The sequence below is a fragment of the Hypanus sabinus genome, chromosome 29 (assembly GCF_030144855.1).
Source record: "Hypanus sabinus isolate sHypSab1 chromosome 29, sHypSab1.hap1, whole genome shotgun sequence".
NCBI lineage: Eukaryota > Metazoa > Chordata > Chondrichthyes > Myliobatiformes > Dasyatidae > Hypanus > Hypanus sabinus.
Window position 1 is genome coordinate 28138748 of NC_082734.1, and position 72089 is coordinate 28210836.

At 43.6% G+C, this 72089-nt stretch overlaps 1 protein-coding gene across 1 annotated transcript; it reads right to left on the reverse strand.

Moving 5' to 3' along the window:
* Positions 1-23807: 23807 nt before the first annotated feature.
* Positions 23808-56873, reverse strand: LOC132383168 (guanylate-binding protein 1-like). Its single transcript, XM_059954039.1, has 10 exons — positions 56740-56873; positions 43251-43462; positions 42606-42733; positions 38341-38450; positions 35727-35914; positions 34852-35097; positions 32935-33215; positions 32230-32442; positions 30951-31053; positions 23808-25413 (listed from the first exon to the last, which is right to left on the reverse strand). The coding sequence occupies exons 1-10, from the start codon at positions 56754-56756 to the stop codon at positions 25085-25087; spliced, it is 1827 nt and encodes a 608-aa protein (XP_059810022.1). The 5' UTR covers positions 56757-56873; the 3' UTR covers positions 23808-25084.
* Between the last annotated feature and the right edge of the window lie 15216 nt (positions 56874-72089).

Sequence of the window (72089 nt, forward strand, 5' to 3'; positions counted from 1 at the left end):
CAACCGGTCTTCCATACAACCTTGCCCAGGCCTGAGCCCTGAAGAAAACTTTCCAGGCACAGATCCATGGTCTCACAAGACTAACTGATGCCATATACATGCTACCTTGTATTTCTTCCCGCTGTTTTACTCTGACTTCTCTTCTTTTTCTCTCCAGTCCTGATGAAGGGTGTCAGCCTGAAATGTCGACTGTTACTCAGTTGTGCTTCTATGCTTAGTACTACAGCTCCTGGATATTCAAATTGTTTGGGTCTGATCAGCCCTTTAGAGACATTAACATATCATTGGATTTTTCCTGGGACCAATGCATAAGTACAAAGAAGTTTGCTTAGATTTGGCATATCACTAAAAACTTTGACAGACCTCTAGTCAATAGTGCTAGAAAGTTTGTGAATCCTGTAGAATTTTTTCTATTTCTGCATAAATATTACTTAAAATGCAATCAGATCTTCACATAAATCCTAAAACTAGATAAAGGGAACCAAATTAAATAAATGACACAAAACACTATAGTCGTTCATTTATTTATTGCAATGACTGATTCAATATTACATGTATTTGTTGGAAAAAAATTGTGCCCACTGGGGTAATGCCCTCTGCAAAAGCTATTTGGAGTCAGGTGTTCCAATCAATGAGATGAGATTGGAGGTGTGGGTTCCAGAGGTGCCCTGCCCTATAAAAAAAGACACACCAAGTCAGGTTCCTGACATAGCCTGCTCTTCTCAAGAAAGATCTGTTTATGTGCACCCTTCCTCGATCAAAACAATTTTCACAGGAACTTAGAAGAGGAATTGTAGAAATGCTTGAAGCTGGAAAAGGCTACAAAAGCATTTCTAAAGACCTGAGGGTTCATCAGTCCACAGGACGAGAAATTGTCTACAAATGGATGAAACTCAGTATTATTGGTGTACTCCCTAGGAGTGGGCATCCTGCAAAGATCACACCAAGAGTGCAACATGCAATGTTGTAGGAGTTGAAAAAGAACCCAAGGATAACAGCAAAAAACCTGCAGAAATCTCTAGAACTTACTAAAGTCTGTGTTCATGTGTGCACTGTAAGTGAAACACTGAACAAGAACGGTGTTCGTGGAAGGACACTAGAGAGGAAACTAATGCTCTTCAAAAAAAAAAACATTGCTGCATGTCTCAAGTTTGTAAAAGACCAACTGGATACTCTACAATACTTCTGGCCAATGTTCTGTAGACAATTGATACAAAAGTTGAACTTTTTGGCAGAAATGCACAATGCTATTTTTGGAGGAAAAAGGGTAATACACACCAACACCAAAACCTCATCCCAAGTGTGAAGCTTGGTGGAACGCTTATGGTCTGGGGCTACTTTGCTGCCTCATGGTCTGGAAAGCTTGCAGTCATTGGGGGAACCATGAATTCAAAATTGTAACAAGGCATTTTACAGGACCCTGTCAGGGTAGCTTAATAGAAGTTGGATAATGGAGCAAGATAATGATCTGAAAGACAAGAGTAAATCAACAACAGAATTGTTTAAAAAGAAGGAAATTCATGTTTTGGAGTGGCCAAGTAGAAATCCAGATCTTAAATCCTCTAGAGAGGTGGAAGGATCTGAAGCAAACACTTTATGTAAGGAGCCCACCAACATCCCAGAGTTGAAGCTGTTTTGTAAGGAGGAATAGCCTAAAATTCCTCGAAGCCAATGTGCAGGACTGATGAACAGTTACCAGAAACGTTTGGTTGAATTTATTTCTGTATACGGGGGTAACACACCAGTTATTGAAAGTGAACATTCACGTACATTTTCCAACAAATATATGTGATATTAGATAATTTTTCTCAATAAATAAATGAGCAAGTATAATATTTTGTGTTATTTATTTAATTTGGATCTCTTTATCTAGTTTTAGGACTTACATGAAGATCTAGTCACATTTTAGGTCATATTTATGCAGAAGTGGAGAAATTCTACAAAGTTCACAACCTCCTAGTATCATTGTAAATGCAGTGTTCAGTATTCTAATTAATTGCATCATGGCATGGTACGGGAACAGCAATGCCCAGGAATGGAAAAAAAAATCTGTAGGAAATTTTTGATACAGCCATGTCCATCACAGACAAAGGTTTCAGCATCATTGAGTAAATTTACATAATGTGCAGCCATAAGAAAGCAGCATCAATCTTCAAAGATCCTTCCCATCCAGCCTAACTACTACCATTGGGCAGGAGGCAATGATTCTCAAGTCCCACACCATTCGGTTCAGGAAAATGTATTACCCTACAGCCATCAGACTCCTGATACAGAAAATAAAACTGTTTAAACCAAGTTAGTATTTTTGAAGAAATTGGAAATTTATGCTTTTTACTTCTGGGAATACTACTTTAGATTCTGTGCAATTTTTTGATTGACAGCTGGATATAACATCTCCGGCATAAGTGTCATGATCAAATATATAGTATAGTAATCAGGACCATAGGATGCACAAGATAAAGTTATTTACAACAAGTTATCACATAGCATTTTTGAGGAAAGTGGAAATGTATGCTTTTGCTCTGGTCCAACACCCTCATTTAGTTAACAGAATGTGCAGTTTTGTTATACAACTGCACGGAACTGCAAAGAATCAAGATGCACATTCAACTAACTGATTCCAAAACACTCTACAGCATGTGATACATAAATTACAACTAATTAAAACCAATTACCACTTAGTGCTTTTGAAGACATTGCTCTGAAAACAATACTTAAGATTCTCTGCACTTTTTGTTATGCAACTACATATACCTTCTCAGATTTAAGTGCCACTATCAAATAAATGGCTGTGGAATAATCAAGACCATGAAATACATAAAATTGTTTATTACAAGATATCACATAGCATCTTTGAGGAAAGTGGTAATATATGTGTTTTGCTCAGGCAAAATTCATTTCGCTTTTGCAAATACATGAGATTCTACAGATGCTGGAAATCTCCAGCTGCAGACATATAGTGCTGAAGGAACTCAGCAGGTCAGACAGCATCTATGGAGATGCATAAACAGTCTCTGTCTCAGGTTAAGACCCATGTATTTAACTGGGCAATGGCAGGTCAAGTGGCAATAGGCAGAAACTTGGGAGCAGGAATTCTCAGAAATATGTGCAGTAGAAATGTAGAGGTTATTTAGGGAACACTTGCATTGGCTTCTAGATAGGTCTGTCCCACTGAGAGAGAGGGAAAGGATGGTAGCTAAAGGAACAAAGCTGCTGGAACATTTAGTCAACAGGAAGAAGGAATTATATTTAAAGTTTAAATGAAACAAAAATTAGCCAGAGTTTCTGAAAATTATACATTGGCCAATAAAGGATTTATGAGAGATAGGAGGAGACACAAGAAGAGTTTGGCAATGGAGACATTGCAATACAGCATGGATTCAGGCCCTTCAGCCCATCTAGTCCATGCCAATCACATTCTCGAACCGGCTGGCCCCAATTTCTTGCATTCAGCCCATTTCCCTCCGAGTTAGTGCTGCTTAAACGATGCTGTTGTAACTTCAAACCACTTCCTCTGGCAACTCATTTCATATACAGACCTTCCACCTTCCACTGTGAATAAGATGCTCCTTGGGTCCTTTCAAATCTTTTCCCTCTCACCTCAGTGTTAGACTCCATTAGTTTTAGACACCACAACCCTAGGGGAAAGATTGTTATCATCCAAATCACCTCACATAAATGAAAACCTTTCTACAAAGTCACTCCTCGTTCTCCGACATTCCAAGGAATAAAGACCTATCTTGGCCAAGCTCTCCTCATAGTTAGCAGCAACTAGCATTCATTCCAATTTAACCATGTCATTCTGAAACAAGGTGTCAAAACTGTAAACAGTACTTCAAAGATGGCATTTGGCCTTTATCATTCTAAAACTTTCCTAACCATTTACTTAACCAAATACTTTCCAAATGTTATAGTTATACCTGCCCTAATCATTTTAGCAGGTAGCATTTTCCATAAATGCTCCATTCTCTATGTGAAGAAGTTGCCCCTCAGGTCCCATTTATATCTTTTACCCCTCAACTTAAAGATGTGTGTAAGATGATGAGAGGTATTGATCGTGTGGATAGTCAGAGACTTTATCCCAGGGCTGAAACAGCTAACACAAGAGGGCACAGTTTTAAGGTGCATGGAAGTAGGTACAGAGGAAATGTCATGAGTAAGTTTTTTACAGAGAGAGTGGTGAGTGCATGGAATGGGCTGCCAGCAACAGTGTTGTTAATGGATACAATAGGGTCTTTTAAGATACTGTTGGATAGGTACACGGAGCTTAGAAAAATACAGGGCTATGGGTAACCCTACTAATTTCTAAAGTAAGTACATGTTTGGCCTTGTGGGCTGAAGGGCCTGTATTGTGCTGTAGGTTTTCCATGTTTAACTGTGCCCTCCAGTTTTTAGTTCCTCTTCCCTGGGAAAATGACCATGACCATTCACCTTATCCATGCCGCTCATGATTTTATAAACCTCTAGAAAGTCACCTCTCAATTTTCTATGTTCCGAGGAATAACATTCTAGCCTACACAACCTCTTACTCTGTCTTTGGCTCTTGAGCCTTGGCAGCATTCTTATCTACCTCTTTGCATTCTTTCTAGTTTAATTATGTTTTTTTTCTGTAACAGAATGACTGAAACTGAACACAATACTCCAAATAATGTCTCATTAATATCTCGTATGACTGGAACACAACCTCTCAAATTCTATCTTAATTAACCTAAGTAATGACTAATAGCCAGCTGGTGAAAAATGGAAATCGAATCTTCCAGACTAGCCTGCCTTGCGGGACCTTGTCAGAGGCTGTGCTAAAGAGCATGTAGATAATATTCATTGCCCTATCCTCATCTATCCTCTTGGTTAACTTGAAAAATGCTAAGACATTTGTCAGACACTACTTCCCATGCACAAGGTTTCATTGACTATCCGTAATTAGGCGTTGACTATCCAAATGCAACTTGTCCCTCAGAATCCCCTCAAGTACCTTACTGACTACTGATATCCTGCTCACCTGTCTATAACTCTTGCCATGTCTTTGCCATGTTAGCCAGCCTCCAATCTTCTTGTGGCTACAGCTGAAGCAAACATCTCCACAAGATCCTCCACAATTTCATTTGAATCTTTCCACAAGGTCCAAGGATACACTTGGTCAGGCTCTGGGGTTTATCCATTTTAAAGCACCCCAAGGACTCCAATACATACTCCTCAATAATTCAACATTCATATTCTCATTTATTTCACACTCACCATTTTCTCCACAGTAAAAACTGATGATAAATATTCATTAACAAATCTCGTCCATTTCTTGCAGTTCACACATACACAGCCATGAGGATCCTCAAGGAGACCTATTCTCTCCCTAGCCACCCTTTTGCTCTTAATAGACCTGTTGAATCTCCTGGAATTTTCCTTAACCTTTTCTCTCTAAAGTGTACTCCCACACTTCTTTTTATCGCTGAGGGATTCACTTTTTTCCAACTGTGTAAACCTAAGGTATAACCAGACCCTGAACACTTCTTGTCATCTAGGGGTCCCTCGGTTTTCCAGCCTTGCCACACTACCCCTGGACCTTGATATTACACTTTAAAAAGCTTCCCTCTTGCCAGTCATTTCTTTACCAGCAAACAACCTCACTCAAACTCTGAAACATCCTGTGTAACACCTCCAAAATTGGCCCTGCTCCAGTTTATTCTTAGCAGCATGAAGGAACAGGGATCTTGGGATCTAAGTCCATGCATCCCTGAAATTTCCTGCATAAGTTTGATCGGGTGGTTAAGAAGACCTATGGTCTGTTAAACTTCATTAGTAGGTGGACTAAGTTCAAACACCACAAGGTAAATTTGCAGATCGATAGCCCACAATTTTGGACCACAATTGGAGTCATATAATCACAAATCACTTCATTCCATTTAGTCCATGCTGGCCTGGTCTTCTGCATTGTCTCATCTACCTGCACCCAGACCATATCACTCCATATCTCTCTCTCTTCCGAACCAAACCTCTCTAAAATGAACCTGGATATGTGGGCTGCTCATTCCACACTCACACCACACTCTGAGTCAAGGAGATCCCCAACAAATTTCACTTAAATATTTCAGCTTTCACCCTAAACCTGTGACCTCTAGTTCTAGTCTCATCCTACCGAGGGGGAAAATGCCTGCAAGCATTCACCCTATCTGTGGCTCTCATAATTTTGTACCTCCCAAGATTTAGTGTTGTTTAATATTATTTCCAGTACACAGGGATATCATGATTTGCCCTCATTCTCCTCTCCCCCAAGTGTAAGACAACAGAATAATTGTAACTCTGGATCTGATGTAGCACAGAAAAAAACACAACAAGGAATCTGATAATAAAATAAAAAACACACCCTTTCCCTAAAACTGAGGTCCCAAAGTCCCAGCAACAGACAAATATTAAAAGATTCAAAGTACATTTATTATCAAAGTATATATTCAATACACATCCCTGAGATTCATCTTCCCACAAACAGCCTGGAACAAAGAAAACCCTGGAACCTGTTCAAAGAAAAACATCAAACTACACCCTCCACGTGAAAAAAAAGTAATTGTGTAAACAGGAAAAAAAGAAATTAAAAATGAGAAAGAAACATAGAATATAAATCACAAAATCAAAAGACTCCAGACAAATTCCGTTCAGCTTCATTCATCCCCTGCAGGACCCCCCAGCCAAAGTCACCCAAAACAGCAAAAGAGTGACCAGAAACCAGAACCGCATCATAACATGGACTACAGAGTCCAATCTACAATGGATCAATTAAACTTGCACAGGACCGTGGTCTTCAGCACAGTCCTTCAGCAGTGAAAGTGAGAGGGAGAAATAAACCATTTGAATGCAGGGACCTACTGCTGGTAACAGTAAGTGAGAAGCTGGTAGAGGGTGCTGACCACTCCCTCACCTCCTGCTCTTGCCCTCAATGTTTTCAATTTTTCTCAATGCTTTAATCAGTGAGAAATGGAGTCAATCATAGCCTCGTACCCCATCTCCAGGCTTCTTGCCCTCAAGGCCACACACCTCACCGAAATCTCTCAATGACTCCAAAGTGCCAGGTCACTCGATTGGCCCAAAAACATGCCACCAACATATAGATGACAGGCTCCAGCAATAGGAGAACGACCTTTGAAAGAAAAAGAAGACATTAAAGAAGTGAAGAAGCAGTTTCATGAACCTTCTGGAAGGTGTTATCTTTGGTTGCATTGATCGCTGGTGCCATATTCTTCCTTGTAAATTTTCTCTGTATTCTTTCAATCTTATTGATGCCTTTCATGTAGATAGATGTTGACAACAGCACAAGGTACTCCAAATTCAACTTCACCAACATCTTACACACTGTAAAATCATTGCATTTGGTTCTTGTTGCTTCAATATAGGAAGGATGTGGAATCTTCAGGGAAGGTGCAGAGGAAATGCTGCCTAGATTAGACAACATGTCATGAGGATGGGTTGCGTGATTCAGGGCTTTTCACTGGAGTGAAGGAGAATGAGAGGCAACTTAATATAGATGGATAATATTATGAGAGGAATAGGTAGAGTGGACTGCCAGCGCCTTTTTCCCAGGGTGGCAATGGCCGATAGAGAGGACACCCATTTAAGGTGAGTGGAGAAAGGTTTAGGGGAGAAGTCAGAGAGAGGTATTTTGCACAGAGTGTGGTACACACTGCTGGGAACAGTGGTAGAGCCTGATGCTATATGAATATTTAAGAAGCTCCTAGGCAAATCAATGTAAGAAAAATGGAGAGTTATGGGCTATGTGGGAGCAAGGATTAGATTGGTTGTGGAGTTGCTTTATATAGTTTGGCATAACACTGAGGGACACGTACAGTGTTGTGCTTTTCCATGTTCTATGTTTAGAGTTCTTAACCTAACAGAGCATATGGCATAGGAATATAATTAGGCCATTCAGCCCATCTCTGCCATTTCATCATTGCTGATTCATTTCCTTTTCAAACCCATTCTCCTGCCTTCTCCCCATAACCTGTCACACCCTGACTAATAAAGAACCTATCAATCTCTACTTCACCTAGTGAGTTAGCCTCCTCAGCCACCCGTGGCAATGAATTCCACAAGTTCAGCATGCTCTTCCTAAATAAATTCCTCATAATCTCTGTTCTCAATGGATGTTCCTCTGTTTGGTATATTCTGGAGTTAGGGTATATAGCAAATATTAATTTCACCAGCGACCAAATTCCAGATTTGAATGTAGATTGCAGTTTGAAATTAAAAGACAGCTCAGTGTCACAAGGTTCAGATATGGCCCAAGTGTGGAGTGAGAGACATTGAAGTAGGTCAATAGATCAGGCTTTAATGTGAACAGTGTTAAAGGGAAAATAAAACAATAAATGCTAGGCCAAACAGGGCCGTTAACTATAACTCTCAAATGGAAAACAAAGCCTACACCGCAGCTGAAAAGAACAACTAAGAATGGAACAAACACCACTAGTCTTCAGAGTCTGTTGACTCGACCGTCCAATTTCTCAGGCAAGGCGGAATGCAAGCAGGCAGCGAACCGTTGCTGTGTCCAAGTCTCGACAAATACAACGACAGAATAAATGGAGTTAAAAACTATTACAATGAAATAATAATTAGCTGACACATGTATATTTATGAGCACAATTGCTGTACAGGCTGTTCTGCCTAATCCATGGTTGTAACACTCAGAACAATTAGACCTCAGATGCCTGCATATGGATGAATGTGGCCAAGAGTTAGTGGGGGATTAATATTGATCTTGTGTGACTTGAGAGTGGGTGTGAAGAATGAGGTGTTTGAAACTATATGTAATTCAAAGGAAGCATTGTAGGTACATTGTAACTATAGAATCATCCTGCTGTTCCCTTTGTTTATTAGCATATACTGCAAAAATGTCATGTAATAGTGGATCAAGTAGGCCCCTTCTTACAAAAGTGTCTGAATATGAAGCCTGTTGCATGCTTTTGCTGAATAAAACTCTTCTATACCCACTAACCACTAGCTTCAGTGCCTCTCCAGGAACTGTTCAAACTACAGCATTTGGGGTCTCAGTTTGGATATGTCCATAACCCATCGTGTGGCAGCAACTTTAGCAGTCTGAGTGAGTGAGTATTTTTAAAGATAGCACTCACACTTGGATCTGTTTAGGTCAGTCACTAGGATGTCACAAAGTATCACAAACGTGGCAGAGAATTGAACTGGTTATAATTGTAGTGTGAGTGTTTCAATGCATTTGTTGGTGAAATATCTGAAACAATCTCTGCTTAGAGCTTCTAGGTAGCCTTTAGGGATAATATTGAAGGCGCAGAACCACAACAGGGAAGTGTCAGGTAATTGGAGAAAGAGTTCCAAACTACAGGGCATTTTTGCTGCCCAACTTGATTAGATCCTCCTTAAAGTTTGGCCTTTCCTGGAACAAGAAGCCCTAATTAGAGTTCATTTTTCACTGTGGGGGAGTCTAGGACTAGAGGGCATAGCCTCCAAATAGAGGTGAGGTATTGTGAATAACATCACCAGAGAGACACTGAACTAATGGATATAGAAGTGTTTTATTCAACAAAGACGAGCAACAGGCATCAAAGTGAAAAACGCTTGGTGTGTTTTTTGTCCATTTTTGTCCTGGAGGGACAAGAAAGATCTTTTCTGGAGAATTGTCAAAATGTTACCTTTGATCTTTAGCACATAAAACATCATGTAATATTGGATCAAGCAGTCCTCTTGTTCCAAGAGTGTTTCAATATGATGCATCATACTGCTCATTTTTGTTGAATGAAACACTTCTATATCCTCTAGTTCAGTGTCTAATTAAGAGTTCTGAGATACATTTTACAAACTCCACCCCGTTCAAGCTTGTTGCACTTTGAGTGTTCTACTCCACGTGGCACCTGCCCTCTTAACTCTTTCTGAGACAAACCTCAATTTTTTTATGAATCACCCAATGCTTGCCTGTCTTCCTCCAAACCTTTGATGCAGCTGGAATTGAAAAATTCATCAGTCTCAACATTAGAAAAATTCACCTGGGTCTCAGAGCTCTGAAAGGCATAACATATGAGGAGTGTTTGATGTATTTGAGCCTGTACTCAATGGCAGTGTGGAGGCCAGAGAGGGGTGGGGTCTCAGTAAAACATACAAGATATTGAAAGGCTGGATAGGGTGGACAACAAGAGGATTATTTCTTCAGCAGGGGAGTTTAGGATCTGAGAATGTAAAGGGATCTCCATTTAGATCTGAGATGAGGAGGAATCTGATATCACAGATGGCCAAGTTATTGGGTGTATTAATACATAAATTTACAGGTTGTTGATTGGTTAAGCGTTGCAGGGAGTAGCAGAAGAATGATGATGAGAAAAGAATCAGCCATGGTAGAATGATGGAGAAGCCATGATATCCTCCACCTGCTTTTATTTCCCATTTGTCTCTTCTAATGAGAATTCCTGGACTATGACGGGCTACGGAACTATATAAATGATCTTCCGATCTCACGTTCGACGGTTAAATGCGGAGCAGTTAACTGCGGCGCATTTAAGGGCCAACGTCCTTTCCACCGCCGAGAAGGCGGCAAGAAAGTCGGGATTCAAACCAGGCTGAAGCACAGGGAGATGAGGCCTCCTCTTCCGAGCATCTAGTTGGCGAATGTAGAGTCACTTGAAAATAAGACTGATGATCTTATGGCAAGACTGCTGTATCAGACTCAGATAGACAATAGACAATAGACAATAGGTGCAGAAGTAGACCATTTGGCCCCTCGAGTCTGCACTGCCATTCTGAGATCATGGCTGATCATTCACTATCAATACCCAGTCCCTGCCTTGTCCCCATATCCCTTGATTCCCCTATCCATCAGATATCTATCCAGCTCCTTCTTGAAAGCATCCAGAGAATTGGCCTCCACCGTCTTCCGAGGCAGTGCATTCCACACCTCCACAACTCTCTGGGAGAAGAAGCTCTTCCTCAACTCTGTTTTAAATAACTGACCTCTTATTCTCAATCCATGCCCTGGTACTGGACTCTCCCAACATCTGGAACATATTTCCTGCCTCAATCCTATCAAATCCTTTAATCAGATCCCCTCTCAATCTCCTCAATTCCAGCGTGTACAAGCCCAATCTCTCCAATCTCTCTGCGTAAGACAGCCCTGCCATCCCAGGAATCAACCTAGTGTATCTACGCTGCACTTCCTCAATTGCCAGAATGTCCTTCCTTAAACCTGGAGACCAAAACTGTACACAATTTTCCAGGTGTGGTCTCACCAGGGCCCTGTACAAATGCAAAAGAACATCCTTGCTCTTGTATTCAATTCCCCTTGTAACAGAGGCCAACATTCCATTTGCCCTCTTCACTGCCTGTTGCACTTGCTCATTCACCTTCATTGACTGGTGAACTAGGACTCCTAGGTCTCTTTGCATTTCCCCCTTACCTAACTCGACACCGTTCAGACAATACTCTGCCCTCTTGTTCCAGCTTCCAAAGTGGATAACTTCACATTGAATGACATCTGCCAAGTATCTGCCCACTCACTCAGCCTATCCAAGTCTCCCTGTATTCTCCTAACGTCCTCTTCGCATGTTACACTGCCACCCAGTTTAGTATCGTCAGCAAACTTGCTGATATAGTTTTCAATGCCCTCATCTAAATCATTGACATAAATCGTAAAGAGCTGTGGTCCCAATACAGAGCCCTGTGGTACCCCACTAGTCACCTCCAGCCAGTCTGAGAAACACCCATTCACTGCTACCCTTTGCTTTCTATCTGCCAACCAGTTTTCTATCCATGTTGAAACCCTGCCCCCAATGCCATGAGCTCTGATTTTACTCACCAATCTCCTATGTGGCACCTTATTGAATGCCTTCTGAAAATCTAGGTACACAACATCTACTGGCTTACCCTCATCTAACATCCTTGTTACACCCTCAAAAAACTCCAACAGATTAGTCAAGCATGATTTGCCCTTGGTAAATCCATGCTGGCTCGGCCTAATCCTACTTCTGCCATCTAGATGTGCCACTATTTCGTCCTTAATAATGGACTCAAGCATCTTCCCCACGACTGACGTTAGGCTAACAGGGCGATAGTTCTCCGTTTTCTCCTTCCCTCCCTTCTTGAAAAGTGGGACAACATTAGCCACTCTCCAATCTTCAGGAACTGATCCTGAATCTAAGGAACGTTGGAAAATGATTACCAATGCATCCGCAATTTCCTGAGCCACCTCTTTTAGAACCCTCGGATGCAGACCATCTGGACCCGGGGATTTATTAGCCTTCAGTCCTACCAGCCTACTCATCACAGTTTCTTTCCTAATGACAATCTGTCTCAATTCCTCTGATATCTTATGACCCTGGCCCATCCATACATCTGGGAGATTGCTTGTGTCCTCCCTGGTGAAGACAGATCTAAAGTATGGCAATTCTGTTGCCATTTCCCTGTTTCCCATAACAATTTCTCCCAATTCATTCTTCAAGGGGCCAACATTGTTCTTAACTATCTTCTTTCTCTTCACATAGCTAAAAAAGCTTTTGCTATCCCCTTTTATATTCCTGGCTAGACTGAGCTCATACCTGATTTTTTCTCTCCATATTGCTTTTTTAGTTAAGATCTGCTGTTCCTTAAAACTTTCCCAATCATCTGTATTCCCACTCATCTTAGCCCTGTCATACTTCTTTTTCTTTAATGCTATACAATCTCTGACTTCCTTTGTCAACCACTGTTGACACTGTTGACAGATCTCAGTTCTTTGTTGTATTGAGACTTGGTTGATGGCAAACACGCTGGACACAGCAACCGTCCAGAAGGTTTTACCATTTTCAGAATGGATCGAACCTCGAGATCTGGTAAGGAAATAGATGGTGGGAATGCTTTATAGTCAATTCTAGACGGTGCATGGACGTTGGTTTATGTCACCTTCTTGCTCTCCTGACTTAAAACAACTAATGATTAAATGCAGACCATTCTACTTGCCTCGGGAATCCTGATTCGGGATCCTGACCGCAGTTTTCATCCCACCAGCGGCTGACTACTGTATAAGCAGGCACTTATGAAACTGCTCAATGCGGTCTGTAAACAGGAAACAGTCCATCCCGACGCATTTCAAACTCTGGTCAGCAACTTTCACCAGGCCTGTTTGAAGAAAACTCTGCACAGTTATCACCAGCAAGTAACCTGTTGCACTAGAGGTCCTAACACATTAGTTCACTGTTACACTACAATACGGAATGCAGTCGTTCCTTCCCGAGACCGCATTTTGGCAAGTCAGATCATTTGGCTGTACTGCTGATACCAGCATACAGATGGCCTAAAGAGCAAGGCTCCAGAGATCAAAACAACTAAGAGGTGGTCTTGGGAGTTTGAGGAACGGTTGCAGATTGCCTTGGGCCAGTGGACTGGGCCGTGTTCAAGAACTCATCCGAGATCCTGAACGACTACACCAGGGTCTTTACAGACTTCATTAAAACAGTTGTGGATGAGTGTGGCCTTGCAAAATCCTTCAGTGTTTTCTCCAATTAGAAGCCCTAGATGAACAATGAAATCCAGAACCTACTGAGAGCCAGATCAGAGGCAAACAAATCTGGAGATCAAGAATGCTACAAGAGGTGCAGGTATGATCTGCGGAAAGTCATCTATCTGGTGAAGTGGAGATTCTGGACGAGACTGGAGTTAATGAGGGACACTTGGCAGCTATGGCATGGTTTGAATACCAGAACCTCCAACAAAGAAAGATTGAGTGACATAGTGGACATTAGAGCTTCACTTCCAGATGAGCTCAATGCCTTCAATGTTTGCGTTGACAACCAGAACAGGGAGAAACCATTGCACATCCCCATGTCTCCCAATGATCCCTTGGTCTCGTGTCTCTTGAAAAAAAGGGGATAGCTACACTCATTTAAGGAATCCGTTTTATTGTTATTTCACGCTTGTTATTTATTACTATTTATTTATATCTTCATTTGCACAGTTCGTTTACAGTTTATAGTCCCTGATGTTTACAGTTACCATTCTATAGATTTGCTAACTATACTGTACCCGCCAGGAAGAGAATCTCCAGATTGTATGTGATGACATGTAAGTGCTCAGATCATAAGTTCTACTTTGTACTTTCCTGATTACTTTTTCTATCCATTAACTAAACTGTCAAAATGTCTCAGCAATTAAATGTTTTTCTCATTTCTCTCACCGCTTTGTAGTCCAGTTCTGTTCTTTGTGATCTGCATGCTTGAAGGTGAAAGGTTAAGGGCAGAAGGGTGTCACACATACTGTTCCTGTTCCCTGCAAGCTGGTTCTGGAGACCAGAGTTCCTGGTTCACGCTCCTGGATTACTGTATATCGCAGACTGTAACCCACTCCTGAGGATCTGTATTTCTAATATAAACTCCCCAAGCCCCTGGATCAGATCTCAGTGAGTAATGGTATACCATAAGTAACATTTATAACATAAATACCCCCCAGTTGTTATAGCTGGGGGTGGTAGTGTGGATACGCTCACACTACCTATTAAATGCTTCCAATAGCTTGCACCACAAACAGCCTCTGACAACCAAGTCCAACTCCTGGCCTTGACATATCATGTATGCATGGAGAGGGGGTGCTTGCTACATGGGCAATAATCTGCTGTCTATGTTATACTGCCCAGTCTTATATATCCAGACAGCAAGGAGACAACATCCATGGTTCACCCTGACTGATGCATATGGACCCCCCTCCCCCTACGCCTCCTCTTCCCTTCTCCCCTCCTTCCCCCTCCTCCTCCTCCACCTCCTTTCCCTTCTCCCCTCTCCCCCTCATCCTCCCTCCTTCTCCCCATCCCAATCATCCCCTTCCTGTCTCTTCTCCTCTTCCCCTTCAGCACTCCTTTCTTTTCTCCCCTCCTCCCCACCTCTCGCGTCTCCCCTTCCCCCTTCAAACCCCTCCTCCCCTCCTCTTCTCCCCCTCCTCACCCCTTTTCTCCCCACCTCCTACACCCCTCCTGTGGAAGTCCAATCTGGATAAACTCTCTCAGAGACTGTATAAGTACAACTTCTTTATTCAAAGTACCCGGGGCTTACTCAGTTAGTCACTCAAACAGGAATAGTCTGTGACTGTTCCTGCCCGATCCACCAACTACAAATTCCCCTTACAGAATGGATATAGTCATTCAGATACCACCCCCCCCCTCCACACAAACAAATACCAAGCTGGAGTCATATTTATCTATTGCTTGACAGTACCGAGAGACAAATTGCAGAATAGGCATAATGGCCTCATACACAAACGGGCTGGAATTGTCCTCTCTCTGTGCTTGACTGCACAAAGAAACAAAGACCTTGAAACGCTGTCTAACTCCGAGAAGAAATATGGCTCAGCATGGGTTAGCACATTTGTTGATCATCAGCGGTTTCTTTCAGAAAGAACAGGCTGCTATTGTTTAACTAACGTGTTAACCCTTTTACATACTTTATCATTCCCTCCTTCTTATCATTACATGATCAATGAAGCAGTACTTTTTCTTTACAGAGAAAGCGACCGAGTGCAGCATCAGTGGCTAAAAACAGCGTTACAACAGTAATTATAACAATGATAAGTACAACTATTAGGCCATAATGAAATATCATGCCCCACATATTACCAAATAGGCCTTCAAAGGACTACCATTTAGACCCCTTGGTGAACCCGTGTAAATCCTGTCCTGCTTTCTTGATGCTTTCTCTCCTGCTCGGAGAGGTAGGTAATGTTGGTAGACTCATCAGGGGTTTAGGTGCACCATTCTGTGTCAATGATAGCACAAGTTCCCCCTTTCTCAGGTAGGATAAAGTCGAAAGCCATACGATTCTGTAGGTCTGTTTGTTGGATGGCTAACATTTCCGTGACCACCTCAGCCACCCGAGTCTGAGTGCCTAATAGAACACTGGCAGATTCATTTGCCAGTTCCTCCAGGGCAGCTGCCAACTTAATGCTTTGTTGGGAGTTCCTAGCCCAGGTGGGAAGGCAATCATCCAGAACCTCTCTGAATCCGTGATTCTCCGTTTCTGCCTCTGTCAGTGGGGGTGGTCCCGCAGCTCGGGCACTACCCTTAGGCTGGAGACTCGGTAAGCTAGATAACAGCACCGGCTCCACTTCTTCTGGGACAGCTGCCGGTCCCACCTATTGGTCGCTTCCCCGGGTAGCCACAAGTAGGCTTTATCCTCACAAACCCAATCGGTGCTATTCAAAGGCCGAGGGAGAAGTCCGCCATTAACATTATAATTATAGATGCTGGAAATGCTGTTCCCCAGGAAAACTTTCCCCTGGCGATTACAGTAACAAGTTGTATTTGCCACCACGTCGGTGTTGTCAAAAGGCTTCAGGGAAGGAGGTTATATTCAATGGGGACCTGAGGTACCAGCCTTCAAAACGCTGACATTTGGCATCGCTCGGAGTCCCCTTGCAATTCTGGACCGCACTACCCCGGATGTCATTAAAGAATCCCCAAAGTGAGAGTTCCTCGCTAGAATTGAGGGGGTCACTGACAACTATACCATAGTCTTTCCATGCGAGGGTAGTTGCGCACATACCCGACATCCCCCTGCTTCTTAGTGTTCGGCATAGTGTGGCAAAGGGACAGAAGAGTATTATGGGCAAAATCAGAGAGTAGGGAATGTTTTGGCCAATGCACTTGGGGAATTGCTCCCTGCGTGGGCCTTGGGAAAAAGATGGTTTTAACCGATGGGGAGCTGCCAATTCTTCGGTGGCCACTGCTCCCGCCCTTATACCTGACTCTAGTTGACTGGAAGCCATGCAAAAAGAAAGCAAAAAGACAACGGCCCAGTACATGGTGGAGTTCCTAACAGCCCCCCTACTCCATAATGTTTTACAGTCAGGACCACCACGGTTGTCCTTCCAACTTGACTGCCGTGGGCCTGGTGAGCAGTACTTGGAATGGTCCCTTCCTTCGTTGTTCTAATTTACCACGGCTCCAGTTCTTAATTAGTACGCAGTCCTCGGGTTCGATGTTGGGGTAGTCGCCTTCGCTTGTCGTATGGTCTTCGTCCTTGTATGCCTGACACACCTGTGAATGTAAGGCTTGGAGAATCTTCGTTAGGTAGTCCGTTTATATCAAGAATGGGAAGCCGCGCGGAACCCCATGGAGTCCTTAGGGGCTTTCCGAAGATGATTTCAGCTGGTGACAGTCCGTTTTTTTTACCCAGGGGTTGACCCTCATATGGAATAATGCTAAGGGCAATACCTTTAAGCAATTAAGCCTCGTTTCCTCCGTAAGTTTTGCCAATTTGTTGTTTTAACTTACCATCTGCCCTTTCCAGTATACCTGCGGCCTGGAGATGGTGAGAGCGATGGAACTGTTGTTTAATGGATAAGGCATTGCAGATTTCCTCAGTTAATTTTGCTACAAAGTGGGTACCGTTATCTGAGCTCAGTATTTCTGGTAACCCATAGCGGGGGATCACTTCTCGCAACAGTATTTTAACTGCTATCCGGGCTGTATTATTCATGGCAAGGATTGCCTCGATCCATCTACTAAACGCATCTATGATCACTAAGCAATATTTGTGACAATGCACTCTCGGTAGCTCAATAAAATCAATTTTTAAACATGAAAAGTGGCCTCTAGGTAGGGGAGTGGCGACCGCCACACAGGATGTCCCCTTTCCCAAATTGTTCTTACGGCATATTAAACGTGCTTTTGCCCTCTTTGCTGCCACTTGCTGCAATTTCGGATGCCACCATGTTTGCAGCAAACTGCTTACCCTTCCGTCCTTTCCGAGGTGAGTACAAGTATGTATATAATCAAGGAGGATTGGTAGAAATTGGGTCGGGACGCAGACCTGTCCCGCAGTGGTGTACTAGATGCCCGTCACGGGACCCTCCTTACAGCCCATCTGTGACCATAGTCTGCGTGCTCCTCAGAGGCGTCCCCCTGGAAGGTACGTACGGCTTGCATGTCTGGCATACCCGTGCTGTCTGAGAGGCGCAGCGTGTTTCAGTGTGGCCCCGATGGGACTATCATTTCGAGCGTCTGAGCTGCGGCTTTGGCAGCCTCATCAGCCATGGCGTTACCGGTGGTTTATCAGTCTAACGGGTATGAGCAGATCATTTGACAATGATTTTGGAAGTTGCAAGGCAGCGAGGAGATTCTGTACAAACGTAGCATTGCTAATAGGGTGCCCTGAGGAGGCGAGGTACCCCGGCATTCCCAAAGCGCTCCGTAGTCATGAGCTACCCCGAAGGCGTATGGAGAATCAGCGTGGATCAGCACGTTTGTTGGCGGCGAGGATGCAGGCACGAGGGAGGGCAAATAACTCATTCTGCTTTTTGTGCTGACACGGCCGGTTCAACGGCTGCCTGCTCGAGAACCGTGTGATCTGTGACCACAGCATAGCCGGAACATCTCTGGCCTTGAGGGCCAACGGAAAAACTACCATCTACTCACAAGGTTATGTCGGGGTTCTGTAGGGGTTGGTCGGTGGAGTCCGCGCGGGCTGTGGTGAGGAGTTGATTTCGCAGCACCAAATCGTGTTCAGAATCGTTTGTAACCTGGGGTGGCGACGTTAGGAAAGTGGCCGGGTTTGAAGTGGAACAGTGAGAAAATGTCAGTAGCGGGTTGCTCAGTCAGGCTGTCTCATAGTGATTTTGTCGCGCCTGAGTGAGGTGTTGTGTCAGTCAAGAGGACAAAAGCTCCACCGAGTGGAAAGAGAGCAGATTTACAGGCTGATGTAAGGTAACATTAGAAGCCGCAGTTACCTGCCTACCCTGAAATTTCACCCATAGGTGTCGCGTCCGTTGGTATGTTCGTTCAGAACCCTCGAACCCCAAGAGGGCAATGGCGGCCAAGGAAAGCAGGAATTCATGTTCCGACACTACCTCATGATCGCGGGTGGAAGTGGATGCCCCCGTATCAATCATAAATGGAAGCTGAATTCTAGGTAGCTGAAGGATTATGCTGGGACTTGCGGGTCGCTACTTACAACGGGCAACATTTTCCAGAGTCAGATAACGAAAACGGGGTGACTGTCCGGTTTGAAACTGGGAGTCTCTGCTGTCCGCAGGACCATCTCGTCTTCCAGTGTCCTGGTCAGCCACATTTAAAACGCAGTCCAGGCTGAGCTTCCCCCGGGCATGGGCGCTCCTTGGGGGTGGGGGGGTATTTTTTCGCTCAGGGGGATAAGGTCGTTGGGGTGGCCTTTCCATGCCCTGGATTAGCTGGTTGGTCTGATCCTCATCGTTTGGCAACCCCCCCCCTCTTAGTTCTTGCCAGGTGTGGTATCCCAGTTCTGCTCTCCATTTCCGTCCCTCATCCGCAGGTAATATCATGCAACAAATTCCGAAAAGATCCTGCGGGGTAGCGTTTTACATTTGAATTGTGCTCCGCACATATTGTACGAAAAGCGCCGGTTTCTCCTTTCTGTCAGGGGCCTGATTCTTTATCATGATCATGTCTTGTGGCTTCCATGGGGTATAGACAGGGATAACCGCCGGCTGATCTGGCTCCCGCGCCCTGGGATTTGGCATCAATCAGGTAGGTTACTGTATCTGAGGTTCGGGCGGGGGACTTTTCTCGGGGACTGAGCTCATCCGTTCTTCAGTATCACCTCGCGGGATGGTTGGATATAGGGGCTCTGTCCTCCCCCTCCCCCTTTGTTTCACCCTTCGTCCCACGGTATCAAAAAACCCCGGAGAAATTTCAGGCTCCGGGGTCTTATTACTCGCCAGTCTTTATCGTGACCACTTTCATCAAACAGGGTCAGCAAGTCAGACATGATCCCGGGATTCTATATTTCATTCCCCATTTGTCAATGCATTTGTCGCTTTTGGCCTTTGGTTTCATTCCTTGGTCAAGGTTCTGCATTTATTATGACTGATCTTTCTCCCGACCATTTTTATGGCTGAGTCACAGCTTGTCACATCCCAAGTCCTGCCTTCCTGCTGTCCGATGATAGATAGAGTGGTGTGTACTGATGCCACACTTTGTCCCCAATTTCTTACCTAACATACCACTTAAAACACGTAGATCTCTCTCTTTATCATGAAACTACTCATACTTTTTGCCTGGTGAAGTTCCTGTACCTTCTTATTACGCCCATGTTTTTGGCTTTTAACCAGGCACGGTGTCTACTGCTCAATTCTCTGGTGTCTTTACCAGACCTTGATTCTGACCTGACTTTAACCTTTTAAATCCATACCTGCGCATGGTATCTACTGTTCAATTCTCCTGATTTGTTTACCTAACTTTAATTCTTAGACGACTTCAAATTTCACCCGACTTCTGCCACCTGTCCAAGTTTATCCTTTTTTTTAACCAGACACGGTGTTTACTGTTCAGTTCTCCCGGTTTTTCTTGACTGAACTTTAACTCTAACCTGATTTTAACTTTTACCCGGCACCTGTCAGCTGTACAATGATCAAATAATCGTCCTACCTTATACGAGCCTCTCGGCAGATTTGATCCGGATCGTGTCAAAGTCCTGTGTTGAGGTCCAGATGCGGGGCAGAGACTTACACTGGTATCGTAGGGAGCGACAAAGACAATTCATCTTTGTGGGCCCGATCGGTCTCCATAGACCGATCATAGACATAGACATGTTCAGTCTGTCGCTTACTCAGCCCGCCCCCGTGTCACAGTCCCTATGTTGGAATCTTGCTCGCAGCGCCAAATGTGGAAGTCAAATCCGGATAAACTCACTCAGAGACCGTATAAGTACAACCTCTTTATTCAAAGCACCCAGGGCTTTGGTCGATTAAACAGGAATAGTCTGTGTCTGTTCCTGCTCGATCCACCAACTAACTCACAATTCCCCTTCCAGAAGAGATATAGTTTTCAGATACCCCCACACATCCAAGTTGAAGCCAGACTTAACTAGTGTTTGTCATTACCGAGAGACAAATTGCAGAATAGGTGTGGCATCTGTGCCCCCGATTTACCCCCGTTCGCCTAGGGTGAACCGTTGTCACCCCACAACACAAAACCCAGACAGTACACCAAAGGCGAGAAAATAATTGCAGCTTTATAGTTATTTCTTAGTGATGGGTTGGTAGAAACAGATAACCTAAAGGTGCCAAATAGGTAAGTTTATCAGTTTGTGCCCATGAAATTTTAATACGTTAGAGCTCACACCTCCATTCACAACGACCTTCCGAGACTTCAGCCACCGTCTGAACCGCCGACGTCTAGTATCCGCTGCCCTGGAACCGCTGTCCGCTCCTCACACGTCCGTCCTCCTTGCTCACCTCCCGAAATATACAGCGAATTCCCGCTCAGCTCACACGTACAAGATTGCATAACAACTCTCCACTAGCTAGTTCCCCCGTTATCTAGTTATAACCCAAGCACTCAAGATAAAGAAACCGATCACAGCATTAAGTAACATTACAGAGAAGCCATTTTGATAGTCTGAACAGTTAACACCACAGTTAACGGTACTACGTAAAGCCCTACATAGGTATAATGCCTTTATCCACAGATAGGCTGGAGTTGTCCTATCTCTACGTATGACTGCACAAAGAAACAAGGACCTTGAAATGCTGTCTGACTCTGAGAAGAAAGATAGCTCAGCATGGCCTAGCACATTTGTTGATCATCAGCGATTTCCTTTAGAAAGCACAGGCTGCTTTTGCTTAACTAATGTGTTAATCCTTTTACATAATGTACTTTATCCCCCACCCTTCTCCCCTACTACTCCCTCTTCTCCCCCTCCTCCCACCTCTTCTCCCCCTCTCCCTCCTCTTCTCTCCCTACATGCCCTCCTCTTCCTTCCCTCCCACTCTTCTCCCTATCTCCCCTCCCACTCTTCTCCCCCTCTCCCCTCCCACTCTTCTCTCCCTCTCACCTCCCGTCTTCTCCCCCCCACTCTCTTTTCCCCTCCCCCTCCCTAGTCTTCTACCCCCTCTTCTCCCATCTCCTTCCCCTCTTCTCCCCTCTACCCCCTCTTCTCCCCAACCCCTTTTCCCCCTCCACTCTCTTCTCACCTTTCTCTCCCCTTTCAAAAAGTTAAAATAAATGGTGACATGAGACATTGTACTGACGCATTATGATCCACACTGTCCAGAGAAGTTTTCCTGTGATGCCTCACCTTATGGTATAGGTGCATTCATATCACATATTAGGAAAGGTGCAGTGACCAATCCATGGCCTTTTCATGATATTCACTTACCACAGCAGAGAATACATATTGAATCAGAATCACAGGCAGTAAGGAAGTTGGGTAGTGTGGCTCTGACTTCTGATCCTATGTCACCTCTTTCTAATGATTTAATTTCATTACTTAAACATGCAAAATCCTTGTGTCTAGAGTTAAGAAAGTGTAAGTGTAGAAAGAACCTGATAAGCGTTGTATATAGGCTTAAGAACAGTAGCCAGGAAATACGCTAAAAATAACAATGGGAGATAGAACAGCGACATCAAAAGGGCAATGTTGGGTTAGTCTTGGGGTGGGGGGGGGGGGTTAATTTGCAGGTAGATTGGGAATATCAGGTTGATCCTGGATCACAAGTGAGGGAAATTGTAGTATGTCTGTGAGATGGCTTTCTGGAGCAGCTCATGATCAATCCCATTAGAGGATCAGCTGTTCTGGATTTGGTGCTATGTAATAAACTGGATTTAATTAGGAAACATGAAATGGTGAAGAGGTGATGCTGATTGAAAGGAAGGGTGTGCATGTATATTTCAAAGCCAGGGTGTAACTTGTCCAAGGCAAAGTTGCAGTTGGAGTTTGGTATCGCTGTTGGAATTGGAGTGAGCAATTTGGAGAGGAATCAATGTGGAAGTGTTTCAATGCCTAACCGGGGTGTGAGTTTGGATTGATCCAACTGCCGAGCCAATATTGTGATCTTGAGTACAGCTTTGGCCTGTGCAGCCCAAGGTTGTTGCTGTGCTGGGAACTGGGTCCTAGAGCGAGATACTACCCAGTGCTCAGAGTTTTAAACGACGGTCCAAATAGACTGGGAAGTTCGAGTGTCAGGACCAGAGGTGAGGGTTCAGCTGATTTTGCTTGCTCCCCTGTGGTGTTCATTCCTCTCTCTCCAGCACCAAGGCTATGAACTGCTCGTTTCTGAGAGTTTGTGAGAGATGAAGAACTGAGATTGAGGCGTGGGCCTACTCTGGCTGCTCTAGGGAGCGGATTCCAGACTGAGTCTGGAATGTTGTCATTTGCTCTGATTGGTGTGTGTGTGTGTGTGTGTGTGTGTGTGTGTGTGTGTGTGTGTGTGTGTGTGTGTGTGTGTGTGTGTGTGTGTGTGTGTGTGTGTGTGTGTGTGTGTGTGTGTGTGTTTGTGTGTATACACATGTATAACTGAAATATGTATATGACAGAAATGTGTGTCGTTGCTATTAATAAGGAGAAGTTGCTTGAGAAGCTGAAAGATCTGTAGGTGCATCAGTCACCTGGACCAGATGGATGGCAGCTCAGTGTTCTGAAAGAGGTAGCTGAACAGATTGTGGAGATATTTGTAATGATCCGATGACTAGTGGTGTTCTGCATGGGTTGATGTTGGGACTGCTTCTTTTCAAGTTATATGTCAATGATTTGGATGACGGAATTGCTGGTTTTGTGGTCAAGTTGGCATAAAATACAAAGATAAGTGAAGGGATGGTTGAAATGAGGAAAGAAGGGAGTTTGCAGAAAGACTTAGATGAGAGAAATGGACAAAGTATTAGCAGATGGAATATAGTGCTGGGAAGTTTATGGTCATGCATTTCGGTTTGTTTCATGGTTATCTTGAGAATAAGAATCTCAGGGTTCCATACTGCATACATACTTTGCTAATAAATGAAGCTTTGAACCAATAATCTCTAATCTTGCCGACAAAGATATGGCCACCACATTCTTCTACTCCCAGAATGTCTTAAAAGCAACAGAGAATAATTTTCTGCTTCACACCAAACCTTTATTAAAGTTTCATAGATTTACCAGTATATACAAACTGCTGGTATTTGAATCCACACTTCCATTTGGTGGGATGAGGATCCAATATCTATCCACACGTATATATCCTGATTCTTATTATTGCAGTTACATTGATTTGGCTCACTGGAAAGATAATTGGTTTGTTCAACTGGAAAGATAATTGGTTTGTTCATAAATTTATATTGTGGTTAAATGTAGCATCTATGTTACTTAACAAATCTATTAGCTAAAACTATTCACTCAACTTATAAAAGGCAATAACCTGCTGGAGGAACTGTGGATCAAGCAGCATCTTGGGTCAAGTCCCTGTGCTGAGGACATCTCTATCAATTCTAATACTTGAGCTTGACCCAGTATCAACAATTCCTTTACCTCCACCCCCACCAACAGATGCTGCCTGACCCACTGAAGATTCCTCCATCTTCCTGTTTGTTGTTCTAGATTCCAGCACCTGCAGTCTCACGTCTCTCTGCTGAAAGTACATCTGTTCCTGCACTTAAGCTTCCAATTGTTCATTGCTGGTGGTCAGTTTTATTGCCTGGATAATTAGTGTGATCCAGTAATCACACTAATCGTGGATTGATGGTGGGAATGTAGCAGCCAGAGGGAGATGACAAGTTCCCCAACAGGCTCTGGGAGGAAACTCTGCTGGTGAGAGAGGGATCCACAGAACACAGAGCAGAGTGGAGGAAGGCCACATTATCAACACAGGGTCAGCTGACCACTGACCCAGAATGCTAAACCAGCAGATAAAGAGGGTGTGGAGCTGACATTCTGTGGCAGTGAGAGTTTGATGAATTGCCCAAGGATAAACACACCCCCTTAAAATTACAGACCTGATATTTCAGGTAATTGTGGTGCAGTGTAGACAGGTATATGAGAGGATTAGAGAAACACATACTCTATGGATAAGAACTGGAGACGTACAGTACTTGTATAATTAGCTACCAAAAAGCTGGCAGAGTCTAGAACCTTGATGTGGGAATGCATAAAATGAACCTCAGGAGATACTTTGGTAGCAGTAGCTCCAGAGTCCAACAACTGCTGAATGTCCATGACCCTACTTGGTGGGGGAGAGTGTCCAGGAGGAGAGGTAGTGTGTGAGATGGGGGTGGGAAGTGGCATAAGAATGGGCCTAAGAAGAAGAAAAATGATTAGCCATGCTTAAAAATTGGAGCAGACTCAATGGGCCAAAGAGCCTAAATCTGCTCCAATTTCTTAAGGTCTTCCCGAAAAGCATTTCAGGAATGGAAAAACAGTTTTATGAAATACTGTATGAAATTTTTGAAACTCCATTTTGTTGTCTCTTCATGTTTTTTCTTCAGGTACTCGTATATCTTCTGAGCACATTCTGCATCCTCCATCCTATCCTCGACTCTGTATTTCTCCATCTCTCTTTTCATATGCTCCATGGCTTCCTCCAGCTCCTCCACGCTGTACTTTTTACCCTCCTCAAACTTTTTCCTGATCTGCTCAATGATCTCCTTTGCCCTGTGATCCTCAGCCGCCTTCCTCTCCTGCTCCATCTTCTCCATCTCTTCTTTGATCCTTGAGAGTTCCTTTTCCAAAGCTGACAAAAGGGGCAGAGGATGAATTGGTTAGTCCATGCAGAGAGTGGTGAAGGGGTCACATCTCGAGGTGTGTGAGAGACAAGATATTGACAGGGAGCTTCACTCACTGTCCAATCTAAGACAACACACATAAATGCTGGAGGAACTCAGCAGGTCAGGCAGCACCTCTGGATGCTAGACAGTGTTGATGACAAATGAATAGACAGTCAATGTTTCACCAGAGTCCCTATTTCAGGACTGAGATGGAAGATGCTAGAATAAAAAGGGGAGGTGAGGGGAAATATGCGAGCTGAAAAATGATGGGTGAAGCTAGTTGGGTGGGAAAGGTCAAGGGCTGGAGAGGACACAATCTGATAAGAGAGGAGAGCAGACTATAGGAGAAAGGGAAGGAGGAGGGGACTCAGGGGGTAGTAATAGGCAGGTGAGAAGAAGTAAATGGCTGGGGGGGGGAAATAGAGGGAGAAGTGTTGGGAACTTGTTTACCAGAAGGAGAAATTGATACTCATGCCATCATGTTGGAGGATTCCTGGACAGAATATAAGCTATTGGTCCTCCTCCCTGAGGGTGATCTCTTCTTGGCACAAGGGGAAGCCATGGACCAACATGTCGGAGTGGGAATCAGAATTAAAATGTTTGGCTACCGGTAAGTCCCACTTGTGGCAGATGGTGTGGAGGTGCTCGAAAAACTGTCTCCCAATTTACAACGGGTCTCACCAATGTAGAGGATGCTGCATCGGGAACAACAGACACAATAGACAACCCCATCAGATTTGCAGCTGAAGTATTGTCTCAACTGGAAGGAGTGACTGGGGCTCTGAATGGAGATGATGGAGGAGGCATATTGGCAGGTGAGCACTTCGGTTGCTTGCTGGGATAAGTGCCAGGAGGGTGATTATTTGGGCGGGGGTGTGGTTGAATGGCTAAAGGAATCACAGAGGGAGCAATCTCTGCAGAAAGCAGAGTGTGGGTGGGAAAGATATATTTACTGGTAGGACCCCTTTGGAGATGATGGAAGGTGTGGAGAATGATGTGTTTGGGTATCATGAGGTAGTAGGTAACGACAAGTCGAATTTAGCACTATGAAGGCTGTGAGAAGATGGGGTAAGTGCAGATGTTAGGGAAATGGAAGAGAGGAGTGTGAGGTCAGTATCAAAATTGGAGGGTGGGAAATCCCATTCTTTAAAGATGGGCATCACTGTTAAACCTGTTTTTTTAAAAAAAGTAATCTTTTAGATATTTCTCAGATTATTCTTTACAAATATATATGCAAAGGACAACAACTTCTCCTTCCCTATTAAAGTGCTCGTTTTTAAACTGCCAGTACATGGTCCCTGACCACATGTGTGATAGAATGAACTCTGCCCACAACAGGTGGTGGTCCTAACACAGCACCAGGTGTACTGGAGAATGGTGTGGACACACCTCATGAGCTGTGCCATTTCTAAGCTAGAAGTCAGTAGCCAGTGGTGTCTTTTTGCAGGACTAGGATGAGAGGAATCATTGCACAGAACACACAGCAGTCCATTTTCTCACAGTCAATGGAGACCAGCTCACACCCCAACCACACAAGTACCTGCCCCCTTCCAGGGAGAAGCCACTTATAGATGACACATGCAATCCTCTCTCTGTAGCGAGTCTCCTAGAGCCACCAGCTTGTTCCATCTCCAACGCTATCCTAACCAAAGGATCAGTGGTGGAGGAATCCTCAGACACCTCAGGGGAATCTGAGCCTGTTGGTAACCATAGGGAGGGACCCTCTCCACATCAGGTGTCAGACTGAAGGATGGCTTCATTGTTCCTGGCTCTGGAAGTCCATCCAACTACAAGATCGTTATCCTTTCCCATTATCCCGGATGAGCAAAAGATAGCATGTTCCCTTGTAGGTTCAGTAACACACTGTTTCAGAAAGCTATCACAGATGCATTCTCAGTAGTCTTTCTCAAGATTGCCACGGGGAACCCTGCACTACCTGCCCTTTCCCCTCCAGAACAGGTATACCGATTTGGATACTGTTGAGGGGGATGGCTTACCTGGGACAAGCTTTGGCAGCCGGATCTCTGGCACTGAGTCTGCTTCTGCAGTGCAGAAGGGAGGGAGGAAGAAGAGGAGAGCGGTAGTGATAGGGGACTCCATAGTCAGGGATACAGACAGGAGTTTCTGTGGTCATGACAGAGACTCCCGGATGGTTTGTTGCCTCCCGGGTGCAGGGTCAGGGCGGTCTCTGATTGCGTGCACAGCATTCTGAAGTGGGAGGGTGATCAGCCAGATGTCGTGGTACACATCGGTACCAATGACATAAGTAGAAAGAGTCAGGAGGTTCTGAAGAGTGAGTACAGAGAGCTTGGTAGGAAGTTGAAAGACAGGACCTCGAGGGTAGTAATCTCTGGATTGCTGCCTGTGCCACGTGCCAGTGAGGGTAAGAGTAGGATGCTCTGGCAGAAGAACACGTGGCTGAGAAACTGGTGTAGGGGGCAGGATTTCAGATTTCTAGATCATTGGGACCTCTTTCGGGGCAGATGGGACTTGTACAAGAGAGACGGGTTACACCTGAACTAGAAGGGGACAAATATACTTGCAGGGAGGATTGCTAGTGTTATTGGGGAGGGTTTAAACTAGATTTGCAGGGGGATGGGAACCAGAGTGCCAGAGTAGATAGTGGAACGGGGGTAAAAATAAATGATGTTAGTAGTTCATGCAAAGTCGTAAATAGTAAGGTTGTGTGTGGTGGTAACAATCTTCTGAGGTGTGTATGTTTTAATGTGAGGAGTATTGTGGGAAAGGCAGATGAGCTGAGGGCCTGGATTGACACATGGAATATATGTATATATATATATATATATAACACACATCATAGCCATTACTGCAACTCGGCTACAGGAGGGGCAGGACTGGCAGCTCAATGTTCCAGGGTTCTGATGTTTCAGACGTAATAGAGGCAGAGGGATGAAGGGTGGGGGGGGGGGGGGCGGGTGCTAGTCAGGGAAAATATTAGAGCAGTGCTTCAGCAGGAAAGATTAGAGGGCTTGTCTACCGAGGCTATATGGGTGGAGTGAGAAGCAGGAAAGGTATGACCACATTAATAGGGTTGTATTGACCACCCAATAGTCAGCAAGAATTGTAGGAGCAAATCTGCAGAGAGATAACAGACAACTGCAGGAAACAGAAAGTTGTGATTGTAGGGGATTTTAATTTTCCACACATTGACTGGGACTCCCATACTGTTAAAGGTCTAGATGGGTTAGAGTTTGTGAAATGCGTTCAGGAAAGTTTTCTAAATCAATATGTAGATGTACCAACTAGGGAAGATGCAATATTAGATCTCCTATTAGGAGGTGAGTTAGGACAGGTGACAGAAGTGCGTGTAGGGGAACATTGGTTCCAGATATCATAACACCATTAATTTCAACTTGATCATGGATAAAGATAGATCTGATTCTCGGGTTGAAGTTCTAAAAGCGTAGATTGGAACAGTTGCTTGCTGTCTTGAGGCAAGTCAGAGTAAATAAATCCCCAGGACCTGACAGGGTATTCCCTCAGACCTTGAGGGAGACTAGTGTTGAAATTGCAGGGGCCCTGGCAGAAATATTTAAAATGTAGATACCCACGTGTCAGGTGCCGGAGGATTGGAGGATAGCTCATGTAAGTTCCATTGTTTAAAAAAGGCTCAAAAAGAAAGCCGGGAAATTATAGGCCAGTAAGTTTGACATCAGTAGTAGGTAAATTATTGGAAGGCATACTAAGAGGTAGGATAGACAGGGACTTATTAGAAACAGTCAGCATGGCTTTGTGCGTGGTAGGTCATGTTTAACTAATCTATTAGACTTTTTCGAGGAAGTTACCAGGAAAGTGGATGAAGGGAGGACAGTGGATGTTGTATACATGGACTTCAGTAAGGCCTTTGAGAAGGTCCTGCATGTGAGGTTAGTTAGGAGGATTCTGCCGCTAGGTATACATGGAGAGGGAGTACATTGGATTAGACATTGGCTCAAAGGGGAAAGCCAGAGAGTGTTAGTGGAGGATTGCTACTCTGAGTGGAGGCCTGTGACTAGTGGTGTGCCACAGGGATCAGTGCTGGGTCCATTGTTATTTGTCATCTATATCAGTGATCTGGATGATAATGTGGCAAATTGGGTCAGCAAATTTGCTGATGATACAAAGATTGGAGGTGTAGCGGACAGTGGGGAAGGTTTTCAAAGCTTGCAGAGGGATTTGGACCAGTTGGAGGAATGGGCAGAAAAATGGCAGTTGGAGTTTAATGAGGACAAGTGTGAGGCATTGCACTTTGGAAGGTCAAACCAAGGTAGAACATACAAGGTAAATGGTAGGACACTGAGGGGTGCAGTAGAACAGAGGGATCTGGGAGTACAGATACATATTTCCCTAAAAGTGGCATCACAAGTAGGTAGGGTTGTAAAGAGAGCTTTTGGTACATTGGCCTTTATATATCAAAGTATTGAGTATAAGAGTTGGAATGTAATGGTGAGGTTGTATAAGACATTGGTGAGACTGAATTTGGAGTATTGTGTGCAGTTTTGGTCACCTAATTGCAGGAAGGATATTAATAAGGTTGAAAGAGTGCAGAGAAGGTTTACAAGGATGTTGCTGGGACTTGAGAAACTGAGTTACAGAGAAAGGTTGAATAGGTTAGGACTTTATTCCCTGGAGCATAGGAGAATGAGGGGTGATTTGATAGACGTGTATAAAATTATGATGGGTATCGATAGAGTGAATGCAAGCAAGCTTTTTCCACTGAGGCCAGGGGAGAAAAAAACCAGAGGTCATGGGTTAAGGGTGAAGGGGGAAAAGTTTAAAGGGAACATTGGGGGGGGCTTCTTCACACAGAGAGTGGTGAGAGTGTGGAATGAGCTGCCAGATGAAGTGGTGAGTGTGGGCTCACTTTTGACATTTAAGAAAAACTTGGACAGGTACATGGATGAGAGGGGTTTGGAGGGATATGGTCCAGGTGCAGGTCAGTGGGACTAGGCAAAAAAAAAAAATGGTTTGGCACAGCCAAGAAGGGCCAAAAGGCCTGTTTCTGTGCTGTAATGTTCTATGGCTCTATGGTTGCATGGCAGCATTACAGTATAGGGCAATGACCTTTAATATATACATTTCAAACATAAATGACCAGTGAACAATAAAGGATTAATGAGTTAGTATTTATGCTCGAATTTCAATTACATCACATGCTAAGGCCTTCTGTTGTCTCTGCATCTATAACTCTTCAATAAGGATTACCCACTCCTCACTGATGACCCGTACTCCTGCCTCAAATTTACCTACTCCTCTTGGGCATGCCATTCTGGCCTTGCATTTATGTTCTTCGCGAGACCCAACACCAAGCTCTTCTTCATATGAAGATGTCCAAGAACATAAGCACATCCCTCCCTGATCTCACTATGTTTCTGGTGAACAATGAGGTGAAATACTCAGCAGAAATGTCTCACATTTTAAGTTTTCAGACATGAAGAATTAATTTTAAATCTGCAGATGCTCCTTGACCTGAATATTTTGAGCATTTTGTTTATTTTCTTACCAGAGACACGCCTTTGTTCCTCTGTCAGCTTGTTGTCCATCTCCTGTACCTGGTCTAGACGAGACTTTTCCTCTTCCAGGAAACTGTTGAGGACAGCCCACCCCTACAGAGAAGAGAAGATACAATCATCCATATCCAACTCTCTTCCATGACACCAATCCACAAGAGTCCAGAGACAGGCTCTCATCATCAAATGTCTAGTGCTGGGGATTGATATGCAATAAGGGAACTCAACTTACCAATCTACAGGAAATTGGTAAAATTGCAACTGAAAACTATGTGCAATTTATATTGTGGCCTGGATGAAGGCAGAATTTATTTCCTAAATGACACAAGGATAAGTTGCAAGACCGACACATAGCAGTGGCAAAGAGTAGAGAGATATTTTCTGTGAATGAACAAGGATCAGGCAAATCAAGCACAATGTGGGATAATGCAAAATACCATTGTGGCAGAAAGACAAATAGAAGCATATTATCCAAATGGGAAAGTTTATGAAGTTCTGAGATGTAGAGGGATCTGGGTTTCGTAGTACAAGATTTGCAAAATGTTTATGTGCCAGTAAGAGGGAGAGATAGAGCGTGTAACAAAAGTGGAAGGGAAATACTTTAGTTACAGATATATCAGGTTTTGGTGAGATTACATCTGGAGTATGGACAGTATAGGTCTCCTTTAACACTAACACTTCAGTGATGGGCTCCTGGACTGATACCTGGAAGGACATATTACCTTATTAGAGTAGGTAGGACAGATTGGGACTATTCACTTCTGTGGGAAAACACAGAATCAGCAAATGGACTGGATGGTCATGAATTGCAAAGCTGAGTTAGATAAACAGGTAGCTTGATCAATGGAGATATGAAAATAATTTTTTTCCCCTCAATGCAGGATTGGCTCTTGGAACTCTCTCCATTGAAGCACAGTTAAGATTTTTTAAGGGAGAGATTGGATGGCTTTGAAAACCAGTGATGAAAGAATTCTCCCATACTCTGCTCCATTACTGACTCTCCACTCACTGAATCTCCTCCCACAGCCCCAAAGGCACTACCCCCATCACTGACAAATCCTACCACCGAATCTCCTCCACCAGCCACTATAACTGGTTTCCTGATTACAGACTCAATCTACCCAGTTAATCCCATTCCAGATATTACAGAGACTGGATTCACTTTTGTTGGCTGAATGGAAAGAGGCAGAGAGAGGAGTGTTCTGAATTCATGTAAGTCAGAGGAAGGAAAAGCTATGAGAATTGAAAACTAAATGCCTTGCCATAACACACCTCGATCTGGTTCTTGGTCTTTTCTTCATACTCCTTTATGGAATTATCAAGATCCTTCTTCAGCTCCTGGTAACCACCAGATTTCTGATAATGTCCAGATGTCAGGTTTTCCTTAATTGATTCCATTACTTCTTCAAGTTGTGCCTGACAGTGGTCTTGAGACTTTTCCTTGATCTTGGTCATGAGAGACATGTAAGAGGATCTCATTGTCTCCTAGAAGTGAGGGAAAAAAGTACAATAAATGAGGAAACCAAGTATTGTACACTGTCCAGTGTCTCTCAGTGCTTCTCTATAAGGGGAAGATCTGCACAATAACTTTATTTCTGAGTTGCTCTCTCTCAGGGAGAGATCTGTACATTGACCAGTATCTCTCTGTCCATCTCTCTCAGTGGGAGATCTGTACACTAACTATATCTCTGATTCGTTCTCTCTCACGGAGAGATCTGTACACTGACTGTGTCTTGGAGTTGCTCTCTCTCAGGGAGAAATTTGTACTCTGACAAGGAGTGATCTGTATACAAACCAGTGTCTCTGTGCCCCTCTAAGTCATGGAGTAACCTGCACTATCCAGTGTCTCTCAGTCCCTCACTTTCAGGATGATATATCTTTTCTCTCTATTTCTCAGTCTATGTCTGTATGGGTTGGGTCCAGGGACAGGTGTTCAGAGATGAGACAGTTGGTAGTCACTGAACATTAGCAGCTCACCTCCAGCTGCTGGATGTATTTGTCAATGTTGTTGTTCATAGACCTTTTGTGGAAGATACTGAGTGCCTCTATGCTCTTCGTACTGTAATTCTCCATGATTCCGCTCATGGTAAGATCATGAGGTTCTGAGATTTTTTTCATTTCATTGTGATAGAATTTCAGGGCTTCATTTACTGCTGCTTGGTTTTCCACCTCCGCTAATTTAGCGACACTGCTCTCCACACATGGTAGGACCCCATCCGACATCATGCTCACGTATGCCTTGGTCAATTCAGCAAATCCTGTGTGGAATGTTTCGAAAAGTCAGTGCCTGAGGATCTGATCACACCCTCAATTCCCACTCTCCACATCACAACATATTCTTATTCACTTTCAATGGAATCACACCTCCTCCAATTCTCTCTCATCATTCATACACTCAATCCCACTCAGTCTATGCTTCCAACCCTTCCTATTCAAGACCACAGTTGATATTCCCAGTGGGACCCCACACCTTCCCATTCATTCGCAGTGATTTCATGCATTTATTTCTACCCTCTATACTCATGCTGGTATTCCACACCATCCCACTCATTCCCATCTACCTATTCACATTAAGTTCCATTGTACTCACAACAAATGGGATCCAAACTTCTTCCCATAAATGTCCATTGTACTCACTTCCAATGTGATCCCAACCCTTTCCCTTTCACTTCCACTTAACACAATTCCAATGGTCCCTCCCCTTTCCCATTCAATTCCAGTATACAGACTTCCAACTGGATCCCATCACAAACAAGAGAAAATCTGCAAATGCTGGATATCCAAAGAACAGACACAGAATGCTGGAGGAACTTAGCAGGCCAGGCAGCATCTATGGAAAAGGTTGACGTTTAGACTAAAACCCTTCCGTAGGACTGGAGGGAAAAAAAGCTGCAGAGTAGATTTCAAAGGTGGAGAGGGGAGAGAGAAACACAAGGAGAATGGTCTGGGTAAGCATATGATTAAAGTGTTGGAGAGCAGCAGAGATCACAAAGGGGAGCAGTGAGAGAAGGTTTCACTGAACTCACTTCGAAGTAAAGTTTTAAACTTCTCCAGGGTTGGCACCCTGGAAGAGACTTCGCAGAGTAGTAATCAAATCACAAACAGGAGAAAATCTGCAGATGCTGGGTGCTGCTCCAATTGGATCCAACCTGCTTTTCACTCACGCCTGTTACACAAACATCCAATCGATATTCATGCCATCAGGTTGGAGGCTACCCAGGCAGAATATAAGGTGCTGCTCCTCCAACTTGAACGTGGCCTCATCGTGGCAGTAGACAAGGTCATGAACTGACATGTTGGAATGGCAATGGAAAGAAGAATTGAAGTGGGTGGCCACCAGGAAATACCGCATTTTTGGGCAGACAGAGTGAAGGTGCTCATTCTGATGGAATGAGCGTCGATTTCTTGAACATCTGGTTATTTACCAACCTCATCTTATTCATCATTCTCTATCCTTGTTTCCCACTCATAGATTTTCTTCTTACCTGCCCATCACCTCCCTCTGGTGCTCCTCCCTTTCCCGTCTTCCATTCTCTTCTCTCCTCTCCTATCAGATTCCCCCTTCTCCAACCCTTTATCACTTTCACCAATCAACTTCCCAGCTCCCTTCTTCACCACCTCCTCCAGTTTCACCTATCACCTGCCACCTTATACTTGTTCCTCCCCCCACCCAATCTACTCATTCTGATTTCTCCCCTTACTTTCTAGTCCTGATTAAGAGTCACAGTGTGAAATGATGACAGTTTACTCTTTTCCATAGATGTTGCCTGGCCTGCTGAGCTCCTCCAGCATTTTGTGTGTGTTGCTTTGGATGTCCAGCATCAGCAGATTTTCTCATGCTCGGTTAGTGTGTTATACTGAAGAGAGATGGTGAGGTTTTGCCCGGTTACTCACTCCTGCCCGTGACCAGCTGACCCCCAACAACTTTCTTGACTTTCTTGTGGGTGTGAATGTAATTGATGAGGTTCTGCCGCTCTGTAACAAACTCCCCATCCAGATCCTTGTCCTCCAGTTCCTGGAGCTGCTTGAGTTTCTTCCGGAATGTGGGAGTGGGAAATGCAAAGCAGCAACGTGAGGGAAAATGATTGCGGATACACCTGCGGAGTTCATTATATTCCTTGTCCTGCTCACTGGTCTCACCTGTAAAAAAGAACCAGGAATCAGGCCTGAATAACTTAATGAGTCTGCTCTCCCATTCCCAACAAGGCAACTGTTACCCCCAGAACTGTGGGGAGGAACAGGGGAAGGACAGGAAGGAAATAGAGGGGAGACAGTTTGCAAGGTGTAATGGTGAAGAAAAGGATGTGTGGGAGAGGCATCGTCCATTGTAATTGGGTCATGGGTGACTTGTCATAGACGGGAATGATGTGACATATAGGGTAGTTGAGGATCATGTTCATTGAGAGGGGTGTGTGGGACAGTGGCAATCAGCCAATCGGATGAAACTCTGATGGGAAGGAGCATCATCTGGGTGGGAGTGGTGCATTTATACCATCAAACCAGAGGATGGTGTACTTTGGTATCATTATTGGAAGGAATTGTGACGTAATGTGAATGTGAACAGGGCAGGGGGATGCAGAGTCAGTGGGAATGACAGATGTGAATGGGCCATGGAGACCCTGGAGTGTGTAAGAGGTTCTCAAATGTAAGAGGTTGCCCCTTCCTCCACCACCCTCTCAAACATTGAATTCAACCCTGCTCCCTCCATTCTCTGGCCCCTTTCCAAGTTCTCCCTATCTCCTCAGAGACTGGCATTGCTGCATACTCACTGTCCTTCAGTTTCAGGCTGTGCTCCAGGTACTCATTTGGAGTCACATCTTCCCCATCAATGTGCATATCCAGTGTCAAATCACGGAGCACCCAGACAAATTCAGGGAAGAAGCGGACAAATTCCCAACTGTCACAGTCATCGGGCTGGGCCTTCATCTGGATCCGCTTAGACAGTTCAGTCACAAAACTGGGAGCAACATCAAGGATAAAGGAATAAAAGGTTGGCAGGTAAATGGTGAGGAATGTCAGTCACTGTTCAGATCGACTCCTGAGAGAGAGTTACTGAGAGACACTGGTCAGTGTACAGATCTCCCTCTCAGAGAGAGTGTGTCTAAGAGACGCCAGTCATTGTGGAGATATCTCCCCGAGAAAGAGGGACTCGATGAGTAAAAGGCAAAGCTGCTGCTGTTTGAGAATCCTGGATATCAAGGATTATTGTAAATTTGATCGTGGAAAAAGGTGTCTTGATTCAGAAACAGGCAGCTGGGAGAAAGTGAATCGTTGAACTCATATATAGAATGCCAGAGTAAACTCTGTGTGGAAATTTGGAGGGCAGAACAGAGCATGAGGTGACTTTAGCTGGTAAAATTAAGGAGAATTCTAAGTGACACTACAAATATATGAATGAAAGAAGAGTAACATAGGGAATATAAGGCCTCTGAAAGACCAAAATGGAAATGTGTTTGTGGAACTGCTGGAGATGTGTACTGTTCTCAAGCACTATTTCACTGTCACAGTGGACATTGAAGATGAGTACCAGCAAGCACAGTGGGATCTTGGTCAGCTGGGCTCAGGAATGTGAAATGGAATTCAGACAAGCACATAGAGTTATATTGTGGAAGGACTAATCATTGGAGGACTTCTGCATTGAATGTAAGGGATCTAGATACTTCTACATAACAAAAGCACCTTGAAGTGTTGGATCAAGGTTCCCTTAAAAGGGAGTCACAAGTAGAGAGAATGGGGGTGTGTATAAAGTTTTTAGCATGTTGGACTTCATCAGTTAGTAAACTAAATTTGAAGTGGGTGGTTACACTATGATTGTACAAAGTGTTAATGTGGTCACACTTGGAGTACTGTGTACAGTTCTTGTCATGCAGTTATAGTAAGGATGTGATTAAACCAGAAAGAGTGCAAAGAAGCATTTTGAAGGATGTGTCTAGGAGTCATGGAACTGTGAGGATAAACACCTTGGCCTTTATTCTTTGGAGCATAGAAGAATGAGGGGTGGTCTCACAGCTGTAATAAAAATGATGAAGGGCATTGATAGGGTCAGTGGTCTTTGTTTGCTAGGTTGTGGAGAAGAAAACTACAGGATATAGTATTACAGTTAGAGTGAAAGGATTAATAAGAACCTGAGATATTGGTTATGTATACATGAAGGATGTTGAGTATATTGAACGAGCTAGCAGAGAAAGTGGGTAAGGCACATACATTAGACACATTTATGAAGTACGTGGACAGGTATGAAGATGATGAGAATTCATAGGAATATGGGAAAGTGCTGGAAAACGGGATCAGCTTGAGAATACATTTTAGTCAGTATGGTCAAGCATAGCCAAAGGGATACCTTCCCTGTTGTATAACTCAATGACTCTATGATTGAGAGACAGTGATCAGTGTACAGATATATGCCAAAAGAAAGGGACATAGAAATGTGTGTCTGTGCACAAATATCTGTTCCACAAAAACTGATACCCGAAAAAATATAACCATAACAAGTGGATGCTTGATAATACAGAGAAGAAAATAAAGAGGTGTGAGAAATGTTTTATATTGTACACTACCTACACCACTAATAGGTAGGGCTAACTTAAGCAACCCTTCGTAGTCTACACCGCCGAGTATACTTAGCAACGTCTGCGTGGTTCCTGATGCAGGCGATCAACTGTGGACCTGCTAGGGTGGAGGTCCTCGGTGCTGGTTCAGCTGCTCGGCCTGAAGGTGGGACCCAGGTGAGTGCTCTGCCCAAGAAAGAACTTGCCCACCTATCACCACCTCCCAGTCCAGCTGGTGGGGCAAGGCATCCAATCCGACATTTACATGACCTTAACCTTTTCGTCAGGTGACCTTCAGCAATTGGCCTCTGCCTCCTCAGGGACAATGTATTCTATTAATCTTACAACCAAACAATATTAAAAAAACATTCTTTAAAGACAAGGTGATTAATTACTTTTACACAAATCAGCACTTTTGGTTTGCTTTTAGACCATTTAATCAGGTAGACCAAGAATCACATTGTTCTACCCTTATCTAATATCAAGGGTCAATTTGCCCAACATGCAGGTAGACCTTCAAAACAGGACAAACCCACAAATTTCTAAATGTTAACCATTGCCTTGCTGTGTCCATTTTTCAGATCCACACATCTCACCCGTACACTTACCAATACAATATCCCACTGAGAGAAACAGGGGCTGAGAAAAACTTGTCAGCATACGATATCTCCCCAAGACAGTAGGATTGAGAGACATCGGTTGCTGTGCAGATGAGAGAGAGAGAGAGAGAGAGAGAGAGAGAGAGAGAGAGAGAGAGAGAGAGAGAGAGAGACACTGGTCACTGTACAGATATCACCCTGAAAGAGAAGGACTGGGAGACACCAGTGAAGGATACTGTAGGTCTTGCAGGGATCGCTGGTCGATGTTTCTTTGCCCATTGTAAATGAGGATGCTGCTCAGAAGGATAGCCAGCGAATAGATGAAATTATCATTCTTGCTGTCTCCCTGCACGTACAAAGTTTGTAGGATAGATGAACAGTTAGTGAGAACTCTTGCTCTGAGATCAGTCTAATAAATAACCGTCCCATTTTTGGATATTTCCTGCTCGGTGTTTACAGAGATTGGTCTGTGAGGCTTCCCTCCACAGCATCCTTCCTGTCAATACCACCAGTGGCAGATGTATGGCCAAGGGAAGCCTCGCCCAGTGCTCACCACCACAGTGCTGGGGGATATCACACTGTCGTGGTACCTTAACATCATTTTCATTCGGGAGAATGGGATGGGAATTGTGTGGGTGGGACAGAAAACGGAGTGGGTGATGGTCTTGTATCACATACAGTTCAAATGAAAAAGATGGCAGAATTCTTCCCTGAAGCTCAGCATGTACATGATTAAAATGTTAACTAGTTAACAAATTAATAAATTTTTACTTCACATCTAGATTGTGGAGAGAATTTAAACATCCCCATTGCCTGTGGTGGGATTTGAACTCTGGTTTGTGGATCATTCCTGTGGGTTACCCATATGGTAATGAAACCAGTGTTCTGTTATTATCCCAAATAAAAGATAGAATAATAGAATCAATCTGATCAAAAAACTTCTTAGTCAAAAAAACAGGAATATTCTGAAATAAATATAAAAATTTTGGTAAAATCATCATTTTAACTACAAATGTATATGAATACGACCAACAAGTGAAAATGTAAGTGGGCTCCATCTACTAAATGAGTACTTCATAGAGTCCACTAAAGGAGGAAAACCAGCTTTATAAAAATCCTTATTTTTTTTGTAATTCTGACACTTAAATATCCAAAAGAATCTGTAACTTTGAAAGGAATATTATCGTATATAGAGACAAATTCATTTAAAGGAAGTAATTCGCTTTTACTAAAATTTATTTTATATCCTGAAAAATCTCCAAATTTGTCAAATAATTTCAGCAAAGCAGGAATAGATTATTCAGGCTTAGATATATATACCAATAAATCATTAGCATAAAGAGAGATCTTATGCATGGTCTCATTCATAAAAATCCCATTTATATTTATAGTTTCACAAAGAGAAATAGCAAGGGGTTCTAATATTAAGTTAAATAACAAAGGACTTAATGACAGCCTTGTCTTGTCCCCGTGATAGCTGAAAAAGGGGAGACCTACAGTTATTGGTGACAATAGTAGCAACAGGAGCTTTATATATAATTTTAATCCAATTATTAAGTTAATACCAAAAGCAAATTTTTCTAAAACATTAAATAAATATTTCCATTCAACTCGATCAAATGCTTTTTCAGCATCCAAAAATATTACACATTGTGGAGTTTTAGAAGAGGGTGAATATATAATGTTAAGTAATCTCCAAACATTTGAAAAAGAATAACGACCCTTTATAAAGCCTGTTTGATCTTTAAAAATGATTTTACCCAAAATACTCTTCAACTGATTGGCCATTATCTTTGAGAGAATCTTAGCATCAACATTCAGTAATGAGATAGGTCTGTATGAGGCACAATCAGTAGGATCTTTATCCTTATTTGAGGATTAAAGTAATAGAAGCTTCATAGAAAGTAGAGGGTAAGTCAATTTTCACAAAAGAATCTTTAAACATCTCCAACATAGATGGAGAAAGCAGTTTTCCAAATTCTTTTATAAAATTCTACAGGATAACCATCAAGTCCCGGGTCTTACCAGATTGCATTGAAAAAATAGCTTTATGGATTTTGGATTCAGTAATTTGGGCATCAAGAGTTTTTGATCCTCAGCAGAAATATTAGGGAAATCAATCTTTCGTAAAAAGGCATTCATTTCAGAAGAATCTACTGAAGACTGAGATTTATAAAGTTCAGTATAAAAATCTTGGAAAATCTTATTGATTTCTTCATATTCCCAGCCAAGGTACCATCCTTTCTACGAATTTTCAAAATTTGCCTTTTGGCTCCAGCCGATTTTAATTGAAATGCAAGTAATTTATTATTTTTATCTCCAAACAAATAAAATAGGCTCTTTAACTTAAGCAGATAACTTTTGATTGGATGAGTTAATAATAGATTATATAGTGATTGAAGTTCCACCCTTTTCAAAAATAAGTCAATATTAGGGGAAACCGCACAGACATTATCTAAATCTTTAATTTGTTTTGAAATTTTATCTAATTCTGCTTTTGTCTGTTTTTTTTTTTGAGTTTAGCTGAATAAGAAATAATCTAACCACGTAAAAATGCTTTGAATGCATCCCATATAATTAATTTAGACATACCTCCTACATCATTAAAAAGAAAAAAATCTTTTGCCTGGCTTTCAATAAAACTGATAAAATCAGAGTTTTGCAGTAAAGTCTGAGACGTGCCATGGTGAACGGACAAAAATGACATAATCAAATTCAAAGGACAAACTCAAAGGCGTGTGATCAGATATAGCAATAGCGTCATATTCACAGTTTTTAACATTAGGCAAAAGGTGGGGATCAATTATAATATAATCAATCCTCGAATAGTTTTTGTGGACATGCGAAAAGAAAGAATATTCTCTATTATCAGGGTGTAAATGCCTCCATAATTAGATCAACCCAAAATCGATCAAAAAGGAGTTGATAACTTATTATCAGTTGATAACTGATGATTATTTGGGATAATAAAAGACCAAGGATAAGTAAAAGTCATATACAAAAGTTGAAAAAGGACGGAGGTCTCGCTTTGCCTAATCTAATAATGTATTATTGGGCTTTAATTTGCAATATATGTCCTTTTGGTTATATTGGGGTGATAGGAATGATCGGCTAATCTGGGTAGACCTGGAACTGAGAGCTGTGAAACAGTTTTACTTAACTTCGTTATTGGGAGTTGCTCTACCTATACAATTAGCTAAAGTTGCTAATTTAAATTTATATCCTGTGGTTAATCACTCTTTACGTATTTGGCTCCAGTTCTGCAATTTTTTAATTCTATATTTAGTAGTATAATTTATCGTAATTACTTTTTTAAACCTTCCTGGAGTGATCCAATTTTTTGACTTAAATAAAGGTATTAAGTCTTTTTTGGACTTATTTAAAGAAGGCAGATTGATGTCTTTTGAACAATTAGTCGATAAATATTCTCTTTCATAGTTAGACATTTTCTTACAAAAATATTTAAGAAATTTTCCTTATATATTGGAGGCTGACTTGTTAAATACTATTATGAATATGAACCCCTTGATGAAAGGTTCTATTGGAAGAATTTATAATTTATTATTACAATGGGATAAGTGTCCTTTACTTAAGATTAAACAGGATTGGGAGAAAGAACTCAATTTGACTTTTATATGGGAGGATTGGATGCGGATTCTGAAATTGGATAACTCTTCTGTGCTTGTCACTCACTGATTCAATTTAAAATTATGCATCGTTACCATTGGACAAAAGAGAGACTTTCTAAAGTATTTCCCAATGTTGACAAGTATTGTGATAGATGTAAAACTGAGATAGCTACACTGACACATATGTTCTGGTCATGTTCTATATTAAAACCGTTCTGGAAGTCAGTCTTTTCGACAATTTCTAAAGCACTTAGAATCAATTTACAACCTAATAAATTGACTGTGCTTTTTGGAATAATTCCTCAAAATATTCATGGTATTTCTCTGTCTGACCAACATGTTATTGTGTTTGTTACATTGATAGCTAGGAGGGCCATTTTGTTGAAATGGAAGGACATACCTGCTCCTACTTTGTCACAATGGTTCTCTCAAGTGATGCTGTCTCTAAGTTTGGAGAAAATTAGAAGTCAAACCTTTGAACCTTTATTTGATTTTGAGAAGAGATGGGGCTCATTTGCTTGTTACTATCATTTCAGTTAACTGATAGATTTCCTCCGCGATCTAAGTGTAAATTTTGTTTTGATATATGTTTTCTTCTTGTTGGCAGTTTGATGTTTATTTTTAGAAGCTTTCTATGGTTTTTTTTCTCACTTTTCTTGCTTAGTAGGGTTTTTCTTAGTCACAAAAATTTTCAATCTTTAAGATAATTTTTTGAGGCATTGAAAGTGTTGTTACTTTGATGTACCTGTGTATTTTTGAATAATAATAATAATAATAATAATAAGAATAAGAAAAAGAAGAAGAAGAAGAAGATTTGAAAAGAAAGCAGCCAGTCTTCTGAGGAGGGGAATAGTTGAGAGGGAGGGACTGACCTTCTCAGAATCTCCAAGACCTTCAGTGTCCAACAACAGGAGGACCTCATTGGGTCTCTGAGGGAGGGATCGACACCACATCCAGATTCCTTTGGTGTGAGCCTGGACAGATGAATCCACTGAGAATCCTGCAGAGGGAGAGAGACAGAGAGGGACAGAGAGGTACACTTTGCAAGAACATAAGTGGATCTGTGATCTTCCATAGCACAAAGATGTGCAGATTGTGAGTATCCTATCCCTCATTTGTGAGTGAGGGATAGAGTTTGAGAGGAATTGTTGGGAGCATGGGAAGAATAAAATTCGATTGCTGTAGAATTTGTGAAAGAGGACAATTGATGGTCAATGCGGTGTCAGTGTTATAGCAAGTAACTCTAGTCATTATTAATGAGACCAGTGTGTTCTCTGCATTCAAGATATGAGGCAAGCATGCAGTTTAAGTTCCTCAAATTTCTCTAGATCAATTGTCCAAAACAGTGATGGGAACACCAATGTGACACCAGTGGATGTCTCCAGTACATTTCCCACTGTTGACAGCTTGACAATACAAGTGTGCTCTGTGTCCCTGGTCTCAGGATAATTTCTGCAAGACAGATAGTAAACAGAGGTGAAAGGTTAGAGGTGGAAGTTTACAGCCACTGCCCTTACCCTTCTTATCTCCCGCGAGACAGTTCATGAGGTAGGACTTCCCTGTACGAACAGCACCAACCATAACCACAACAACCATTGGAACCTCGATGGACTGGAGGAGCTCTAGAGCCTCTGGGTTCAGCTGCAGCTTCCCGTCTGTGTTATAAACCAGTGGCATGGGTATCCCCATCTTCTGTTTGTTGTCATCTGACTGTCCATTTGAGAAATAGCTACAAGGTCAGAGCAAGAGAATCACACACAGATTGAATAAGAGTAAATGTTAATCTATAGTATATACCAGCCCCCAATACCACGTATTGTATCCCTGCCTCCACATCGTTGCTGGGGATTTGTTAATTTATATCTACTCCCTCTGAACACCTGGAATAGATTAAGACCTATAATTCACTCTTGGGAATCTGTTATTCAACATATTAAGTCCCCAGATCCCTGCATTAAATTCAAGCCTCTAAAGCAGTCCCAGTGATCTGTTTAATACAGAAAGTTCCAAACCCCGGGATTACTCCTGGGAATCTACTGCTGTACAATATAACACCCCAAAGAACCCTTCTGCTACACACTCCAAGGGATCTGTTGTGATATTGTCATGGTCCTGACTGAATAGCGGCAGGCCTCCAAGATCCAGCGCTCCAATTCCCTGGAGTATGGTTATCGGCCACTGTCCCTCAGACACTCAGACTGCCAATTATTGCCTGCCACATTCCTTCATGGAAGGTCTGTACTTAAAAGCCTCCTGCTGAGCACTCAGTGCTCAATCATAGGAGTTCCATTTGTAGTACTACTGTTTATGATTTTGCCTTTGGATTTTGTTTGTATCATCTTGTTTATTTTGAGTCTGAAATAATTCTGGACCTTTCTCTGCACTTGGGTTAACCACCATCCACATGTCTCATGTTACAGCATGATTGAGACATCATGAACTCAGGAGACTATGAATGTCTGCAAACCACATTGGCCTACTGGGAGCAACTGTAGGGAGACCTGACAACATGCGTTGGGAAATCCTCACCACTCTCCAGAAACTCTCATACTCCAGTAGGCAGGATCCAATTTCGGTCGGAGTGACTGCCAATTCCAGGAATATTCATGCTTGAGACTCTGTCAATAAATATTTATCCCCCATCAGGAAGGTCTCAGAGCCCCCTGCTTGTCTCTTGACAAGAGAACCATCCAATTCTCCTCCACCATCTCCCTCCTCTGTCTGACAGAACTGGTCCTCACCCTGAAATTATTTCCTTCAGCTTCTCCAGTTTGCAGTTCCTGATGTTTACAGTACTCCATGTGACCACACTAATGCTTTGTACAAATGTAGTGTAATGATCCAGTTCAAACTTAGTGCACTAACTGATGAAGGCCAGTATGCTAAAAAGTTTTGATTTGCTAAGAATGCTCACAGGAAGATAATCTCAGGGTTGCATGTGGTGACATGTATATACTCTGATAATGCATTCACTTTGAATTTTGAACTCCCACTTTCTCTGAACCCAAGGGGTAGCTATGGGCACTGGTATGGGCTCAAGCTATGCCTGCCTCTTTACCATCTATGTAGAACAGTTTTATGTTTGAAACCTTGCCCATTTTACTCCCCAACTCTTCCTCCGCTACTTTGATGACTGTGTTGGTGCAGCTTAGTGCACCCATGCTGAACTCAGCAATTATATCTATTTTGCTTCTAACTTCCACACTGCACATAAATTCACTTGGTCCATCTCTGACACCTCCCTCCACTTTCTTGATCTCAATATCTCCATCTCTGAAGAGAAAGTCGACCGATACTTTTAATAAACCTATGCATTTTCAACCATAATTTTCTGGAGCGGTGGAGGCTGGGAGGAGATCTGACAGAGGTTTACAAGATTATGAGAGGCATATATAAAAGAGATAGGGAGTAGACAGGTTTGAAAAAGGGGACATAGGTTGAAGGTGAGGGTGGTAGTTTCAAAGGATATGTGGGGTGTAGGTTTGTTACTGAGTGTGGTGGATGCAAATACATTTGAGGTTTTTAAGAGAGATTTAGATAAGCACATGGATGGAAGGAAGATGGAGGGATATAGACATGGTGTAGGTAGGAGGTGTTGAAATTAGTGTTTGGGTATTTTTGATTTGCTTTCTAGCTGGTTCAGCACAACATTGTCAGCTGAAGAGCCTGTTTCTGTGCAGTACTGTTCTATACTCATTTTAAAAATGCCTCTTTTAAAAATAGTATTCCCTTTTCTCAGTTTCTTTTCCTCTGCCTCATCAGTTCCCAGGATGTGGCTTTCCATTCTGGGACATCAGAGATGTTCTCCTCCTTTTAAATTTGGAGTTTCCTTCCCTTTATTATTGATGCTGCCCTCACCCATATCTCCACTTCTCTTTCATCCAAGCTCACCCCATTTTCCCACTGCCCTAATAGTGAGAGAATTCCTCTTGTCCTTGCGTACCACCCCATCAGCCAGAGTATCCAACACATTATCCACTGCAACCTCTACTAACTTCAAAGGGATCCTACCACTAAACATATCTTTATCTTCTCCCCTTCAATTTCTGCAGGATCACTCCCTCTGTGATTCCCTTGTCTATTCCTCCCTCCCCAGCAATCTCCCTGAATGCATTTTGTTTCCCTGCAAGTGGCCCAAGTGCTACACATGCCCAAACATCTCTGCCCTCACTTCTGTCTGTGGTGGCCAGAGCCATCATGTTTGCTGTTGTGTGATGGGGCAGCAGGTTGAGGGAGGGTAGCAGACACCAACAAAATCAATAAACTCATTTGTAAGGCCAGTGATGTTGTGGGGGATGGAACTGGACTTTCTGACAGTGGTGTCTGAAAAGAGGATGCTGTCCAAGTTGCATGCCATCTTGGACAATGTCTCCCATCCACTCCATAATGTACCAGTTAGGCACAGGAGTACATTCAGCCAGAGACTCATTCCACCGAGATGTAACACTGAGCGTTATAGGAAGTCATTCCTGCCTGTGGCCATCAAACTTTACAACTCCTCCCTCAGAGTGTCAGACACCCTAAGCCAATAGGCTGGTCCTGGACTTATTTCCACTTGGCATAATTTACCTATTATTATTATTTAATTATTTATGGTTTTATATTGCTATATTTCTAGACTATTCTTGGTTGGTGTGGCTGTAATGAAACCCAATTTCCCTTGGGATCAATAAAGTATGTTTGTCTGTCTGTCTGTCTGTCATTCAGGGCCATAAACAGTCCTTCCAGGTGAGACAACACTTCACCTGCAAATCTGTTGAGTTTGTAAATTGTGTCCACTGCTCCCGGTGTGGACTCCTCTCTGCTGGTGAGACCCATTGTAAATATGATGATGACTTCATTGAGCACCTCTACACCATATGCCAGATGTGGTACTTTCTGGCGGCCAAACATTTAAATTCCAATTCCCATTCCTGTTCTGACAAATCCATCCAGGACATGCTCTTGTGCCAAGATGAGGCCACCCTCAGGGTGGAGGAGCAAATACTTTTTTTCATCTGGGTATCCTCCATCCTGATGGCATGAATATCGATTGCTTTCTTTGAGCCTATTATTGGGATTCCACAAACTATTTTGTCTCTGACTAGTGAGTCTCTCAAGTTTCCAAAGTCACAGGACTAACTCAGTGTGTGAAGCCCAGCTAAATATTGGTCAAAGCTAATATTTTCTTTCTTTTCATAGGAGAAGAACATGTATCTCTCAAACATAATTTTTTTACTTGGGACAAAATTCTCCCCAAATTTTGTCATCAGAGTGTCCGATTTAAAGTTTGCCTCATCAACTCGAAAGCTGTTGTAGATGTCCAAAATATCTTTAACAATTATATGTCGAAAGATAGATGCTTTCCATTTTTCCTCTTCCCCTCTGACTCTACTCGCCCCTAAATATATACTGAATTTTTGTTTGAAGCGTTTCCTGTTATAGAGTCATAGAGAAGTACTGCACAGAGTAGACCCTCCTAGTCCATGCAGAAGACATTTAAATTGCCTACTCCTATCAACCTAACTGGGATTATTGCCCTCCATCTCCTTACTATCAATGTACAAATCCAAACTTCTCTTAATCTTTGAAATCAAGCTTGCATGTACCCCTTGGTCAGGTAGTTCATTCCACACTCTCACAACCCTCTGAGTGTAGAAGCTTCCTCTTATGTTCCCCTGAAAGCTTACCTTTCACCCTTAAGCCATGTCCTCTAGTTGTTGTCCCACCCAACCTCAGTGGAAAAAGCCTTGCAGATTTTACAAACCTCTTTCAAATCTTCTCTCTGTTTTCTATGTCTATCTATCTTCTATCTGCACAGTCCTAAATTATTTAATTGTAATGCTCTGGTTAAGATTTGTACTGCTGTGCTGTGAGGTATTTTTATTTAAGTAATTTTCTGCAAAATCACTGTGTCCTGTTAATAATAGTGTTTTGTCTTTGGCGCATGAGTAAAGTAATACCCCTGACTTCTCTGGAAATGAGCTCCACCGTTTACGTGCACATTGCACTGGATGAACTGTAATCAGCCCAGTTAATTTTCTTTTCCTTTTCTATAAGTTTGTGTTCGAGACCCGGTGAGAGGGTTACAGTTGTAGGGGTCTTCAGGCATTCGGATGCTGTGTGAATGCTTGAATACTGTATAAGGATTCATTAAGTGCTTTATTTGTGTGCTAAGCCAGTGTTTAAACTGGTGCTTGTGGAAAGTGAGGTGCATCTTAATTAAAGTACTTTATTATGGTTGCTGTGGGGCTTAATTTTTGATGCAATTCAAAGAATATATCCTCAAGCAATGCTTTTGTTGTGTGCAGGGTCGATATTCAAATTCCCAATGAACTGCTACTTAGAGTGCTGTGTTCTGTAAAAGTAGGGAAAGTTACACTGATTGAATGGTATTTTTACCAATCGGCTGGTATGGATGTCGCGTTAGTCCAGACTTGTCATGGTCCGGTCCGTGAAATCTGTATTCCAGTTCAGATCCGGTCCATTTCATCCGTATTCCAGGTCTTCTGTTTTTTCCCTTGTTCTGTTGGGTGCCTTAATTGAGGCACCTGATTTGCAATTTGGACTGGCACATAAATACCTCTGCAAACCAGGGATTCCCTGGTTTATCTCTCTCCCCTCCCTTCTGAATCTCTGGCAATTACTTCAGCAGTGTATCTTGACAGTTACTTCGGCACTAACCTTCATCTGTTACTGTTGCCCGCTATCTTGCCTGCAACCTTGCCTGTGTCCTCGCCTGTATCATCATCAAATTCAACCACCTGAGTGAGTCCAGAGCCTTGCCACACCAAGATAAGGAACTATCTACCATTGAGTTTGGAACTGTCTCTTTGTGTCCCTGTGTTTAGCATCCGTGTCAAAGAAGAGTCCCGGCTCTACGTCCTGTCCCCAAGGAGGGTTCCTGACTCTGTGTGGAGCCCCAGCCCTAAGTCCTGTTCTGAAGAAGGGATCCTGGCTCTGTGTTCCGTGTACAAGTCCAGGCCGTATGTCCTGTTTCCAAGAAAGGGTCCCGGCTCTGTGTTCCTGTGCTCAAGTCCAAGGCTGTGTTCCTCTGTTCCAAGACCTAGTCTAGGCATCGTGTTTCAGCCCTGTCCAAGTCAGAGCTTCGTGTCCTTATCCGGTCCATGTTCTTCACCCAGCCCGGGAGTTCCTTGCCCAGACCGGTGCTGGAGATTCCTCGTTCTGTGCTGCAAGCCACATCCAAGAACCTTGTCCAGTCCAAGCCAAGGCTTTGTATTCCCAGTACTATCTTGTGTCTAGTCTGATCCTAGTCCTGAGTCCTCGCCTGTATCTGGGTTCCGAGCCTGAGTCAAGACCCATGCTCTGGATCCCTGTCCAGTCTCTGGCTTGGAGTCCTAGTCCAGGCTCCTAGTTACGAGTTTCTTGTCCAGGTCCCACTTTCCTAGTTTGAGTCCTAGCCCAGGCCGGGTGTCCATGTCTTGTTCAGGGCCCATGTCCATGTCCAGCGTCGTTTCCACTCGACTTCTCTTGCTTTCTGGATCATCTTAGTACTGTTCCCAGTACTTCAATGTGTGTGTCTTGCATTTGAGTCTGCTCCCAGTGCCCCCCCTTGCAACAAGATTACCAGTGACGTGATTGAAGTCGCGCTGCCCAGTGGGGTAGGGACGGGGCCATGGTCAGTTCATATCTCTGGAGAGGCGGGGGAATGTGGCTGATGGTGAAGATTTTAAAGTCAAGTTGTTCTCATTTCTGTGAAGTGAGGGAAAGGGGTTGTCCGATGTGAGAAGTTCTCATTGGCTGAAAATGTTTTCTGGAGTTACGCCTGCAACTGATGGGGAAGACAAATATGGGGCTTTGGCTGCACTGCTTGTATCACAAAAGGGGCATTCAACTGTCTGAGAGAAATTGTTAGAGGGTGTACGAAGTTGTGAAGGGAGCGCTGTCACGTGACATGATTGCTGCATGTATTCGAATGACCCACAAGATGCACCCTCCTCCATATTTTACCGAGTTACTCAGAGAAGTTAGAGAGGGGGAAACACGACTGAGAAATGGAACATTTCCGAAAGCTGAGTAATGTCTTCAGAGCACAGCAGGCCAGGTAGCATCTATAAAGAGAAGCGCTGTTGACGTTTCGGGCCGAGACTCTTCATCAGGACTAACTGAAAGGAAAGATAGTAAGAGATTTCAAATCTCTTACTATCTTTCCTTTCAGTTAGTCCTGATGATAGGTCTCAGCCCGAAACGTCGACAGTGCTTCTCCTTATAGATGCTACCTGGCCTGCTGTGTTCCACCAGCATTTTGTGTGCGTTTGAATTTCCAGCATTTGCAGATTTCCTTATGTAATGTCTTCAGAGGTAGCTTCTGAGGCTAAAGTGACCCCTGATGCCACAGACAGAGATTTTGAGGAATAAGGTGAAAACCATTCAAGCTGATCTGACTGGATAATGTTTCAGCTAAACATGACACCTATGTTGAGAACCATGACCCACCTGTTGGACCTGCAATGCTGCTGAAAAGGGTGTTTTGGCAATAGAGCGACCAGTACTTTCTACTGCAACCGTTGTCAGGAATGGGGGCCAGATGGACCCAAACGCAGGACGCAGACACTGAGGTACTAGGGGGAGGACAGGATGGGGATGCCATGGTATGTAAGGGTAGAGCTGGGGTTCAGGTAGATAGAGAGTCAGGCAGACAGAGCGGTGCGGGCTCCCGGAGTTCGGGCAGGTGTGGGGCACAGTCCATGGGAATCGAAGTGAGTCAAAGGTAAGAGTCCCTACGACAGGCCGCATGGATCCCAGGCAGGGCTGCCTGCCAGGCGGAAAACATGGAGGCCTGGGCCAGACGCGGACACCTGGGCAGGTGCGGGGCACAATGCTTAGGGAGCAATAGGTGGAAGGGGCAGAACCCCTGCCGGGCAGTGGCAATCTGACCGGAACTGCCGGATGGAAGCAACGGGTAGGAGGGTGCAGAACCCCCGCCGGGCAGCGGCAGTCTGGCTGGACCTGCCCGACGGAGGCAACGGGTAGGACACTGGGTCCAAGGTGAACAGCAGGAGTACTGTGATACACTGGTAAATTGGGAAAGGCAACCAACAGCGTGGCAGTGCAAGCAAGGAGAATAAGGCAGAAACGCAGGACCATCGCAAGAGAAGCAGGGGAACAAGACCAACCAGATGGAGCATATACAGAACAGTCCAGCAACCAGGGCAGAACAGGATTTCAAGCTGGGTGGCAACCAGGGCAGAACAGGATACAGGACAAAATGACCACCCACCTGGTCCCAGTCCCAAGGCCCCTTATAAACAACTGCAGCTCAATGAGTCACAGGTGTGCCTCCTTGAGCCAGGAGGGTCCTAACTAGTTCACGGGTGATGGGAGGGACAACTGCAGGACCCAGTGTCTGGAGCACTCGGACTGGATTGAGACCTGGAACATGGATTCCGGACCGGACCGGACCCTTACGACCATAGAAAAGATTGATACTTCATGCAAGACTGTGTGGGACAGGAAAATCTTTGGAAAGTAAGTCAGCGTTCAATCAAACAGAGGAGAAGAAGCAATATGGTGGGACCTAGTAAAAGACTGGCCTGACATTCCAATCAGTGTATTAAAGGCAAAACGCTATTCCTGAAGGATTCTGGAACCAATCTCTGATGCATCCATTCTGATTGAAGGTGTCGATGCTGGAGCCATACTTGAGGCATGTTCTCAAGGTTTTATTTCAGCACTTTTCTGCAAAAGCAGAGTGTCCTGTTAATAATAGTATTTTTTGTTTTAGCTAACGATAAAGAGCCATGTTGTCCAACTTAGGAATGTTGTGTCAGCCAATCAGGTATGCCTTTGTACGTGTTGTAACTTTCTCCCCAGTGGAAGATGCGGGAGAGCTGGATAAGGTCAAATGGCTCTCCACTTCCTCTCTCCCTCGATGACCAAATTGCTGAGGGCTCTAGCCAAAGAACGGGCTGTGAATCTCCTACATCCAACCTCCATTGGGAAACACCTTGCTCCCCACCCAGCCTGCTGACAGTTGCTGACCAGTCCTGCATAGTTGGAGAGCTACCTTTCAAAGGCCTCTTCCTAGCGATCTTCCCATGGGACTGTCAGCTCCAGCAGCACCACTTGCTTGGTAGACTCAGACTCAAGGACAATGTCTGGTCACAGGGTGGTGGCTGCGATATGGTTGGGGGACTTCAGCTGCGTTTGAGGTTCATCAACAGCTGCCAGTCCCTTGCAGAGGTCAGGATACCTGCAGATGTTCTTTTAACCAAATAAACCATATAACAATATAACAATCACAGCACGGAAACAGGCCATCTCGGCACTCCTAGTCTGTGCCGAACTCTTAATCTCACCTAGTCCCACCTACCCGCACTCAGCCCATAACACTCCACTCCTTTCCTGTCCATATACCTATCCAATTTTACCTTAAATGACACAACTGAACTGGCCTCTACTACTTCTACAGGAAGCTAATTACACACAGCTATCACTCTCTGAGTAAAGAAATACCCCCTCGTGTTTCCCTTAAACTTTTGCCCCCTAACTCTCAAATCATGTCCTCTCGTTTGAATCTCCCCTACTCTCAATGGAAACAGCCTATTCACGTCAACTCTATCTATCCCTCTCAAAATTTTAAATACCTTGATCAAATCCCCCCTCAACCTTCTATGCTCCAATGAATAGAGACCTAACTTGTTCAACCTTTCTCTGTAACTTAAGTGCTGAAACCCAGGTAACATCCTAGTAAGTCGTCTCTGCACTCTCTCTAATTTATTGATATCTTTCCTATAATTCGGTGACCAGAACTGTACACAATATTCCAAATTTGGCCTTACCAATGCCTTGTACAATTTTAACATTACATCCCAACTTCTGTACTCAATGCTTTGATTTATAAAGGCCAGTGTTCCAAAAGCCTTCTTCACCACCCTATCTACATGAGACTCCACCTTCAGGGAACTATGCACTGTTATTCCTAGATCTCTCTGTTCCACTGCATTCTTCAATGCCCTACCATTTACCCTGTATGTTCTATTTGGATTATTCCTGCCAAAATGTAGACCCTCGCACTTCTCAGCATTAAACTCCATCTGACAACGTTCAGCCCATTCTTCTAACCAGCATAAATCTCCCTGCAAGCTTTGAAAATCCACCTCATTATCCACAACACCTCCTACCTTAGTATCATCGGCATACTTACTAATCCAATTTACCAGCCCATCATCCAGATCATTTATGTATATTACAAACAACATTGGGCCCAAATCAGATCCCTGAGGCACCCCGCTAGTCACCGGCCTCCAACCCGATAAATAATTATCCACCACTACTCTCTGGCATCTCCCATCTAGCCACTGTTGAATCCATTTTATTACTCCAGCATTAATACCTAACGACTGAACCTTCTTAACTAACCTTCCATGTGGAATTTTGTCAAAGGCCTTGCTGAAGTCCATATAAACTACATCCACTGCCTTACCCTCATCAACATTGCTCGTAACTTCTTCAAAAAATTCAATAAGGTTTGTCAAACATGACCTTTCACGCACAAATCCATGCTGGCTACTCCTAATCAGATCCTGTCTATCCAGATAATTATTAATACTATCTCTAAGAATATTTTCCATTAATTTACCCACCACTGATGTCAAACTGACAGGTCTATAATTGCTAGGCTTACTTCTAGAACCCTTTTTAAACAATGGAACCACATGAGCAATACACCAATCCTCCGGCACAATCCCTGTTTCTAATGACATCTTAAAGATCTCCGTCAGAGCTCCTGCTATCTGTACACAAACTTCCCTCAAGGTCCTGGGGAATATCCTGTCAGGACCTGGAGACTTATCTACTTTTAAATTTCTTAAAAGTGCCGGTACTTCCACCTCTTTAATTGTCATAGGTTCCATAACCTCCTTACATGTTTCACACACCTTACACCATTCAATATCCTTCTCCTTAGTGAATACCGAAGAGCAGAAATCATTCAAAATCTCTCCCATCTCCCTCAGCTCCACACATAGCTGACCACTCTGATTCTCTAAGGGGCCAATTTTATCTCTCACTATCCTTTTGCTTTTAGTTTAACTGTAGAAACCTTTCGGATTCACCTTTACCCTATTTGCCAAACCAACCTCGTATCTTCTTTTAGCTTTTCTAATCTCTTTCTTAAGATTCCTTTTACATTCTTTATATTCCTCGAGCAATTCCTTTACTCCATGCTGCCTATATCTATTGTTGACATCCCTCTTTTTCTGAACCAAGTTTCTAATATCCCTTGAAAACCATGGTGCTTTCAAACCTTTAACCATTCCTTTCAACCTAACAGGAACATAAAGATTCTGTACCCTCATAATTTCACCCTTAAATGACCTCCATTTCTCTATTACATCCTTCCCATAAAACAACTTGACCCAATCCACTCTCTCTAAATCCCTTTGCATCTCCTCAAAGTTAGCCTTTCTCCAATCAAAAATCTCAACTCTAGGTCCAGTCCTGTCCTTCTCCATAATTATATTGAAGCTAATGCTATTGTGATCACTGGACCCGAAGTGCTCCCCAACACATACATCTGTCAGCTGACCTATCGCATTCCCTAACAGGAGATCCAACACTGCCCCATCTCTAGTTGGTACTTCTACGTATTGTTGCAAAAAACTATCCTGCACACATTTCACAAACTCTAAACCATCCAGCCCTTTTACAGAATGAGCTTCCCAGTCTACGTGTGGAAAATTAAAATCTCCCACAATCACCACCTTGTGTTTACTACAAATATCTGCTATCTCCTTACACATTTGCTCTTCCAACTCATGCTCCCCATTAGGTGGCCTATAATACACTCCTATCAGTGTTACTACACCTTTCCCATTCCTCAATTCCACCCAAATAGCCTCCCTAGAGGAACTCTCTAATCTATCCTTCCAAAGCACCGCCATAAGATTTTCTCGGACAAGCAATGCAACACCTCCTCCTCTGGCCCCTCCTACTCTATCACACCTGAAGCAACTAAATCCATATTTAGTTGCCAATCACACCCCTCCTGCAACCATGTTTCACTAATAGCTACAACATCATAATTCCAGGTATCAATCCACGCTTGAAGCTCATCCACCTTTCTTGCAATGCTCCTAGCATTAAAATAGATACATTTAAGATACTCTCCACCTCCTCCTCTCTTTTCATCCCTAACAATGCCTTCAAATTTATTATCCTTTTCTTTCTTCTCCCCTACATCTTCGGGCTGAGCGCATCCCTTCTCCATCACCTGCCTTTCCACCCTCACACACTGTCTACTTACTTGCTCTACTGAGAACCTCCTCTCCCATAGTTTCCTCAAATTGATTCCTGCCCCCCCCCCCATCTTACTAGTTTAAAGTCTTCCCTGTAGCCCTAGGAAACCTCCCCACTAGGATATTGGTCCCCCCCCAGGATTCAAGTGTAACCCGTCCTTCTTGAACAGGTCACGCCTGCCCCAGAAGAGGTCCCAATGATCCAGAAACTTGAATCCCTGCCCCCTGCTCCAATCCCACAGCCACGCATTCATCCTCCACCTAATTCCATTCCTACTCTCACTGTCGCGTGGCACAGGCAGTAATCCCGAGATTACTACCTTTGCGGTCCTTCTTCTTAACTGCCTTCCTAACTCCCTATACTCTCGCTTCAGGACCTCTTCCCCTTTCCTACCTATGTCACTGGTACCTACATGTACCACGACCTCTGGCTCCTCACCCTCCCACTTCAGGATATCTTGGACGCGATCAGAAATGTCCCGAACCCTGGCACCAGGGAGGCAAATTACCATCCGGGACTCCTGATCACCTTCACAGAACCGCCTGTCTGAACCCCTTTTGGTGGGTATTGGCTGCTCCCCAGCTCTGACAAAGGGAATGGCCTGCTTGGAGGGTCAAGACCACTTCGCCCACTCAACTCCTGCACTGATGACTTCAGCGATGGTCTTCAGGACCTGATCATGCCTTCATCGGTACCGTCCCTCACCAAGCGACTTTGTGCAGCCGCTGAGGATGTGTTCCAAGGTTCCTCTCTTGGAGCACAGTGGGCATGCAGATGACTCTTTTTTGCCCCATCTGTTCAGGTTTGATGGGCTTGGAATCACATCGTACACTGCCTGGATGAGAAATTGGATGCAGTGTGGCTCGGCTTTCCAAAGCTCAGCCCATGTCACTTTCCTCTCAACCACATTCTCTCATCTTGTCCAAGCTCCCTGTTGCTTCATTCCCACCGCCTTGCACGTTTTCGTCTCCTCCACTGCTGCTCTTACCTCCTCCTGAACTAGATGGCGCCTTTCCTTCCCTCTGATGGTGTCCATTTGGGAGTTGGAAATGATCCTAACCCAGCTCGGCATCATGTGACCACTCCCACCAGCCTCGCCTCTGCTTCCTGAACAGCTCCCCTGCCCTTCACTTCCTGCCAGTCCTCACTTGGATCCCTGCTCTAGGCACCTTCGGATCACTTGAGTCCCTATACTGTACCGCTCCTGTACTGCACTATACCATCGGAATCCGGAATGATGAAGAAGCAAAAATGTTTTTCAAAAATATCGGCTTTTGTGCTGTGTGGTTTCACTGTGACAGGAAGTTTTCTGGTCTTTGGAGAAGAGCCAAACTGCTCTTTATTGTATTTCCATCCTCCTACCCTGTTGAAAGTGAGTTAGTTCAGTGTAGTGAACCGCATACTCTCACAAAACAAAAACAGAAACCGCTTGGACATTGTTAGGCATGGGGATTTAAAGCTTTGTTGTCACAGCTTGAACCAGATATTTCAAATTTTACTAAAAACCATGAAGCTCAAGGATCATATTGATGTTGATGTTGCTGTACCGCGCATAGTTTCTGTGTAATCTCGGTTTAAAGATAAAAAAAATTAAAGCAGAATAATTTTTCTCATGCTGGCATATGGAAAACATGTTTTTACATTATTGGGGCCCGGAAAGAGGGACGTTGGCAAGTATGAAAGTGCTTTAGAGCGGAGATGGGCTAGTAAAGGTTAGGAAACATTGACTTAGATTTTCCGTAAGAAAATATTTCATGCTTCTCTCACCTGAGTACACGGAACATCGAAGCAACTCGCTCTCTTGCCGGCAGCTTCTCTCCGTCGGAACCTAGAATCGAAAGTCAATCGAAAGGGGAATTTACTGCTGAAATTCTCTCTCCCGAAACTTCCGTGTTGTGCTGCTATTCGTGTTGGCATACTGTGTGCGCTGATTGGTTGAGTGTGAGAGTGTAAGAAAGAGTTTGGTTGTAGCGTTTGTTTGTTCCGTTTTCGTTTGTTAAGTTTTAAATTTTGAACGCAGCTACTTTTATAACTTGTGTTTCGTTGCCTTACATGCGTCGCAAAGGATATCCCCCTATAATTACTATATACTATACTATATATAATTATATAGTAGGGAAGTTGTTGTAAGCCTAACATGGCGGCACGAAGAATCTCTTCGCGGTAGAGTTTTCTGGCGGAAAATGCTAATCGATCAGGGGACGCATATCTAGAAGGTCCAAGCACACACTAATTGTGCGGCATTATCTGGTACCCAGGGAACAAAGTAGTAGTATAAACAGTAGTTTACTTTTAAGAATTAAAACAGATACACCATTAATCTTCAGTAGTTATTCCCTCCCTCCCGCTCGCCCCCCCCCCCCCGGAGGTATAATAATGTAGCCTCTGCAATGCCAGTCTTGCCTTGTGTTTGGACTCGCGGACAGTTGCTCCCTGAAGAGTTTATATGCTAGAAATGCCAGCTAAGCCGATACCTCGGGAACAAGGTTTGTTTGAACGTGAGAAGGGGGTTGCTGACCTGCGATGTTGTAGAGAATTGGCAGATGTCCTGTAGGGAGGTAGTGTGCACCCCAAGAGAACCACGGGTTGAGACTCCAGACCAGAAAGAGAGGTAGGTGACCGTGGGAAGGAAGCGCAGGGTATAAACTGCACACTGTCCGGGTGCATCATCTCTAGACTTGGAAGTGTTCAACCATTTAGAACATCTATCAATGCCGGGCAAAGAACATGAAATCTCTGAGATGGTAGGCAGAACAGAGGAGCCCAACAGGCTCCTAATCGTAAACCAAAACCTCGTAAATAGATAGTTGTGATAGCAGGGGACTCAATTGTCAGCGGGGTGAAGAATCAGGTGTGTACTGACATGGAGTCTCACATGGTCTGATGCCTACCTGGAGCCCAATTAAGAAACCTCTCTGGATGTGTAGATAAGCTCCTGACCAGAGCTGGGGTGGATCCAGTTGTCATTGTCAACATCGGAACAAATGACATGGGGAAGGGCAGGCAAATTTAAAGAGTTAGTTGGGAAGCTTAGGGACAGAACTGACAAGGTGGTCTTCTCAGAAGTTCTTCCTGTGCAATGCCAGGTAAAATGGAGGAGATTAGAAGATTTAACGTGTGGCTCAAATCATGATGTATGTTAGAAGGGCATAGGTTTATGGGATATTGGGATGCCATTTGAAGCAGATGGAATCTGTACCAATGGGATGGGTTGCATTTGAACCGGAGGGACACTAATGTACTGGGTAGGCTTATGCTTCAGTGAATTGAGGACTGCTTCAACTAGGAAATAGGGTGGGACTGGTGCATTCCCCGGGAAATGTTTCACTGCTAATGTAATGTGTTTTTTTTCCCTGTATCATCAATGTTTGGGTTATAGCTACAGATAAGGAGGGCTTTGGAATGTCCATCGTCCAATGAAGTGAGTGTTTTTTCCCCTGATGTGTGCCTGCGACCAAGGTGATCTGGATCTTTTGTTTGGCGGAAGATGAAGAGAGAAGATGCCAGAAAGGAGAGGTCACAGTTACTAGGAAGGAGTGCACTTGGAATGGGGCCAGGAGTCGATGAACCCTGGGAAATTTAATGGAGGACCAGCGGAAGGGAAGGAAAAGGAGGTTTTGCATCCCAGATTTCAGACATTTGGCGGGGCCAGAGACTGTCTTCCCTAGACTAATGCCACCAGCTAAACCTGAGGGATACAATTGTGGGGGCTCATCCAGGATTGATTTTGTTGGATGCCCTGAGCATTGAACCAGTGGTTTGTGAGTTTAAGTCAGTGCTGAGCTATTGTCCAGTAAAGTGAGTACCATACGTGGGTATGGCTGCTGCCAGGGTTGAGCGGTGGTGTGCATCCACGAGGTTACTAATAACAAATGCAGGCGCGTCGAGTGGGGTAGATATTTGTACTCCTGAAGAATTGTTAATTCGATTTTGAAGTACTATTAAAGCTGTAGGCAAAGTTACGATTGTGGGCCAGAGATTTGATAAAATGGCTAGCACAGACTTTGTTTTAGTTCAGACTACCACTGAGCAGTGGAACTGTCGCATACTATTGGGGCCTCAGGAGAGGAGTGCCGTGGGCTGTCCATACTCTCCAGGAGGAGAAGAGTGTAGTAGAGCGGGCTGAATCGCAAGTCGAGTCTCCGTTAGCTGGGGTTGGAGACTTCAAAGACCAGGTTCTCTCATTTCTGAGGAGTAAGGGGGAAGAGGAATATGAGACTTGGGCAGAGCAGACCAGTCAGTTGTTATATGAGTGGCAGTGCTCTGATAATGTAAAAAGACAGAGATTGTTTGAGAGTTTGAGCGGGTGGGCTGCTGACGTTTTGAGAGCTGTAAAGTCCCAGTACCCTGTTACCACTGCTGCTGCTTACATGCAAGCACTGGGAAATGCGTTTGGGATGACAGGAAGCCCAAAGGAGCTCATGATGGGGTTTCAGAACATGCATCAGGAGAAGGAGGAGAACACATCAAAGGTGCGGGAGGGCTCCATCAGCAGGGTACAGTCCTCGGTAGTAGCCCCTTGTGTTGAAGAGACCATGGAGAGTACAACCCAGGGTGTGGTAAAAGAGATCATGGTAGAGTTGAGAACTGAGATGTCCCAGTTTTTATCAGTGGGTGTGCCACCCGTATGATGGAACTGATGGAGAGTCAGACCACCTCAGGGGATGGACGATGCAGAAGGCTGTAGGTGGCCAGTATTCTGCGAGAAGGGACACACTAGTAATAGATTAAGATTGGCCTGTATAAATGCAAAAAAGCACTAAGAATAAAATAAATGAGCTCATAGTATGTGTATAAGTATGACATAATAACAATAACTGAAACCTGGCTGACCTCAAAGGATGCTGATGCATATAGTATTCAAGGATATACTGTACTTAGTAAAGATAGGCAAGATCGTAAAGGTGGAGGAGTAGTCATATATGTAAGAGAGAATTTAAACATGAGGCAGCTTGTGATAGATGAATCAAAACCATTACCATTATATTTTATTGTCACCAAACAATTGATACCAGAGCGTACAGTCATCACAGTGATATTTGATTCTGTGCTTCACACTTCCTGAAGTACAAATCGAAGTAAATATAACAAAAATTCAAATTATAAATCATAATTAGAAAATAGAAAGGGGAAAGTAAGGTAGTCCAAGTCAGGTCCAGATATTTGGAAGGTACAGCCCAGATCTGGGTCAGGATCTGTTCTGCAGTCTTATAACAGTTGGAAAGAAGCTGTTCCCAAATCTGGCTGTATGAATCTTCATGCTCATGAACCTTCTTCTGGAGGGAAGTAGAACAAAAAGCATATTGGCTGGGTGAGCCTTGTCCTTGATCATCCTGGCAGTACTGCTCCGACAGTGTGTGGTGTAAAGTGAGTCCAAGGATGGAAGATTGGTTTGTGTGATGTGCTGGGCTATGTTCACAATCTTCTGCAGTTTCTTCTGGTCTTGGACAGGAGAACTTCCATACCAGGTTGTGATGCACCCTAGAAGAATGCTTTCTACGGTGCATCTATAAAAATTAGTGAGGGTTTTAGGGGACAGGACAAATTTCTTCAGCTTTCTCAGGAAGTAAAGGCACAGGTGGGCCTTCTTGGCAGTGGACTCTGCTTGGTTAGACCAAGTCAGGTCATTTGTGATATTCACCCCAAGGAACTTAAAGGTTTTGACCTGTTCCACCTGTGCATCACCGATGTAGATGGGGTCATGCGGTCCGCTACTCCTTCTGAAGTCAACAACCAATTCCTTTGTCTTGCTGACATTAAGGGATAGGGTATTGTCTTTGCACCATGCGAACAGGTTCTTAATTGCCTCTCTGTACTCAGACTCATCATTAACTAAGATGTGGCCTGCAATTGTGGTGTCATCAGCAAACTTAACTATTGAGTTTGATGGAAATTTGGCTACACAATCATGGGTGTACAGTGAGTACAGCAGGGGGCTGAGTACACAGCCTTGTGGGGCACCAGTGCTCAGAGTCATTGTAGAGAAGAGCTTGTCCCCTATTTTTACAGCCTGGATCCTGTCTGTGAGGAAGTTGAAGATTCAGCTGCATATCTGAGTGCTGAGACCCAGTTTCTGGAGCTTAGGAATCAGTTGATTCAGAAGATTGGTACTAAAAGCAGAGCTGTAGTCAATGAAAAGGAGCCTTACATATAGGTCTTTATTATCCAGGTGTTCTAAGGAGGAACACCTGGACCAGACCTGTTGCTCCGGTAGGCGAGTTGCAAAGCGTCGAGGTTGACCAGTAGGTTATGGCTGATGTGTGCCATAACCAATCGCTCAAAGCGCTTCATAGCAATTGATGTCAGAGCCACAGGTTGGTAGTCATTCAGGCATGCCACCTTGCTTTTCTTTGGCACCGGGATTATCGTTGCTTTCTTAAAACACGAGGGGATCTTAGACTGAAGCAGGGAGCAGTTGAAGATGTCAGGAAACACTCCAGCTAGCTCGCTTGCACAGGCCCGGAGAACCCGTCCTGGGATGCCATCTGGGCCCATTGCCTTCCTTGGATTTATCTTCAGGAAGGCTCTTCTAATGTCTTCCTCAATGATGATGAATCTTGATGCCACCATGTCCGGTTCACCCGGAGGGGGCGGGTTGCTCCTCTTCTGTTCGAATCTTGCGTAGAATACGTTAAGTTCATCAGGAAGAGAAGCGCTACAGTTATTGATATTCCCAGCCTTTTCTTTGCACCCAGTGATCTCTCAGTGAAGATATCTGGGGGAGAATTGAAAGCTGTAAGGGTAAATGGATAACATTGTTATAGATGCCCAAATGCTGATAGTGATTTTAGTAAACAACTCTATCTGCTGTGTGCATATATTTACTGATGCCTCTGGACACATCTTCAGTGATGTTCCTGGAATCATCTGGTGTCTCAGGTCTTTCAACATCACACACATTCCTCCAGGTGACCCAGCCAGGGCTGATCAGACCCCAGGTTATGTCCAGCTGGCTAGCTACTTATGACTCCATTGCTCCCCTTTTTTGAGTGACAGCCATCTTGAGGCCCTCTCTGTTGCATTGGTGGTATTGTTCTCTCCTCTTCCCCTCTACCTCGATGCCCAAATCGCTGAAGGCTCTTGCTAAGGAACAGGCTGCAAGTCCCCTATAACTGACTTCCACTGGGAGACACCTCACTCTCCATCCAGCCTGCTGGCAGTTGCTGCCAAGTGATCTTCCCATGGGTCTGTCAGCTCCAGCGTCACCACCTGCTTCGTAGACTCAGACACAAGGACAATGTCTGGTCTCAGGGTGGTTGGCAGAATAGTAGAAAAAGAAAATTCTGTGAATGATGTTATGGAGATTTAAATTTTGTAAAAATTGAGTGGGAGAACACAGGGATTACAGGAAAGTGAATTCATTGAGTTATTGAAAGTTAGTTTTTTTGACCCAGTATGTTAATGCTCCAACAAGAGGAGAGGCCTGTCTTGATTTGCTATTCTATAACATTCAGGATAGAATTTTGAGTACAGAAGTTGTCGAGCCTTTAAGGACAAATGATCATAATATTATTAGTCTCAAGCTTTTCGAGAGGGTATATCATTAGCAACAAAAGCCATTAAATTGAATTTCAGAAAGGCAAAGTGTGCGCAGATGTGACAAAGCCTTCAGAAAGTAAACTGGAAGGAAGTGTTGATGTTGAGTCAGTTGAAAAACAATGCGGTCAATTTAGAGAGATAACACATGCAGTGCAGGAAATGTTCACACCCAAGGTCAGAGGAAGCAATAAAAACAATAGATCAACTACATGGATGATTCAAAATTATTGAAGAAAAGACAGCTATAGAAGGAATAGAAAAAATATAGTAATGATGTTAATTGCAGGGCATATGAAAATATGAGAGCTATGGTCAAGAGGGAAATCCAGATTGTCAAAAGGAAGGCTGAGAAACATATCGCTGACAATGCTGAAGTTACCCCAAGGGATTTTGTTTTCAATATTTGTAGTAAAAGAAATGTCAAGGGGGAAATTAAGTGCATTAGGAATAATAGTGGAGTGATGCATTATGCAGAGAAGGATGTAGCAGATTCTCTTAACTCATATTTTGTGGAAGTACTCACCTGAAAAGTTATTCACAATATGCCAGTTAGGGTAGAAAAAAAAGGTTGTTTTAAGTGACTTAGAGATCTTAGAAAGTGAGATCTTACTTCAACTGAAAAGGCTGAAACTTAATAAATCTCCAGGGCCAGACAACATATATCCAAGGGTACTTAAAGAGGTTTGTGATTATATGTACAAAGCTCTACCACATATTTTTCAAAAAACAGCGAAGACTGGTTAAATCCCTAAGGACCAGAAATGGGATAACACTGTTCCGGTATACGAGAAAGGTGATCGGACTGACACTAGTAACTATAAACCAGTAAGGTAGAATAATTGTAGGTAGAATAATGGAAATAATAACAATGAATGAGTTGGGAAAGCAGATGATAAGAACAAGCATGTTAGCAGAAAGCCAGCATGGGTTCAGAAAAGGAAAATCATGTTTTACCAATACGCTGAACTTCTATGAAGATACAATTAAAGTTTATGACAACAATAGAGCAGTTGATATATTTACTTTGACTTTCAAAAGGCTTTTTGGGGGTTAATAATCAAATTACAGGAGATAGGGCTTCAGGATAAGGTGTGAGAATGGGCACAGAATTGGCTCAAAAACAGAAAACAAGGTACGGTGAGAGGATCATTTTCACAACTAAAAGACAATAAAAGTTGGATTCCGCAGGACCAGTTTTGGGGTCACTGCTGTTTTTAATTTACAATAATGATTTGGAGAAACATAAAAAATAAACTGGTAGGGTTTGCCAATTACACAAAATTATTTGCCATTGATCATGTTCAGGCAGGAGAATCAATTCAGTTAGATGTAATCAAAATCCAGATGTCAGCAGTTAAATGGCAGATGAAATTTAAGGTATGACAAACACGAGGAAATCTGCAGATGCTGGAAATTCAAACAACAACACACACAAAATGCTGGTGGAACACAGCAGGCCAGGCAGCATCTATAAGTAGAAGTGCTGTTGACGTTTCGGGTCCTGACGAAGGGTCTCGGCCCGAAACGTTGACAGCGCTTCTCCCTATAGATGCTGCCTGGCCTGCTGTGTTCCACCAGCATTTTGTGTGTGTTGTTGTTTAAGGTATGAAATATAGGAAGTAGAAATATTGGATATAAATGTACAATGGGGGTCTTGAGTTAGAAAATGCACGATATGAGAAGCATTTGGGCATCTTGGTAGACTCATCACTATCAACATCCAGACAATGCACAGAAGTGATTACGAAGGCTAATAGAATGCTAAGCTATATAATGCACTCAGTGGAGTTTCAAATCTCGAAATGTTCTCCTTAGGTTGCTTTTGTGGCCACTCCTGGAATATGGTGTACAATTTTGATCTCTGTATTGTGTGAGGGATATGAAGACACTAGACATCATTCAGAGAATGGCAACTGGACTCATTCCAGGCCTGAAAGTTATGAACTATGAAGAAAAATTGAAATAATTAAATCTTTTCAGCCTAAGTATGAGAGGAGACATGATAGATGTGTTCAAAATCATTATGTGTATAAATAAGGTGGATCCAGCTACTCTTCAAAATTAATCTATCATCAAGGTCATGGGGCCATAGGTAGAGACTGGTTGAAGGGAGATTTCAGACATCATCAGGAAACATTTCTTTACACAGTGAGTAATCGCTTAGAGACGTTCAAATCTAAACTTGATAGTTATTTCAACACACTATGTGAACAGGCTTTGGGTTGAATGGCCTGATTTTGTCAAAAACTTTCTAATGATCTAATGTCTGATTCTTAGTCCCTCATGGTATTCAGTTACACTTCGGATTTAGACCTCACGCCGACTTCTGACACCATGTTACATTTGTTCTTTAAGAAAGACAAATCTTGCATGGGTTTAAACAGTAACAGATTTATTAACTGGAGACCATCATGGCATCTAGCTCTACACTTTTGGTCCATGCTCCCAGTCCACCAACATCACCTCTGGTTCTGGGTGAACCGCCTGCATTGCCACTGGGATCTGAAGCTCTACATGTACACACATAATAACATGCTGCTTTACCAGAGTTCCCAGCACTAGTGGCACTGATCCAGGCCTGAATTAAGGGAGGGAATTCCCCTCTGGAGGATGTAAGATGGGGGCCAGATGAGGAAAAAGGTACAGTGATCACAAAAGCCCTTGTTTCTGCACCAGCACTTGAGTAACCAGATGTGGTTCATCCCTCTCACCTCCACTGGAGCAATGAGGGAGGGAATTACAACACAGTGGTGGTGCAGAGGAATTTTTTTATTAGATTGGTCTCAGAGGTACATACTGTAGAAGGGAAGCCATGGACTGGATGGGATGTGGTGAAGGAAACGTGAGAAATTAGCTGTAGGAGAATTGCCAGGAGGCTCGTCAGCTCAGGTGCAGTCAGATGGCCCTGACAAAAGCACTCTGCTACTGTAAAGGCAGACAAGTAAATATATATACAGGCAGATGGTATTTCTTTGGGGTGGTGCATGATTATCTGATGGTGTGGGCACGACGAGGATTTGTAACATCAACAGGGGCAGGTATTTGGTATGAGCACTTAATACAAGAATTGCTTGAATCCATGAGGCTGACAGCAGGACTTGAACTGTCACCAGAAAGGGAAGAGTAAGGAGCAGAAAGGAAATGAGTGGGCAGACATCAGTGTGAAGGTGGCAGCAGTCAAACATGAAGCAACTGAAATTGCAAGGGTGCAGGAAGGAACTACTGAAGGCAGTTTAGTAAACTTACACGAAGAGGTGGAAGCAGAGGAGAAAGGGAGCAAAGGAAGGTTCACATTGGAGCTGGACTTAAGGGGAAGCAGGAATCGCTGTGCTGGATACTACTGAAGTTATATCAAGGGGTGTTGCATCAGGGAAGGCAGAGCAGGATCATGATCTTCTGGCAGGACTGGTGTTGGCTAGAGATGGATGGGGATATTGAGAAATTCTGTTGTTGTATATTTGTGCTCAGCATAACCCTGTGGAGGGCATAAAAGCAAGGCTAGCAAACCAGCTACTGCTGGGGTGGCCCTGGCAAAACATCCAGATGGACTTCATGGGGCCCTCGTCAAAAAGCAGGGAGAGCAGAGACTGTCTGATGATCATGGATCTCTTCACCCGGTGGGTAGAGGCTTTACCAAAAAAGGAATGCACTGTCAGCATGGTTGCCTTCCTCTAAACATGTGTATTATACTTCTAAACTGTGACATGAAGGCTGCAGTTACTGTACTCAAGTATTCTGTCAAAAACAGCCAAACTACAGAGAGGCGAGAATACATGAAGTCCACCACTGCATCACTACCTATCACTACATTAAATCCCCAATACTTAACTATATTTTCAACGGAAGTTTGATGCACTGTTCTTGGTGAGTACACAACCTTTATTCCCACCAGAAATCTGCATAAGTAGTAGCATGTTAAAAATATTTATGACATTAAAAAGAGACCATACTTTGTACTTGTAACAATTTATATTTTTAACAAACTCATGTATTTGTCAGAGTATGTGGTTGTTCATCTGTACTTACTGGCAGAAAGCAGTATATCAGTTACAAACCAGCTACCTATATCTGTTACAAATGGTTTACCATTTTTATTTTTAGTTGCCTATGCATTAGCACATTCTACACAGTATAATTTTTTAAATTTCCTTTTGATTGGATTCTGTTATCTGTGGAATTTCAATTATCTCAAGTATAAAGGTGATAAATTATTCAAAGGTGTCATCTTGTCATTGAAGCTACTGGATCGGTTCAATTTCTCTTGTCTCTCATGGGCCTTGCTACTGAGTCTGTATCTTTTTTAAACTTAAAAATGAATAATAGCGAAGAATCACTGAATTAAAATTTCTTGCTGATTACTGAACTCCATAAAGAACCAGGAATTGAGATCTACAGGGATCTAACAATACTGATGCCTTTTCATCTAAGATAACACTTATTATAATTCTTCAACATTTACTAATTTTGTATAGCGCCTCCTCAAAAAATGGTATTGTTCTTAACATTTCTCTCTCTCTTTCACTCTCACAAACACACATGTATATTCTTTTATTTTTTTAATTTTTTACAACAGATAGCTACCGCAACAAAAAAAAACCATCAGCAATATTGCATTAAGTAACTCGGCCATGGTTTCATTCCATGCCCGCAGGACAAAGGATACCACTGTGAAAGTGTATGCAAGGCCTTTGACAAAGTTCCACATGGAAGGTTAGTTAAGAAGGTTCATTCGTTAGGTATTAATGCTGGAGTAATAAAATGGATTCAACAGTGGCTAGATGGGAGATGCCAGAGAGTAGTGGTGGATAATTGTTTATCGGGATGGAGGCCGGTGACTAGCGGGGTGCCTCAGGAATCTGTTTTGGACCCAATGTTGTTTGTAATATACATAAATGATCTGGATGATGGGGTGGTAAATTGGATTAGTAAGTATGCCGATGATACTAAGGTAGGAGGTGTTGTGGATAATGAAGTGGGTTTTCAAAGCTTGCAGGGAGACTTATGCCGGTTAGAAGAATGGGCTGAACGTTGGCAGATGGAGTTTAATGCTGAGAACTGTGAGGTACTACATTTTGCCTGGAATAATCCAAATAGAACATACAGGGCATTGAGGAATGCAGTGGAACAGAGAGATTTAGGAATAACAGTGCATAGTTCCCTGAAGGTGGAGTCTCATGTAGGTAGGGTGGTGAAGAAGGCTTTTGGAACGCTGGCCTTTATAAATCAGAGCATTGAGTACAGAAGTTGGGATGTAATGTTAAAATTGTACAAGGCATTGGTAAGGCCAAATTTGGAATATTGTGTACAGTTCTGGTCACCGAATTATAGGAAAGATATCAATAAATTAGAGAGAGTGCAGAGACGATTTACTAGGATGTTACCAGGGTTTCAGCACTTAAGTTACAGAGAAAGGTGGAACAAGTTAGGTCTCTATTCATTGGAGTGTAGAAGGTTGAGGGGGGATTTGATCAAGGTATTTAAAATTTTGAGAGGAATAGATAGAGTTGACGTGAATAGGCTGTTTCCATTGAGAGTAGGGGAGATTCAAACGAGAGGACATGATTTGAGAGTTAGGGGCAAAAGTTTAAGGGAAACACGAGGGGGTATTTCTTTACTCAGAGAGTGATAGCTGTGTGGAATGAGCTTCCTGTGGAAGTAGTAGAGGCCAGTTCAGTTGTGTCATTTAAGGTAAAATTGGATAGGTATATGGACAGGAAAGGAGTGGAGGGTTATGGGCTGAGTGCAGGTAGGTGGGACTACGTGAGATTAAGAGTTTGGCACGGACTAGGAGGGCCGAGATGGCCTGTTTCCATGCTGTGATTGTTATATGGTTATATGATGACATATGAAAAATTAGTTCAATTGACTTTAAAAAACTTAAGCACCTAATGAAGACTGTCAGGTTTGGAGGGGCACAGACATAAATGAAAGTCACAAGTGGGCCATGAACAGAGAAAGGTTGAGAACCATTGGGGTAGGGCACTGGGGGATGTGACAGGGCTTGACGTGTTTATAGAGTTATGGAGAAGTCTTAGCACCTGAGGGCATTATGTTACCTTCAGAGAGAGTGTTCGTCTGGGTGGTTACAATGATAGGAAGAAGAAAAAGGGCCTGAGAAGGTTACAGCGAAAGGGGACTGATTAGGTTACAGTGAAAGTTTTAAGGCAGGTCCTTATATTCTTACCAAAGGTGGACTGCCCTGAAGGTTTATTGGCTGGTTCTGGGAATGGTAAGTCTCACACTTGAGAATTGACTTCATTTCCAAGACCTCATAGACTCAAGTTCAGAAAAAACTAATTTCTGACTGGGCATGACAGACGTTGTTGTTAATTTCCAGGATCTTGACATTGATGGTTAGAAGATGGGTGGGGCTGGGCCATTCCTTGATCTTCTGCCAATTTATCAGGTACACTTGTCTATTAACGCAAATAAAGTTCAAAATTTCAAAATACATTTAATATCAGAGTACGTATACAGTGTATCACCTGAAATTTGTCCTCTTCAGAGACATCCACAAAACAAAAATAAAGACCCATAGAATGATAGAAATATCAATCCCGCAACTCCCCTCCCACTCCATTCACACAAACAGCAGCAAAATAATTGAAGCTTCCCTCCCACAACCAACAGCACCAGCAGAAGCACCGACACCCCTAGTCCGTCTACTATACAAGCAGTAGCTGAAGTACCCAAAGAGTCCTTGGATCCAGATTCCATCAAACTACAGTTCACAAGGCAGAACTTTAGTATCTCAGACAGGCTCACTCTCCAGTCAGGGAGAGAGAGAGCAGTTGCTCCTGCAACAACGAGAGTAGAGAAAGGCAACTCATTGTTCCGATGTTACAGTCTTCCTCGTTGCTACTCCAAAACCCCCATTTCAAGAGAGAGAGGGATCACTCGAGGACAGGGACCTTCCTCTGACAGCAGCTGGCTGTCAGCAAAGACACCATCTGCTGTCACTGGGTTCCAGTCTCAATGTTTCAGTCTTCCACGATATTTCAGTCACTGAATCAGTGAGGAACCAGGCCACCAATGGGGCTGATCACTGATTTTGAACCTCCCAGACCTGATGGGTCAAGTTTTCCAGTCAGTTCCTGGGGAAACTGAAGCCCTTGGCTGTACAGTTGGTCTGGAAACCCACATAATACGAAGAATATATAAACAACCAATTACGTGGCAGCAGCTCAATGCTTAAAAGCATGCGGACATGGTCAAGAGAATGGTCAGACATGGTCAAGTTGTTGTTCAGCGAAAACGTCAGAAATGTGAACTAATGTAAAAGACTTTTATCAGAGAATGCTTGTTGGTGCCAGACAGAATGATTTCAGTGTGTTAGAAACTGCTGATCTCCTAGGCTTTTCACACACAACAGTCTCTAGAATTTAAAGGGAATGTTATTTTGAATGGCAGTTCTGTGGCCAGAAATTTTTTAAGCAAAATACACTTTATTCAAAAATAAAATTATTTACAATAAACCATTCAATGACATTCAATCTGTTACAGTCATTTCCTCTAAATTCTGTACATTTCCACACTTTCAGCCACTCAGGTGGCACTATGTTGGTTCATCTTTAAATACTATTGTTGAGGGGTAAACTACCCGCCACCCTACCGCTCCCACTCCCGTGGGAGAAGAACTCTAAACTGTGGTCCTTCACCACCGGGCCTTTGTGGTGGCTGCACCAAGTTTCAGTGCGTCCCTCAGCACATACTCCTGCAGCCAAGAATGTGCCAATCGGCAGCATTCTGCCACGGACATCTCCATGTGCTGGAAGACCATCAAGTTTCGGGCCGACCAAAGAACGTCTTTCACCGAGCTGATGATCTGCCAGCAGCACCGGATGTTGGCCTCCGTTTGCGTCCCCGGGAACAGCCCGTAGATCAGAGAGTCCTCGGTTTCGCAGCTGCGGGCATGAATCTCGACACCGTCCCTTCCATCCTCCTCTACACTTTCTCCGTGAACCCACAGTGTGCAAAGTGGTGGGTCACTGACTCCTCCTCACTGCAGTCCTCCCGTGGGCAGCGGGGAGTGGAGACGACGTGAACAGACCTGATGGTGAAGGGAACGCTGGATCGGACAGGCCAGTTGCCGAAGAGCGTGGCTTCACTCTTCGTGTGGTTGACCCTGGCCCCCGACGTCTGCTCGAACTGTTCGTAGATGCTGAACAGCCTGCGAACTGACCTCGGATCAGAGTAGAAGACGCTGACGTCGTCCATGTACAGGGAGGTCTTGACTTGGGTCCCTCCACAGCGTGGTAGTGTCACCCCTTTTATGCCCTAATCCCTCCTGATGGCTTTGGCAAAGGGTGCTATCCAGCACACAAACAAGACAGGGGAGAGAGGGCAGCCAGACCTGACTCTAGACCTGATGGGGAAGCTGTCTGTTTCCCACCCGTTGACCTGGACTGCACTACAGATGTCTGTTTAGAGCAGTCTGATTCAATTCCGGATTCCCTCTCTAAATCCCATTTTCGTCCACCATGTACGTGTGCGATATCCTGTCAAAGGCTTTCTCCAGGTTCAAGCTGACCAGGCAGGCGTCCATCCCCCTGTCCTGCACGTAGGCAACGATGGGCTCTCAGTACCATTAACTGTGGTGTTAACAGTTTAGGCTAACAAAATGGCCTCTCTGTATTGTTATAATGAAATAGCTTCTCTGTAACGTTACTCAATGCTGTAATGGGTTTCTGTGTCTGGAATGTTTGGGTTATGATGGCAGATAAGGGGGTAACTAACCAATGGAGAATTGTTATGCTATTTTGTATGTGTGAGCTGAGCGGGAGTTCGTGGTCCTTTTCGGGAGGTGAGCGAGGAGGACGGACGTGTGAGGAGCGGACAGCGGTTTCAGGGTGGCGGATACTGGACATCGGCCGTTCGGACGGTGGGCGAAGGGTCGGAAGGTCGTTGTAGATGGAACCGGATGCGTGAGCGTCAACGTATTATGTGCACAAACTGATAAACTTACTGATTTGGCGCCTTTAGGTTATGTTTCTACTAACCCATCACTAAGAAATAACTATAAAGTTGCAATTATTTACTCGCCTTTGGTGTGTTGTCTGGTATTTGTGTTGCGAGCGTGTACTGGTGGGGGGGGGTATTACACCGTATTTACACTGAAGTATCGCACTATTGGCGGGGCGACGGCGGTTCACCCTAGGCGAACGGGGGTAAATTGGGGGCACGGATGCTACATTTGTCGGGTTTCTCGTCCGGGATCTGAATTTGAATTTGTCAGATACGGTGTAATTTGCCCCGGTTTAAACGAGGGGAGATGGATTTGGATAAGATTGAATTCTGGTCTGAGATCGAGGGATTACCGGTTAATCATGCCTGCGTATTAAGTGGGGTGGATATGCGTACCTCAGACGAAGTGTTAATTCGATGTTTGAGTACGGTTGGAGCTATCGATAAGGTCAAAATCGTAAGCAGAACGATTGGTAAAATGGGAGATTTAGGCTCTGTGTTAGCGCAGATTGGTGCTGACGTTGGGACTGTCACTGTCTATCGGTGACCTCATTGACGCGGGGCCATGGGGCGCGCACATTGTCACGGAGGAAAGGTTTGAAGGGTCTGATGGG

Excerpts from the sequence above, each read along its gene's own strand:
- LOC132383168 (XM_059954039.1), bottom strand. Across the intron at positions 32,443-32,934 it reads AATACATCCAGCAGCTGGAG|GAGACAATGAGATCCTCTTA; the intron begins GTGAGCTGCTAA and ends CCTCACTTCTAG. Across the intron at positions 25,414-30,950 it reads GGAACAAAGGCGTGTCTCTG|CTTTGGAAAAGGAACTCTCA; the intron begins GTAAGAAAATAA and ends CCCTTTTGTCAG.